Below are 72,089 nucleotides of genomic sequence, written 5' to 3'. Positions count from 1 at the left end.
AACCAAAATCACACAGAACAAGGGAGTACCTTGCTCTGATACCAATTGAAAGTGCGTTATATCGACTAGAGGGGGGGTGAATAGGCGATTTTTATGAATTCTTCACTGAGGAATTTGCCGGTGAGGAAATTCCTTAGCGAAGAACTACTAGCAGCAGAATAAGTACTCAGAAGTAAGCATAACAGGATACAGACATAGTCATCATGATGAAATGAAGACAAGCACAGAGTACAGGAAGCGTAAACACAGGATAACACAAGATGAAGACAAACAGGCTGAAGAAACTGAACTGAGGAAATTGAGAAAGTCTTCAGTTAAAGTCTTCAAACACAGATATGAACAATCACTCAACACAGTAATGAGGAATTGAAAGAGTTGAGGAAATAGAACCAGTAAGGTTGGTGAAGACAATGATTTGGTAGACCAGTTCCAACTGCTGTCTCAGTTGTACGTCTGGTTGGAGCGGCTGAGTATTTAAACTCGAGGACACACAGTCCCGGACACCCAATCGCTGAGCACGCAGCTCAGGACACCAAGTCCTCACCGTATTCTCCTTGAACTAAGGTCACACAGACCTCGTCCAATCACTCGTGGTAAGTCTTCAGGCGACTTCCAAACCTTCACAGACTCGGTCACTCGACGATCCACAATTCCTCTTGGATGCTCTAGACCATGACGCCTAACCGTCTGGAAGAAGCACAGTCTTCAAAGGTAACAAGCGTCAGATCCACGCAGGATCAATCTCTTCAGTGATGCTCAATCACTTTGGGGTTTGTAGGTGTTTGGGGTTTGGGTTTTTCCTCACTCGATGATTTTCGCTCAAAGTCCTCGGAGGATGGGTTGCTCTCAAATGACAAGTGTCAGTTTCTCTCAGAGCAGCCAACCAACTAGTGGTTGTAGGGGGCGGCTATTTATAGCCTAGGGAGCAGCCCGACATGATAAGACATAAATGCCCTTGTCTGATATGACCGTTAGGTGGATAAGATATTGTGGGACAGCTGGCGCGTAGCACAGCAACGGTCAAAAATTTGACTCTCAAATTCCTCGGGGCTATCATGTTCCTCACTGTGTAGGCAATCCGCACTGGCGAATTTCTAACTCCTTAGTCAGAACAAATTCCTTAGCGACCAGAAGAACTTCGTCTCTGTCACTGAAGAAATTGATTGAACTGTATGAGATTTCCAAAGGCTTCACTCGAAGGGTTTGGTAGGTGTAGGATTTTGAGTTGAGCATCACTTGGAAATTTTTCGTTAGTATTTCCTCGACCCCCTTTAACAGTACGGTGTTTCCTATGACTCAAGAAAGATAAAAACAAAACTATGAAAACAAAAGTCTTCAAGCTTCATATTCCTCGCATGAATATCAAGTCTTCACGGACACACCAATTTCTTCACTTTCAAAGTCTTCATGAAAGTCTTCAGGAATACCAAAATCTTCAGTCGAAGATATTCATTTTTAGGGGTCGACTTTCTCTGTAAATATCAAACTCCTCATAGACTTATAGACCTGTGTACACTCACAAACGCATTAGTCACTTGACCTATAAGTCTTCAATACACCAAAATCACTAAGGGGCACTAGATGCACTTACAGCATCATGTTAGATCTTGCCCATTGAAGAAGAAGGCCATTAGTGACAAGCAACAAGGGAAGAGGCCACAAGTTCAATCTCATGCTCAACCTCAAGTTGAAGAAAGGCCACTTCCCAAGAATACTCAAGTTAATGCTTCTCTTGTTGAGAAATCAAGTGAGAAGAAAGTGAAGAGTAGACGTTGCTACTTATGTCGTGAGAAAGGTCACGTTGCTTCTTCATGCACTAGTGGTAACTTATCCAACCCAATTATTATTGATGATATCTATTCTCTTGGGAAGGATAAGGTTGGCAATGTGTTTGCCAAGTTTGTTGGTACTCAAAGTGGTGTCAAGAAAAGAACCATTTGGGTAGCCAAGCCTATTGTGACTAACCTCTTAGGACCCAACTTGGTTGGGGACCACCAAACTCAAACTTGATCAATAGGTGTTGATGGAGGGCATTGGAGACTTGGCTACATTATGAAGAATTAAGGGGACTTCATCATTCTTATCGTCTCAAGCCAAGTCAATTGGATTATCAAGTTTCTATCTTATATCCAATGTGCCTCCTTGCGGTAACTTGTACTTAAATTTTTTACATTGGAAGTTACTTGCCCCCTTGCATGTTTTGGTTTTGTTCCTTGCATGTGTTTGTATATGTTGTGCTTCCAACTGTGTGTGATGGTTTGCACATCATGTACATGTGTGTCGTGCTTTGAGCCTTTTTGCTTCTTGTTTGTATCCTAGTTGGCTCATGTGAGAGATTAATGGAACATCCCATTTTGGGGGAGTGATGTGCTTTGTGTACCTCATAATCCTATAAATGTGTGTACATGAGGAATACCATCTAGTATTGATATTACAAGATTATCTAGTCGCTAGGTGGTATATCTCTCATGAGAAATTCAAATTCTAAAAATTCCATTGATTATATCTTGTTGGGTCCTCTTATTGCCTCTTGTTAAGTTCTTATTGGTATCACATTATGGGGGAGTAATATGCTAAGTGCATATTAAAAGCCTAGAAAATGTGTACATTTGAGATATTGTCACCTAGAATTGATATTGTATATTATCTTGTTCCTAGGTGGCATGTTAGCTCTACAAGTTGCAATTTGCTTGTGTTTGGTGTGAAGATGATGTCGGATATCCTTGTTATCTACCACCGGGAATTATTTCCAGATACTTCTTGTCTTTTGACAATTGGTAGTCACTTTTGTGTGGTAGAATTTATTGATCATCTTTACATTGGCTTTTGTTTTTATTTGCCTTTTCTCTTGCCAAGGTTTGTGTCAACTCCCATTGTCTTCCATACCACTTGTGGATCTTGTTTATTTCTTGTTCTTGTCTAGGGTTTTCTAGATATAGTGAAAGTGGTGATCCCACCTAGTGCATTTTGTATTCAAATACAAATTCCCTATATAATGCACAACTCATGGGGGAGCTATCCTATTTTCTCTAGAACACTCTTCTTGTGATCCTTATCAAGTGTGTAGGTGGAAGGCAAGCCATTTCTTTTTGGTACTTTGTGCCATCATGAAACTTTGTTGAGAGCTTGGTTTGTTTGGAAGCATCCTCTCTTTGGGAGTTTGACATCTTTTATTTTAGTGTGTATCAATGGATATCTCACTCCTTGTTGTATCTTTAATGATATCTTCCAAGTGATGATTTATCTATTTGGTATCCTTTTCTCTTGGCATTTCGTTTTGTTTTGGTTTTAGTTCTTGAAAGTCTTGAGCATGCATATTTACTTCATGTATGTTTTATGGCATGCTTTCTTTCTTTGACTCAATATATAGGGGAAACTCCACCTAGTCTCAATTTGTATGAGATGTGCATGAAATTCTTTTTCAAATCTATATGCACATATTTATGTGGAGTTTGTCCTATGTATTTGTGTTTCTAACTATTTGGTCCCGATGAGTTTGGGTACTGTTTAGTGTGTGTTGTTCTTCTAGGAACATTTGGAGATTCATTGGATGCTCGTCTCACTCACAAGGAAGGTGTTGTCACCATGTGCATTTTGGAGTCAAGCTAGGATGATCAATGAACTACTATCTACCTTCAATGGGTATCTACTACATCCTTCCAATGATATCTCGGTAACAAGTATCTTTATCTACTTCATGCACACATTTATTGCATCAACCTTGTGTAGGTTGTATCATGGCATGTGTTTCACTAGTTCTTGTGATACTTGTTTCCTTTCTCAAAGCATCTCAACGATGATCTCATGTTTCTAGTTGTGATGTATTTGATGGTTGTGTTGTAGGAATTCATCTATATCCAATAAGACCATATCTAGCCATGTGCTATGCTTCCAATCAAATATCTTATTGGTATATCTATGATTTCCTTTTGGATATCTTGTTCCTTCATGTTGTAACTATTCTGGGTGTACGTCCTTCTTTGTAGATATATCTTCATGATTTCGTCTACCTAGAATTTTATACACTTGAGAGAAGTTGCATATCTAGATGATATCCTTTCTTTCATGTCCACCTTGTCTTTCTTATGTTATTTCTTTGGTGGCTCCATGAAAGCTTTTGCCTTGAGTGTGTGTCCTCTATCGTTGCATCTTGATGCACTCTTGTGTGGTGAAGATTATTTTCCTCTTGCTTATCTTTACGAGGCTTGGTATCCCTCGTCTTGATGAGCCTCTCTTCGTCTATCTTCACCACGGGTTGTCACAAGCATAGGTTCTCTATTTGCTTATTAGTAAGCTTGTGAACCCATTTGCCAGTTGTGTGTGGGAATGATAGGCCTTGCACTATGCGCCTCATTCTTTCAAGACCATGTTGATGCTTAATGCTCATTGAGGGAGTGCCGGACTAGGGGGTGTCCGGATAGCCGAACTACCATCATCGGCCGGACTCCAAGACTATGAAGATACAAGATTGAAGACTTCGTCCTGTGTCCGGATGGGACTTTCCTTGGCGTGGAAGGCAAGCTTGGCGATACAGATATGTAGATCTCCTACCATTGTAACCGACTCGGTGTAACCCTAGCCCTCTCCGGTGTCTATATAAACCGGATGGCTTTAGTCCATAGGAAGAACAACAATCATACCATAGGCTAGCTCCTAGGGTTTAGCCTCCTTGATCTCGTGGTAGATCTACTCTTGTAACCCACATCATCAATATTAATCAAGCAGGACGTAGGGTATTACCTCCATCAAGAGGGCCCGAACCTGGGTAAAAACATCGTGTCCCTCGTCTCCTGTTACCATCCGCCTAGACGCACAGTTCAGGACCCCCTACCCGAGATCCGCTGGTTTTGACACCGACATTGGTGCTTTCATTGAGAGTTCCTCTGTGTCGTCACCGATAGGCTCGATGGCTTCTTTGATCATCAACGACGATGCAGTCCAGGGTGAGACCTTCCTCCCCGGACAGATCTTCGCATTCGGCGGCTTCGCACTGTGGGCCAATTCGCTTGGCCAGCTGGAGCAGATCGAAGGCTACGCCCCTGGCCATCAGGTCAGATTTGGAAGTTTGAACTTCACGGCTGACATCCGCGGGGACTTGATCCTCGACGGATTCGAGCCACAGCCGAGCGTGTCGTACTGTCACGATGGGCATGATTTAGCTCTGCAGCCGGACAGTACCCTGGAGGTCGCACTCGAACCCGCTCCGATCTTCGACTCGAAGCCGGCTGCACGGACCAAGGATGGATGGCTAGACACCGCCTCGGGGGCTGCAACCTCTACGGCGATAGAGCCGAACACCGATCTTGTCCCCCATGAAGCTCGTGACTCCGAGGTGTCGGACTCCTTGCCGGACTCCGGACCTCCCGCGCCCCCTCCAGTCGAATCCGATTGGGCGCCGATCATGGAGTTCACCGCGGCGGACATCTTTCAACACTCACCTTTTGACGACATCTTGAGTTCGCTAAAGTATCTCTCGTTATCAGGAGAGGCCTGGCCGGACTGCAGCCAGGATGGTTGGGATGCGGACGACGAAGAAATTCAGAGCCCACCCACCACCCACTTGGTAGCAACTGTCGACGATCTAACCGACATGCTAGATTACGACTCTGAGGACATCGACGGTATGGACGACGATGCCGGAGACGACCAAGAACCAGCGCCCACCGGGCACTGGAAAGCCACCTCTTCATACGACATATACATGGTGGATATCCCAAAGGGTGGGAACGGCGAAGGAATAGCGGAGGATGACCCCTCCAAGAAACAGCCCAAGCGCCGGCGTCAGCGGCGCCGCTCTAAATCCCACCATAGCAAGAATGAGGATTTCGGCACCGGAGACAATAATACACCGGATAGCGCCGAAGACAACCCACTCCAGCAAGATCCAGCGCAGGAGGAGGGGGACGCCAGCCCTCATGAGAGAGCGGCCGAAGAAGAGGTAGAGGACTATATGCCTCCCTCCGGAGACGAGGCAAGCCTCGACGACGACAAATTCGTCGTGCCTGAGGATCCCGTCGAACAGGAGCGTTTCAAACGCAGGCTTATGGCCATGGCAAACAGCCTCAAGAAAAAGCAGCAGCAGCTTAGAGCTGATCAAGATTTGCTAGTCGACAGATGGACCGAAGTCCTCGCGGCCGAAGAGCATGAACTCGAACGCCCCTCCAAAAGCTACCCCAAACATAAGCTGCTCCCCCGATTAGAGGTGGAGGCATATGATCCCGCTTCACCAGGAGACAATACGGCTGATCGACCACCCCGTGGTCGCGACAGAGAGGCCTCAAGGCCCTTCACTAGACTCGTACCCCGGCATCGCTCGAAAAGCACAAGGCCACAGGGGAACACTCCGGACCTGCGAGACATATTGGAGGATAAGGCAAGACAATCAAGATCGATCTATGGATCATGTGGGCGCCCCACGATATGTGACGATCACCGTCACCCCGGACACAGTAAGTCCGGCCGGGCCGAACACAACAGACAAAGCTCTTTTGAGCTCCGTCGCGATATCGCCCAGTACAGAGGCGCCGTACACCCACTGTGCTTCACAGATGAGGTAATGGATCATCAAATCCCAGAAGGGTTTAAACCCGTCAGTATTGAATCTTATGATAGCACAACAGACCCCGCGGTCTAGATCGAGGACTATCTCCTCCACATCCACATGGCCCGCGGAGACGATCTCCACGCCATCAAATATCTCCCACTCAAACTTAAAGGACCAGCCCGGCACTGGCTTAACAGCTTGCCAGCAGAGTCAATCGGGAGTTGGGAGGACCTAGAAGCCGCATTCCTCGATAACTTCCAAGGCACGTACGTGCGACCACCAGATGCATATGACCTAAGCCACATAATTCAGCAGCCAGACGAATCGGCCAGACAATTCTGGACACGGTTCTTAACCAAGAAAAACCAAATCGTCGATTGTCCGGATGCTGAGGCCCTCGCGGCCTTCAAGCATAACATCCGCGACGAGTGGCTTGCCCGGCACCTGGGACAGGAAAAGCCGAAATCCATGGCAGCCCTCACATCACTCATGACCCGCTTCTGTGCGGGTGAGGATAACTGGCTAGCACGCAGCAACAACCTCAACAAAAATTCTGGCAGTCCGGATATCAAGGACCGTAGTGGCAGGTCGCGTCGCAACAAAAACAAACGCCGCATTAACGGCGATAACAATGAGGATACGGCAGTCAATGTCGGATTCAGAGGCTCTAAACCCGGTCAACGGAAAAAGCCATTCAAAAGAACAACTCAGGGTCCGTCCAGTTTGGACCGAATTCTCGACCGCTTGTGCCAGATACATGGCACCCCTGAAAAGCCAGCTAACCACACCAATAGGGACTGTTGGGTGTTCAAGCAGGCAGGCAAGTTAATTGCCGAAAACAGCGACAAGGGGCTACATAGCGACGACGAGGAAGAGACCCGACCGTCGAACAATAGAGGACAGAAGGGTTTCCCCCCACAGGTGCGGACGGTGAACATGATATATGCCACGCACATACCCAAAAGGGAGCGGAAGCGTGCACTCAGGGATGTATACGCGATGGAGCCAGTTGCCCCGAAGTTCAATCCATGGTCCTCTTGCCCGATCACCTTTAACCGAAGGGACCACCCCACCAGCATTCGCCATGGTGTGTTCGCCGCATTGGTTCTAGACCCAATCGTCAATGGATTTCATCTCACCAGAGTCCTGATGGACGGCGGCAGCAGCCTAAACCTGCTTTATCAGGACACGGTGCGCAAAATGGGTATAGACCCCTCAAGGATTAAACCTACCAAGACGACCTTTAAAGGCGTCATACCAGGTGTAGAAGCCAATTGTACAGGCTTACTTACACTGGAAGTGGTCTTCGGATCCCCGGATAACTTCCGAAGCGAGGAGTTAATCTTCGACATAGTCCCGTTCCGCAGCGGCTATCATGCCTTGCTCGAACGTACCGCGTTCGCAAAGTTCAACGCGGTGCCGCACTACGCATACCTCAAGCTCAAGATGCCAGGCCCTAGATGAGTCATCATGGTCAACGGAAACACTGAACGCTCCCTCCGAACGGAGGAACATACAGCGGCTCTCGCGACAGAAGTACAAAGCAGCCTTTTAAGGAAATTCTCGAGTCCGGCTGCCAAGCGGCCGGACACAGCTAAGCGTGCCCGGAGTAACCTACAACATGACCACCTGGCACGTTCCGAGCATGCGTAGCAGTGCGGCCCCAACCCCAGCCCCTGTAAAACATTAAGACAGACCCTTCACGTACTCCATTACGCTCCGAAGATACCATGGGCATGGGGCAAGGGGCTCGACCACGATAAGCCCAGACTGCGGCTCAACCGCACCAGGGGCTCTTAAGTGTGTCGTTTCTTTTTCTTTTCCTTTTATTTTTTACCTACAGGACTCCGTTCGTCAGAGGCCCTGTCCGGCAGCAGACATGCCGAACCCACGATGCAACAGCCAGGGAAGGAGAAAGGCTACAACGAAAATCCAGGTGGTCTCCATCATGAGCATTAAATCTATTTTATGCATTATTTCGTAGCCTACCCCTGGAGGGGGACATGTTAAACAGTCCCATCCCTTGCTTACCGCACCACTTGTATCGTCATGCACTTACAGCAGTTTTTGTCGAATAAAGCAATGCAGCACATTTTTGCTTCTAATTGCATTTCTTTCTTACACATATGTTCATCTATGACATGTTGCATCCGTACGTTTTGGTACGGCTGAATACACCAGGGGCTTATGTTTCCCGCGTTATGGTGTGATAAGTCCGAACACTTTCACAAGTGCGGCACCCCGAACTTATAGCATTATATGCATCGGCTCCGAATCATGTTCTTGGGTCAATAGTTGGGTTTGCCCGGCTCCCATGTTTTGGTACATTACGTTCCATTTTATCGGCTAAGGTAGCACTGGGAGAACCACTGCGATTGCGCCCCAGTTGAGCTGGGTTAACGCCTTAGTGGAGAAAGCTAAAACTGACCATCATGATGAGGCGAGAGCTGGTCACTGTTCGAGAGGTTCTTTGCGAGTCCCTAAAGACTTATGCCACTTCGAGCGAGGAGCCGGATTCTGTCCGGCCAAGGCGTGGATAGCGCCCCAAATTCGGCCTTCCGAAAACTAGGGGCTTCGCCGAAATTTAAAATTATAGAATTCTATGGCTAAGTGAGAGTGTTCAAGCATTATAAGTCCAGTTGCCTTGTTCGTTGTGTTGAGCGCCTCCCTCGATGGACCCAAATATGGGAACAAGAGTGCCCAAATTTATCCTGAACACCCCAGCACTCGTGGCATGGGGGCTGAAGCCGACGACTTGCCATCTCTCAGATTTGATAAACAGCCGCACAGAAGGTAATATTTTAAATTAACAAGTGTTGCTTCGCGCATATGAACTTAGTTTTCAGCGCACAGGATAACAAAACGCGAGTCTACTCAAAAACTTCTTCTTTGGAGCACTCACCCGCAATAATGTGGGCGCCCTTCAGCACACTCCTATAATACATCTCGGGCGTGCGATGCTCCTTGCCCTCTGGTGGGGGTCCGTCACAAGCTTCTGGGCATCCATCTTGCCCCAGTGCACCTTTTCGCGGGCAAGGGCCCGACGCGCACCCTCGATACAGGCGGAGTGCTTGATAATTTCAACCCACGGGCACGCGTCCACCAGCCGCCGCACCAGGCTGAAGTAGCTCCCAGGCATAGCCTCCTTAGGCCACAGCCGAACTATGAGGCCCTTCATGGCCTGTTCGGCCGCCTTGTGGAGCTCGACCAGCTGCTTCAGCTGGTCGTTAAGGGGCACCGGATGTCCGGCCTCAGCATACTGAGACCAGAAGACCTTCTCCGTTGAGCTCCCCTCCTCGGCCCGGTAGAATGCGGCAGCATCGGACACACTGCGGGGAAGATCTGCGAATGCTCCTGGAGAGCTCCGAATTCGGGTAAGCGACAGGTAATTAACACTCACATGCTTACTTTGCATGAAAAATGCCTTATCCGCTGCTATTTTCTTCACCGCCTCTATCTCCTGAAGGGCCTTGTAGGCTTCGGCCTTAGCAGCTTTGGCACTCTCAAGAGTCGTTGCAAGCTCAGACTCTCGAGTCTTCGAGTCACGCTCCAGGCTCTCGTGTTTCTTCACGAGATCCTGGAGCTCTTGCTGTACCTCCGCCACCCGTGCCTCATGTTTCTCTCGCTCGGTGCGCTCCGCAGCCGCATTGCGTTCGGCCGCGGCCACCGCCTCTTTCAGGGTCGCCACCTCGTTCGTGGCCCCTGCAATACCCATGTTATCCTCGTTATTCTTTTTGCAACCAAAATCATTTTCTGTAAGGTGCAATTTTAATATGGTGTTACTCACCTTCCTTGACCTCGAGCTGCTTCTTGGCATGGCCGAGCTTGTTCTCGGACCGCTCGAGGTCCTTCTTCAAAGTATCGACCTCCGCATTCAATGCGGCAGAGGTCAGCAGTGCAGCCTGCAATCCCATATTGACATATTTTTAACTCCTGCGTATATCTTATCGGATCCTCAGTCCGGCTTTTCTTTCCGAACACCGAACCGAGCATCAGGGGCTACTGTCTATGCGGTATCATTTTTTACATATTGAAATTCTTACCTCAAAGCCTGTTAGAAGGCTGCTGCAGGCTTCGGTCAGCCCGTTCTTGGCGAGCTGAACTTTCTGAATCACCGCACTCATAACAGTGCAGTGTTCCTCTTCAATAGAGGCGCTATTGAGCGCCTCTAGCAATCTATCCGGCACCTCCGGTTGGACGGAAGCTGCCGGCGTCACGGTCTTGCCCTTCTTGCGAAGGGGTCGCCCGCCGGACTCCGCAGCCACTAGGGGCTCCGGCGCCGAGTCCGGTGCAAAGTCCTGGAGGCTGTCTTGCGACACCTCTGACGCCTTCTCCTCCTGGTGGGTCCCTTCCCGGGATCCCACCTCGGCACTGTCCGCGTCACGAGGGGAGGAGGCGGTCGGAAGGGAATCCATATCCGACGCACCTAAGGACCCGCTCGAAGAAGCGGGGAGATCATCCTTGGGCGGACTACAGGGTTGTATGCGGCATTAGAAAGACATTGTGTGGCCAAAAGAAAAAAATATAAACCATGAAGTTATTCGGGATTCCGGATACTCACGATCTCGCCAGGGGCTTGGCCCTTGGAGGCCAGTCCTCGTCGTCATCACCGGCGTTGGCGGAGTAGTCCGGGGGAAGGGTTTTTCCCCTCTTGGACCCTTCGGCTTCCCTTGTCGGAGAGGCCATCCTTTTCTTCTCTCCCCCCGCTGGGGGAGAGGCTTTCTGCTTCTCCTCCTCACCTTTGTGAGAGGAGTCGGCCTCGGATTCGTCATCCGATAGCACCTGAAAACGGGAACTCTTCCGAGTCCCCGTGGCCTTCTTCTTGGCCTTCTTCTCCGGCACCACATGGGGCGCCGGAGCTAGCAGCTCCGTTAAACGGGCGTCCTCTGGCAATGGGGCCGGACATATAGTCTGTTCGGCCTTCGCCAGCTAGTCCTGTTAAAGGAACGAGGGAGTTTAGATCCCGCATAGAGTCAAACTATGGAGAACGAGCATTCTGTAAGGGATGAAGTCACTTACCGCGTCAGCTGGACGCTGCGAACTAAATCCGCGATCTTCGGTAGCGGATGCGGGGGTCTCGGCGCCCTTGAACAACACCTTCCAGACTTCTTCGTACGTAGTGTCGAAGAGCCCCTTCAGGGTCTGGTGCTGTGCCGGATCAAACTCCCACATGTTGAAGCCCCGTCGTTGGCACGGGAGGACCCGACGGATGAGCATGACCTGGACCACGTTGACGAGCTTGAGCTTCTTGTCCACCAGCTTCTGGACGCAAGCTTGGAGTCCGATCAGCTCTTTCGAATTACCCCAGATCCGGCCGCTCTCTTTCCAGGAGGTGAGCCATGTGGGGATCCCGGATCTGAATTCGGGGGCCGCTGCCCATTCAGGGTCACGCGGCTCGGTGATATAGAACCACCCCGATTGCCACCCCTTGATGGTTTCCACGAAAGTGCCCTCGAGCCATGTAACATGGGACATCCTGCCCACCATTGCGCCTCCGCATTCCGCTTGGCTGCCCTTCACAACCTTCGGCTTGACACTGAAGGTCTTGAGCCACAAGCCGAAGTGGGGCTGGATGCAGAGGAAGGCCTCACACACGACGATGAACGCCGAGATGTTGAGGATAAAATTCGGGGCCAGATCATGGAAATCTAGGCCGTAATAGAACATGAGTCCCCGGACAAAGGGATGAAGTGGGAAGCCCAGTCCGCGGAGGAAATGGGGAAGGAAAACTACCCTCTCATGGGGCCTAGGGGTGGGGATGAGCTCTCCCTCGTTGGGGAGTCGGTGCGCAATATCGCTGGATAGATATCCGGCGTCGCGCAGCTTCTTGATGTGCGCCTCCGTAACGGAGGAGGCCATCCATTTGCCTCCCGCTCCAGACATGATCGGAGAAGGTTGAGGTGGGATGTGCGGGCTTGGGCGCTGGAGCTCGGGTTCGCAGAGATGGATAAGCTAAGGAGGAAGAAGGCGCAGGGAAAAGGGTTGGATCTTTATCCCCTTATATGGGCGGACAAAAACATGTGTCCCCACCGGCCCGGTAAAACTCGCTTATCCCCCAAGCGTCGTGATTGATGGCGCGGTTGGGTTACCCACATCTGTATTGATGGGAATCCCGGAATAAGCGGAACACGATCTCTGCTTCGACAGGACGTGCCAAGGAAACCGCTTCGCTAAACGCGCTGAAGTGGTACAATAAAAGCGATTCAAATAAAGGCTTGGTTGTGGTGTGACGTCACGCCATGGAATACGTCAGCGGATTGAACTTGTGTGAATATTATTCTCTCTACGGTGGTATGTGGAAATTATTTTGCAGAGCCGGACACTATCCTGGTGTTCACAATCTTCTATAAATCATTCGGAGGAGGAACCCGCCTTGCAATGCCGAAGACAATATGCGCGCCGGACTCGTCGTCATTGAAGCCTGGTTCAAGGGCTACTGAGGGAGTGCCGGACTAGGGGGTGTTCGGATAGCCGAACTACCATCATCGGCCGGACTCCAAGACTATGAAGATACAAGATTGAAGACTTCGTCCCATGTCCGGATGGGACTTTCCTTGGCGTGGAAGGCAAGCTTGGCGATACGGATATGTCGATCTCCTATCATTGTAACCGACTCTATGTAACCCTAGCCCTCTCCGGTGTCTATATAAACCAGATGGCTTTAGTCCATAGGATGAACAACAATCATACCATAGGCTGGCTCCTAGGGTTTAGCCTCCTTGATCTCGTGGTAGATCTACTCTTGTAACCCACATCATCAATATTAATCAAGCAGGACGTAGGGTATTACCTCCATCAAGAGGGCCCGAACCTGGGTAAAAACATCGTGTCCCTCGTCTCCTGTTACCATCCGCCTAGACGCACAATTCGGGACCCCCTACCCGAGATCCGCCAGTTTTGACACCGATACTCATCCTAATTTTAGTCTTCTCAAGTGCTTTGCCATGACTTACACACATCATTTTTGGTTGAGCCTTTTCTTAAGTTGCCTCTCTTACATGTTGCTCAACCATGTGCTTGTTGCAAGCGCTAGGCTTTGTTTCCTATTTGCTCACTTGCACTGGATGTGAGTTTCTATTGATTTTGGGGGAGCTATGATCCTATTTTGTGCACTTTGTATTCAAATACAAATATTCTTATGTGTGCACAAATCATGGGGAGCTTCTCTAGTTTCTTTAGAACACTCCTTTATGCTTTTCTTATCTTTTCTTGTGGCTCGTCGGATTATTTGTCTAGTTGCTTCAATTGGTATCTTTTGATTGCTTGTGTCTCTCTTTGTTATGTCTTTGTGGCATATCTTTCTGTTGCAATCTTTGGGCCTCAATATAGTTTGTCTTCCTCCAAGTACTGACAGTTGGATATGTGTATTGCATTCCACTCTCTTGTTGAGAAATACACAATTTCTGGAGGACCACAATTTATATTGGCCTTCTAAGCTTTTCGCCCATTTTGGCAATCGATGCCAATGGGGGAGAAGTTTCAGAGAGTTTTGTGGAGAATTCGTCTGAGTCTTCTCCTTGCTTTGGTTTTGGTTCCTAAGCTTTTGCATCTCATTCTCATGCATCATTGGTTGTTGCATTGCATGGTGATGCATAATTCCTTGTATAAACTCTCTTGAAAGTGATTGTCATCAATTACCAAAACGGGGGGGATTGTAAACATGCGGTGCCCCCATGTTTGGTTTTGGTAATTGATGACAATCTCTATGGACTAATGGTTGTCTTGAGTTATATTTGAAGGATTTGTCCATAGGTTTTTCTTGAAGTCCATGTGTTGGTTTCAAGGAGTTTATGAGTTGACCAATGTGCTATTAAGGAATTATCCAAAGATAGGTCATGTGAGTATTGAGCTTATTGCAAGCATGTCTTGAAGAAGAAGATTGTGTGGTCATTTATGTTTACCTTCAAGACATCATCCAAATGAAGAGAGTTGAAAAGATTCAAGGTTGATCAAGACTAAGTCAAGAGTGAATCAAGTTGATCAACTCACAAAGCGTAGAAGATGTACCGAGAGGGATCAAGTGATCCCATGGTATGGTAAGCATTGTCCATTGCACTTTGTGTACTAACCCATGGTCTACGTGAGAGTTCTATGTGGGGTTAGGTACGTGTCGATGGGCTTGCGTCAAGAGGCAGATATCATACAACCCATGGAAAGGATGACATCAAGTGGTGATCGTCATCAAGATTGTCGTGTGCAAGTTCAAGTGGAGCATCACGAAGAGATCAAGTGCTTGAATCTTGCCATCCATTATGGTGTCAATGGACTTGTGAAGATGTGCCTAAGAGTGGCTCACCCATAGTGGACTATGGGGAGCAATCATCTAGTCTTCACCGAGCCAACGCAATCAAGAAAGGTGGTCCAACTTGAGGGAGTCAAGATCGTCTTCATCTAGCTCAAGTGGACCATGTGCAAGGCAAATGTTTGCCCTTGATAGGTTTTCTATTTTACCAGTCTCGTGGTGGTAGTTGGGAGACCGAGTTATAGGATCGTTTGTCGTACTATCAAGGGGGGCTCTCAAGTTGGTAGCTTGATCGTATCGTTAGTAGAGAGCTCAAACCATTGCATCCATGCATCATGTTTCTTGGTTCTTGTTTGGTTTTCTTTGTGAGTCTTAGAGCTTATGGTCATCTTGATGACAAGCTTGAGTTCATCGAAAACGGAGTTCGCATGCGTCTTCTATGATGTTTTCGGTGTTGGAGGTTTTACTGATCTTATCCGAGGAAGGGTTCTCACCTTTTTCTTATGGGACTTTTCTCATTTGCTTATTCTTGATATTTCTATCAAGATTATTTTAGCCCATGTCGTTAGCTTTCCAACAAACTTGGTTTCGTTGAATTCGGAGTCCGTTTGCAAAAGTTGTGGCTGTTTTGGCAAAGGTTGCAGCGGTACTACCACGCTAGAGCGGATGTAATTTTTTACTACCGCTCCAGAGCGGTACTACCGCGGCTCCTGAGCCGTAGTACCGCTCCAGAGCAGTACTACCGCGGCTCCTAAGCGGTAGTACCGCTTCAGACCAAAATCTCGTGTTTTGCTTAGCGGAAGTAGGCACAGAAGTTTTTTTTTAGTACCGCTCGCAAGCAGTAGTACCGCTACCATTTGCGGTAGTACCGTGAGGACGAGCGGTAGTACCACTCCAGCGGTTCTACTGGCCTTTTGCCTCCTCGCTGTTGTTTTTCAAAGGGGTACTACCGCCCTAGCGGTAGTACCGCTCCTTGGAGCGGTAGTACCGCTCTGTGCGGGTTGTGAGCTTAACGGTTGAATTTTTCCCCACCTATAAAAGGGTGTCTTCTTCCCCATTAAACCTTATCCTTTGAGCTCGTGTTCTTCCCCCATTGTTGACCTTCTCCGAGCTTGCTATCTCCCAATCCCTCCATGGATTCTTGCTAGTTTTTGAGGGAAAAGAGAGAGGAGATCTAGATTCACGTTTCCACCAATCACTTTCTCCTCTATGTGAGGAGAACCCCTTGGATCTAGATCTTGGAGTTCTTGGTGTTCTCCTTCTTGTTCTTCCTCTCACTTTCCTCCCTAGCATTAGTTGCTTCGGTGGGATTTGGGAGAGAAGGACTTGGGCACTCCGTGTGCCCTTGCCATTGCATTTGGTGCATCGATTTGAGTTCTCCACGATGATACGTGGAAGTTTCAAGTTGAGAAGCTTATCACTCTTGGGTGCTTGGTGCCCTTGAGCTTGTTCCTCTTGGGTGCTTTGGCGCCCTAGACGGTTGGTGGTGCTTTGGAGCTCAATCATTGTGGTGTAAAGCTCCGTGCAAGCATCGGGGTCTCCAATTAGGTTGTGGAGATCGCCCCGAGCAATTTGACGGGTACCGGTGACCGCCCCCAAGGGTTGCCAAAGTGTATGGGTTCGGTGACCGCCTCCAAGGGTCGCCATTTGTACGGGTTCGGTGACCGCCCTCAAGGGTCCCTTAGTGGAATCACGTCATCTTGCATTGTGCGAGGGCGTGAGGAGATTACGGTGGCCCTAGTGGCTTCTTGGGGAGCATTGTGCCTCCACACCGCTCCAAACGGAGATTAGCATCCGCAAGGGTGTGAACTTCGGGATACATCGTCGTCTCCGCGTGCCTCGGTTATCTCTACCCGAGCCCTTTACTTATGCACTTTACTTTGTGATAGCCATATTGTTCTTTGTCATATATCTTGCTATCACATAGTTACGAATCTTGCTTAGCATAAGTTGTTGGTGCACATAGGTGAGCCTAGTTGTTTTAGGTTTTGTGCTTGACAAATTAACCGCTAGGTTTATTCCGCATTTGTTCAAGCCTAAACCGTAATTATTTTAAAGCGCCTATTCACCCCCCCCCCTCTAGGCGACATCCACGATCTTTCATCCCCTCTCCCTCCGTCTGCTGCTCCGGCGGCGGGAGGGAGGGGGGACCCCGTTCCTCCGCTCTGTAGTTAAGTTTTGGTTTTGTATGTTGTGGTGCGTCGTTGGGGTGGTGGGTGCGGCGTCCGGACGAATAAATCTGCCTTAGCTCCACTCCCACACCGGCGGTGTCCTTTATGGCGGCGTCTCAGAGTTGATGGCATCGTGTGTTTGATACTTCAGATCGGCGAAGTTAGGGTTCATGGATGGTGTCGACGAGGCGGTGGTGGCGACTCTATCAGGTGTGTCTCTCCTTCTGCTCTGTCCCCGTTGCTGTGGCGTTGTCTCCGACGTCATGGTGGAGCAGGGAGGTTTTGTTTTCCGGGAGTATGCATAGACGGCGGCTTGTGCAGTTGACAGCTGGAAGATGGTGCATCATGTGTTGGGTGTGTGGTTGGAGGCTGACAGCTCTGGTTTTCTCCTCCGACGTTGTAGTCGTGCGGGGATGTCAGGTCTAGAGTTTGATGGCGTGTCCAGGGACATGTTGCACCGGTCTGATTATTTCAACGGCAATGATTTTGCTTTTGGCAAACTACTTTGGAGGTCCGTAAAGCTGCAGATCAGCGATGGAGCCGCGTCGAGCTCGGGTGAAGAGGTGATTTGTCTTCTCTCTCTTGGTGGTTGCTTCGGTGATGCCGAAGGAGAGGAACGGGCGTTGGTTTTTTGTGCAGGATTATCCTTTCCTTTCAGTACTGTAATGTCGGTTATTACGTGTCTTGTAACCGGATCTTTATTTTATGAATGAGAAACGTATTACCTCGCAAAAAAAGATATATAACTTTGATCCATATTAAATGCTGCTTCGAAAAATATCATGGATAAGACGTAGTAGTAATAAAATTGCGACAATTAATTTTGGACGCCGATAACGCCCACATATGTGGCGTTAAGGGGTCTGTCCACACGTTTTGTGTGGTGTTTAAGAGAATTAGCCCACACGCCTACATGTGGGCAAAACAAGTAATGCCAACGCGTCTTTTTTTCCTCACGTTCCCTCTCACATGCCTACGTGTGGGTAAAATAGATAACACCCACACGCCCGTACGTCGGGCCTCCTATCTCATGGCCCCGCACGCCCCGCGTGACAGTCACCACGCGCCCGCAGTTGCCATGGTCCGGACCCTCTTCCATGTTCGTTTAACTACAATTGCCATGTCACTGAACTACAGTTGCCATGTCGGACAACTACAGTTGCCATGGTTGCTCAACTGTAGTTGTCATCTCAGGTCAAGTGCCAGATGCCATTTTTGGACAAACTGCAGATATTGCCATGTATGGTCTGGTTTACTATAGTTGCCATGATTTGAAAACATTAGGAGTTGCCACCTACTAACACTAGGCAGTTGCCGTGTACCCTGTAAAATACATGGCAACTTACATGTTCGGGTAAAAGAGAGAGTTGTCATCTGCTTACAAACACACTATGGCAGTTGCCGTGTACCCTGCAAAACACATGGCAACTGACATGTTTGAGAGAGTTGCCATCTGCTTACAAGCACACTAGGGCAGTTGTCGTGTACCCTGCAAAACACATGGCAACTGACATGTTTGGGTAAAAAAAGAGTTGCCATCTGCTTATAAGCACACTAGGGCAATTTGCCATGTACACTGCAAAACACATGGCAACTGGCAGCTTGGGAATGAAAGAAGAGACGGACGTGTGGGCGAGATGGCAAATGCCCACACATCAACCCTTGTGCATGAGCAAAATCTGACGTGTGGGCGAACTGCTAAATGCCCACACGTCGGCCCCTTCGTGTGAGGAAACGAACGTGTGGGCGACCAGATGAATGCTCACACATCAGCCCAGTTCTACGTGCCACCACAAACGTGCCAAGATTCGTGCACCCACAAACGGACGCGGATCCACACGTGTGGGCGAGATGCAAACGCCCACACGTGTGGGCATTAGTGTTTCCGTTAATTTTGATCGGAGTAGTACCATGGATAAGATGGATGGTTGCGATTGATCGTACATGTAGCAGCGCCCCGGTTTTTGCTTGGACCGTGATAAGTGTCATACTTGTGACACCATGACAACTTTAAACATTTTTTATGGCAAATTTAGAGACGCATGAATGAGAACTTTAAATGTCAAGCATAGCAAGTTTTAGTTTTTTTTTCTTTTTTCTTTTTAAATGATAACTTTAGTTGTAGAAAACGTCATGGCCAGAGTGTTTCGTTGGGTATCCCTTCCGCAAGTCCCCGGGAGTTCTCCGGTATCTCTCACATTCTCCTTCGCTGGTGCCATAGACTAGCATGGGGATGCGAGAGAGCATCGGGTCGTCGTTGTAGATATCAAGTGTACGGTAGGGCTGACCTTTGAGGCGTGTGACATTATGTCGTTGAGGAGCTTGGCACAGACGCTTGTCACAGTCATTGATGTGCCACGATGATGGCCTTCTACTTCTTTTGGCCACTGTTCATGGCGGACGGTTACTGCCGGAGGTGGATGATACAGCAAGCTCGATCGTTGCGAGATCTGGTGGTTTCCTTCTCACTTCGCCGTCAGGTGGCAGAAAGAAGGATGGCAGCAAGATTGCGGGCCCACCGCATCCTGCCCCACTTTACACAAGTCCTTAGAGCATATCCAGCCGCCCTCGAGGGAGCAATTAATTAACGAGCGCTCCTTCGGGAGCCTCGCAAGGATCAGAGCCACTTGACGCGCTCTTAGTCATTTGACACGTGTCGCGCTCTGGGACACTCCCTCCGGATTTTGTTTTTTTATTTTTTCGCATGCGTTTTCGGCTTTTTAAACGTTTTTTTTCTGGGATTTTTAACGTTTTGGTTTTCCACCGGTCTTCCCTAGCTTTTCGACAAAAAAAAATCGAAAAAAAATATTTTTTTTGCAAAAAAACACATTTTTTCGCGAGTCACGGTTTTGTTTTAGAGAGAGGCACGGTTGTGCTTTCGCGAGAGGCACGGCCGTGCCTCTTGAAAACGGAAAAGAAAACCAGTTTTTTTTTTCTTTCGTGAGAGGCACGGTTTTGCTTCCGCGAGAGGCACGGGCGTGCCTCTTTCGGAAAGGGAAAAAACGTGTTTTCTGTTTTTTTTTCTTTCACGAGAGGCACAGTTTTGCTTCCGCGAGAGGCACGGGCGTGCCTCTTTCGGAAAGGGAAAAAACGTGTTTTCTGTTTTTTTCTTTCACGAGAGGCACAGTTTTGCTTCCGCGAGAGGCACGGTTGTGCTTTCGCGAGAGGCACGGGCGTGCCTCTTTCGGAAAGGAAAAAACGCGTTTTCTGTTTTTTCTTTCTTTCGCGAGAGGCACGGTTTTGCTTCTGCGAGAGGCACGGTTGTGATTTCGCGAGAGGCACGGGTGTGCCTCTTCCGGAAAGGGAAAAAAACGCGTTTCTTCTTCTTTTTTTTTCTTTCGCGAGAGGCACGATTTTGCTTCCGCGAGAGGCACGGTTGTACTTTTCGCGAGAGGCACGGTCGTGCCTCTTTTGAAAAGGAAAAAAAGCGTTTTCTGGTTTTTTTCGCGAGAGGAACGGGCGTGCCTTTTTCGGAAAATGAAAAAGTCCCGTGTTCCCGGTTCGGTTTTTTTCGTCCGATTTTTTGTGAAAAAAAAGTTTGTCAAAACCTATCAACATGGAATCTAGTTTTGAAAATCTCGACGCGAAGAATCCAACGGCGAAAGCGGTTCGAGATTTGGACGCACGATTTAAGAGATAAAACATTTTGAATGAACGAATCTACGAAAAAAAAGAAAAACTCCCATGTTGGCGCCACTTGTCGCAACCTAGAGAAGTTGGAGTAATCTCCGCAAGGAGTACTTCTTAATTAGTGATTTCGCCTTTTTAGGCTCAGTTTTAGACGCGGACGGCGCTTTTCGCCGAAAAACGGCCCAACGCCCCCCGGACCTCAAAATAGCGCGGGGGGCGCCGGCCGAAATTTTCGGCGAATCGTCTCACCACATGTCCTTTTCTTTGACCACTTAATCATTCTCCTCACAAACTTTTGCTTGGGGTGGGATGTGACTGGGAAGATGTCTTCTTTATTTCGCCGAATGACCCTCAAGACACCAACTTTTTTGGTTCGGTGGTGTTCTTGGGGTTGCGAACGGCTGGAGATGCTCTTACTTGCGTTTCAGGACGGGGAGAAACCGCACATAATTACATGATGCACGGCAACCACCCAGACATTGGAGAAGTGGGGAGACACCGCGTACACATTACTACATGATGCACAGAACCACGACACGAGAGAATCATCGGATTCTGTACCAAAAGGAGAAAGTTTAAACCACCAGGAAACTTGGGGTAGTTTGGTTACCAAACGCCTCTGAAGTCTGAACCAACGATGCCTGACCAGGCAGCAAAACAACCTCAGATTATGACCGCACCAGGCGGCAATATTTCCCTAATGTCTGCGGCACAAGACGGTCAGGATACGAAAAACACATTCTATGCTGCATGGCAGAAACTTGGTAGCAGCATCTTTGGCAATAACTTTAGATAAACCAGGACAGGACTAACAATAGAGGTCTCCTACATCATAGTACATGCGACGCAACATATATGAAGCTAGCTAAGCTGTCTGTCAGCCTGTCATCATCTCAACCCCGTAGTTACTTCTCGGAGGGGGGGGGGGCTCAAAAATCTTCAGAAAAGAAGGCGGCGATGGGCCATAGATGGATGGGTTGCTCTTTGCTCAAGCCGACTGAGACAATGGTGAGGTCTTCAGCCACAGGTGGCGTCCTAGCATCGCGCTACCATGAACCGCCATGTATGAAGCGTTCAGCCTAGATTGGAAGGAAGAAAGGTGCATCAGTTAGATATAAGAGGTCAGCGGTATAAAACGTCAGGGCTGAGGTTGTTTTCTTTTCCTTTTGCTGAACCTTCCAGTTTTTGAGGGTCAGTTTCAAAACTGGAATGATTTGTGTTATCAGTTTCATTTCATGAAATGAAATTGGGAGCTATGCTCCTTTAATTCGAAAAAAAAGTACTCCCTCCGTTTCTAAATATAAGTCTTTTTAGAGATTTCAATATGGACTAGATACAGATGTATATAGACATATTTTAGAGTGTCAATTCACTCATTTTGCTCCATATGTAGTCCGTATTGAAATCTCTAGAAAGTCTTATATTTAGGAACAAGGGAGTATAAAAAAGCAGTTGGATGAAGACTGTACTTACTTCTCGACGTCAGGTAAGCTCATTGGATCACACACCTCATTTTGTTCCATGCCTGGGGCATGGCCACCAGCTGCTGATGCCATATCGGTTGCTCCCTCAACCTGGAAGATTACAGGAAGGTTAAGAGGAAGCCAAATATAGCAAATAATGCGTGGCCTTGTTGTGGAGCAGGTACATAGATGATTTTGGCTATTTTCAGGAAATGGTACAGACAGAAAAAAACATGCAGCTAGGTTACAGAACAAAACTAGGACAGAAAAAATCTAAACAAGAACATGTTATCAGCTATATTGCCAAGATACACATGATAAACTGTTCAGGTGCATGCATCAGCAATCATATCTATTCCACAGAGCATGAAACATGAATGGTTACAAGATGATGCTGACTAGGGATGCAAGTTAAGAGGGTTGGCTTGGCCCACCGATCCATCCTAGTAACTTGGCTTCACAACTACTGTAAATGCAAGAGCCATGTGTACAAACTGAATTAGCAATTATGTTGGCAGTGAACAGTCAATTAAGCAAAACGAGTAAGTGGGTCTCCACACTTATATCCCTAAAGCTATATAGGGCGTAAGTCAAATATATACTTTCTGCAACCAAACAACTTCTCCTGAATCTATTTAATATATGATGAAGTGAACTATATGGCTCATAAAATGCGTCTCTATTGGTAGAAACAAACCATACAATTGGTATTAAGTATTAACATGCATTCTATGGTGACATGCCGCACAAATAAATACACAAATTAAAAAATGGCAAGCTTCAGGTGTCCATATCCACAGCTTCTTGCAGAGCGCAAGTACAAAACACTTGGGAATATCATGAGTGCAAAGTGGACTGAAAAAGCCTTGCCTGTTGGGGATACTGGGCATATCCTGCATAAGCACCATATGCATATGATGGGTCCTGAGGATACCCATATGGATCATATCCATAGCTATAATAAGCACTCCATTGATTAGGATCTGTCTGCTGACCCCAGGCTGCTGATTGATCCTGCATATGATTGTGGAAGATAAAGAGATTACAACAGGTAAAACATAAAAAACAATTATCAAAAAACTAACCCTTCATCTGTTAAGACTAGGAACAAGAACAATATAATGCGGATCAGACCGTTATCTATTTAAACCGTTAATAATGAACATAAATTTTCTTTAGCATGCTCAACACTGCACAACCCAAAATTAACACGCTTAATTCTAGTGGATTTTAGAAAAACTCAATTTGAGAGATTACTAGATGTCAGGTTCATAAATTAGAAATTTAAATGAAGGTTTGTGGCACCAGCATTTAAATCTGGTATACCTGCTTATTGGCAGGACTTCTGCCCCATGAAAGTCTAACCACCTGTTGACCAATCACTGTGCCATGAAGACGCTGCACAGCCTCTTCAGCTGATGCCCTGAAACGATTATCTTAGTGGTAAATACGTCGTACTTGCATCATTCGGACATTAGATGCCGGCACAAAGAGGAGTTGCCAAAAAATGCAATAACCAAGAGTCGAAATTTTAGAAGGAAACAGCCACAGTAGAACATTATAGGCATATACACACATGACAATGAAGATCAATTTTGCTCCTCCCTACTGAGCTATAAATAGAGATTAATAATTTGCATGAAATATGTACTAATGAAACAAGTACACATAAGGCATGCAGTATTTTGTCCTGCTGATATATTTGAACAAATCTTTTCCAGATTCTACAGGATTAAGTTTTCAGTTCACAAAGGCACATAAATATATAGTTTTCAAGGTTCTCCTTGATATATTATTTTCTATCACCGCATTTGCATATGATTGCACAAAAAGACAAAATAGACTACAGATGATAGAATCACACCTTTTTGTGCTTCACCTATGATGGCAATGCAATCTAAAAATTGAAAAAAATCAAACACACGCACACACGCACACACGAGGCATTGCCATTTGTAAATCCTGCATGTTGGGCAGTGCTACTGAGAAATGCATGCTTTGTTCTTGTAATTTATAGTTCAAGGAATAAAACAAGTATCATGTGTTTACTTGAAAGACTCACCTAGATGCATATTGTACAAATCCACATCCTTTACCAACTGGAATTTTTACATATATAAGCTCCCCAAACTGCACGCAAATCTGCCTCAGCTCCTCTTCCGTCACGTTTGGGTCCAAGTTACCAATAAATATCTGCAAATGAATTCCAATGTAAATGACATAACAAACAGTCCAACAGAGGAAACACCAAGCAATATGATAAGGGTTCTTACCGTAGTGTTTGTAGGATCACTATCTGGTAGAACTGTTTGGGCCTGCGGAATTGCATAAGCTGTTGCGGGGTACATGGCTACATATGAGACATAAAAAGACAGTTAAAACATATCAATCGAAGTACCTCTTTTAATGAAGATCTACTTGTAATAGTTGCTGTGTTGCCTTACAATATTGATGAATCATTGCAGTGTCCCATTACAGACGGATCTTTGTTTTATTAGCACTAATAAGAGACAAATCATATGAGCCCATGCGTCAATCGAAGTGCCTTATGACCATATTTGATTATAATCAACAACATCAAGTAGTACTGTGTTGAATGGGAACACCAAATAGTAGGTTACAGATAACCATTACCTTTAGCAGCTCCATACTGAAGCTGAGATCCAGATGATTTCTTAGGAATTGCAGCACTTATCCGCATAGGTCTTGTTGAGCAATACACACCATTCATTTCTGACATTGCACGGGTCTTCTCATTTTCATCTGCAAACTTTACAAATCCATATCCTTTAGATCTCCCAGTATTTGGATCTGTGACAACCTTGGCCCCCCTAACAGATGAATAGTTCACTCGGAAAGTCTCTTGTAGTAAGTAATCTGTGACATCAGGTGCCAAGTCTCCTACAAAAATTGAATGGTCAGGTCCTGCATCCGGACGCTTCTCACCAGAGCTGAACGATGCCCAGTTCAATCTGAATGTATGCTCAGTTCCAGGCATTTGTGCGCCATTATAAGCCTGTAGAACTTTCTCAGCAGCTTCGTGTGAAATGAATTCAATGAATCCATAGCCTTCTGGGAGACCAGATAATTTGTTGCGTATTAATTTTACGGATTGTACCTGCATCCCCAAACAATCACAGCCCTATTAGTACTACGAGTGCAAAAGGTAATCCTGAATAGTCAACAGTAGAAGAACAACGCTGGCCATAAAAGTATAAAACAGACGTTTGAAAGACTACAGTCAACTGAAATCAGTGTGACGAAGTAAAGAGTTGCAAATATGGCATGCAAACAAAATACTAAATTTTATCATCAGCTCTGTTCCAAATGAAGTCCAGAAGAGGGACAGCATGGATCACACGTCCAACAATGTAACACTTAATACATTGATTCCTACCGGATGTCAAGGTACAAAACTTTGTTGCGACTTTTACTGAAACACAACATTCGACAGAATTGTTGGCTTGCTGCAAACAAACGGCTAGGGCTTACGAAGAAACTAAGGCATCAAAATTCTGAGCTATGAAGAATCCACTCGAAGGAGATACCACAAATAAAAAATCAGTGATGTGAAGATGAACAGGTTACCCTAGCCAGGAAAACAAGCAACTTACTATTATAGGATGACAAAGTTCAACAAATCTATGATGTTCACTAAGAAATTGACCTTCCCATTAGGCATAACAAACAATCACCTCGGTACATCACTTGAACTGCACAGGACTACAGGAGGCTCCAGCAACCGCTTCGGTTCAGAATATCAACCATGTCGCTACTAAAACAAATTTGCTAATTCTAGTATGATGAGGCGTCTAGCCACACGGAATCATAGCTACAACCAATTCCAGAACACCGGCCACTTCGGAACCCTAAACCTATCATCAAAACTCAAAAATAGGATAGATACCACCAACCAATACGCCCAAATTCACCTAAATAGCGAAGCAATCGCTACTTCAGCACAGCCAGAGTCGGGCACGAGCACCGAGACCTAGCGAGGTACCGACATAGCTCGTGGGATGTAAACCTACCTCGCCGGTGTGCGCGAAGCAGCCGTAGAGGTAGTTCTCGTCGGCCCAGTACTGGAGGTCGCCGATCCAGAGCGTGCGGACCTCCTCCAGGGTGGTCGGCTGGTGGTACGGCCCCGCCATCATCATCGGAGTGGCCGCCCCCTGCGACGGCGGGCGGTGTGGCTTGGCTTGGGTCGGAGGCGCGGCGGCGAGAGGGCGGTGGTGTGGTGTCTGGTCGGGGGTACGGGGTCCTGGCCTGTCTCGGTGGTTCCCCATCGCCTGCTTTTCACGTCTAATATGAGCCCTTGGGCCTTCTCGGATGACGGGCCTCTATGGACTGGGCCTTCAAGAATTAGTATTTTTCTTGAGGAGTACCTTCAAGAATAGTACTAGAAGTGTCTCAAAAAAAATAGTACTAGAAGGCTTGTACTCACATCTTCTATCTCTCTTGGGCTTCTCAAAAAAAAAATCCTCTATATCTCTCTGGGCGGGCCAGGTCACGAGCTGAGCTGGTTTCCTAAAAAAAAACTGAGTGGTGCCATTGAAGAAAGAGTAAAGTACAATGGTCATTGTATTCTGTACTTGTGGAATTTTTTACTTTGTCACTAGATCTCAATGTACCTGAAAATGGTCGCTGAGGTGGTTTAAGTTAAGGTTAGCAGTCATGTAACATATGCTGACAGCGAAATACAGATTCGTCGTGTTGAAATATTTTTGCACAAACACAGCTTGTAATTCGTAGCGACTCATTTATACCCTCACTTCATGTCGATTTGGTGCTCAAAATCGAGGGAGACGGGGAGGCGAATGATCAATGTCGATGATCGAAGCATTATGCACGGGGCAGATTCAGGTGGTGCACAGTCATCTCCATCGCCATCGAGGTTGTTGCATGACGTCACTCTCGCACCTTGCCGCAAATCCGGCAGAAAACCAGTCCCGACCTTTGGTATGCCCTTTTTGATCTCTTAAGTGATGAGATTAGGGTTTCTATGCCGGCATTGTTTTTACTTGACCACATTTTTTCTAATACGCCTTTACTAGGATGTTTGGGTGCGGTTGGATTTGGGATAAGGTTTTTGGTTAATCTCATGCAGGGATAAGGTGCTATGCAATTAAAAGTTTTTGGTCGGCATTCACATAGTGTGTGATGAATTTGAGAACTTCTTGTAGCGTGAATAGTTTCTAGGGGTTTGAGTTGTGTTAGCCTGTTGCAAGGGGTTTAGGATTGTTTTTTTAAGATGACAAAAAGGTGTCAATATGATCGATACAAGTTGCACAGACTGTTATTTGTAGGCGACCGCGGTGGTCACTTGTTTGTTTAGTTCAACTATGGTGATTTTTTTAGGAGCCGGGAGCAATAAGACATATGTTGAGGTGGGATTTGTTGGGGAACGTAGCAGAAATTCAAAATTTTCCTACGTGTCACCAAGATCTATCTATGGAGAAACCAGCAACGAGGGGAAGGAGAGTGCATCTACATACCCTTGTAGATCGCTAAGCGGAAGCGTTCAAGAGAACGGGGTTGAAGGAGTCGTACTCGTCGTGATCCAAATCACCGGAGATCCTAGTGCCAAACGGACGGCACCTCCGCGTTCAACACACGTACAGCCCGGTGACGTCTCCCACGCCTTGATCCAGCAAGGAGAGAGGGAGAGGTTGAGGGAGACTCCATCCAGCAGCAGCACAACGGCGTGGTGGTGATGGAGGAGCGTGGCAATCCTGCAGGGCTTCGCCAAGCACCGCGGGAGAGGAGGAGGGAGAGAGGTAGGGTTGCGCCTGGGAGAGGTGAAACTCATGTGTTGGCAGCCCCAAAACCCTCAAGTATATATAGGGGAGAGGGAGGGGGTGCGCCCCCTCTAGGGTTTCCACCCCAAGGGGTGCGGCTGCCCCAATCCCATCTAAGGGTGGCGGCCAAGGGGGGAGAGGGGGGAAACTTGCCCCCCAAGTTAGGTGGAAGCACCCCCTCCCCAAACCCTAGGCGCCTTGGGCCCTTGTGGGGGGGGCGCACCAGCCCACCTGGGGCTGGTCCCCTCCCACACTTGGCCCATGCAGCCCTCCGGGGCCGGTGGCCCCACTTGGTGGACCCCCGGGACCCTCCCGGTGGTCCCGGTACGTTACCGATAAAACCCGAAACTTTTCCGGTGACCAAAACAGGACTTCCCATATATAAATCTTTACCTCCGGACCATTCCGGAACTCCTCGTGACGTCCGGGATCTCATCCGGGACTCCGAACAACATTCGGTAACCACATACAAACTTCCTTTATAACCCTAGCGTCATCGAACCTTAAGTGTGTAGACCCTACGGGTTCGGGAACCATGCAGACATGACCGAGACGTTCTCCGGTCAATAACCAACAGCGGGATCTGGATACCCATGTTGGCTCCCACATGTTCCACGATGATCTCATCGGATGAACCACGATGTCAAGGACTCAATCGATCCCGTATACAATTCCCTTTGTCTAGCGGTATTGTACTTGCCCTAGATTCGATCGTCGGTATCCGATACCTTGTTCAATCTCGTTACCGGCAAGTCTCTTTACTCGTTCCGTAACACATCATCCCGTGATCAACCCCTTGGTCACATTGTGCACATTATGATGATGTCCTACCGAGTGGGCCCAGAGATACCTCTCCGTCACACGGAGTGACAAATCCCAGTCTCGATTCGTGCCAACCCAACAGACACTTTCGGAGATACCTGTAGTGCACCTTTATAGTCACCCAGTTACATTGTGACGTTTGGTACACCCAAAGCATTCCTACGGTATCCGGGAGTTGCACAATCTCATGGTCTAAGGAAAAGATACTTGACATTAGAAAAGCTTTAGCATACGAACTACACGATCTTTGTGCTAGGCTTAGGATTGGGTCTTGTCCATCACATCATTCTCCTAATGATGTGATCCCGTTATCAATGACATCCAATGTCCATGGTCAGGAAACCGTAACCATCTATTGATCAACGAGCTAGTCAACTAGAGGCTTACTAGGGACATGGTGTTGTCTATGTATCCACACATGTATCTAAGTTTCCTATCAATACAATTACAGCATGGATAATAAACGATTATCATGAACAAAGAAATATAATAATAACTTATTTATTATTGCCTCTAGGGCATATTTCCAACAGTCTCCCACTTGCACTAGAGTCAATAATCTAGTTCACATCGCCATGTGATTAACACTCACAGGTCACATCGCCATGTGACCAACATCCAAAGAGTTTACTAGTGTCATTAAACTAGTTCACATCATCATGTGATTAAGACTCAATGAGTTCTGGGGTTTGATCATGTTTTGCTTGAGAGAGAAGTTTTAGTCAACGGGTCTGCAACATTCAGATCCGTATGTACTTCGCAAATCTCTATGTCATATTGTGAATGCTGCTTCCACGCTCCACTTGGAGCTATTCCAAATGGTTGTTCCACTATACGTATCCGGTTTGCTACTCAGAGTCATTCGGATAAGTGTTAAAGCTTGTATCGTCGTAACCCTTTACGCCGAACTCTTTATCACCTCCATAATCGAGAAACAAATCCTTATTCCTCTAAGGATAATTTTGACCGCTATCTGGTGATCCACTCCTTGGTCACCTTTGTACCCTCTTGCCAGACATGTGGCAAGGCACACATCAGGTGCGGTACTTAGCATAGCATACTGTAGAGCCTACGTCTAAAGCATAGGGGACGACCTTCGTCCTTTCTCTCTTTTCTGCCGTGGTCGAGCTTTAAGTCTTAACTTCGTACCTTACAACTCAGGCAAGAACTCCTTCTTTGACTGATCCATCTTGAACACTTTCAAGATCATGTCAAGGTACGTGCTCATTTGAAAGTATTATTAAGCATTTTGATCTATCCTTATAGATCTCGATGCTCAATGTTCAAGTAGCTTAATCCAGGTTTTCTATTGAAAAACACTTTTCAAATAACCCTATATGCTTTCCAGAAATTCTACATCATTTCTGATCAACAATATGTCAACAACATATACTTATCAGAAATTCTATAGTGCTCCCACTCACTTCTTTGGAAATACAAGTTTCTCATAAACTTTGTATAAACCCAAAATCTTTGATCATCCTATCAAAGTGCATATTCCAACTCCGAGATGCTTACTCCAGTCCTTAGAAGGATTGCTGGAGCCAGCATACCTTTTAGCATCCTTAGGATCGACAAAACCTTTCTGATTGTATCACATACAACCTTTCCTTACAAAAACTGGTAAGGAAACTCGTTTTGACATCCATCTGCCAGATTTCATAAATGCAGCTTGTGCTAACATGATTCCAACGGACTTTAAGCATCGCTACGGATGAGAAAATCTCATCGTAGTCAACTCCTTGAACTTGTGAAAAACTCTTTACCACAAGTCGAGCTTCATAGATGGTGACATTACCATCCACGTCCGTCTTCTTCTTAAAGATCCATTTATCTCAATGGATTGCCGATCATCGAGCAAGTCCACCAAAGTCCATGCTTTGTTATGATACATGGATCCTATCTCGGATTTCATGGCTTCTAACCATTTGTCAGAATTTGGGCCCACCATCGCTTCTCCATAGCTCGTAGGTTCATTGTTGTCTAGCAACATGACCTTCAAGACAGGATTACCGTACCACTCTGAAGCAGTACGCATCCTTGTCACCCTACGAGGTACGGTAGTGACTTGATCCAAAACTTCATGATCACTATCATAAGCTTCGACTTCAATTGGTGTAGGCGCCACAGGAGCAACTTCCTGTGCCCTGCTACACACTAGTTGTAGTAATGGTTCAATAACCATATCAAGTCTCCACCATCCTCCCACTCAACTTTTCAAGACAAACTTTTTCTCGAGAAAGGACCCGGTTCAAGAAACAATCCCTATTGCTTTCGGATCTGAATTAGGAGGTACACCCAACTGTTTTGGGTGTCCTATGAAGATGCATTTTATCCGCTTTGGGTTCGAGCTTATCAACCTGAAACTTTTTCATATAAGCATCGCAGCCCCAAACTTTTAAGAAACGACAACTTAGGTTTCTCCAAACGGTGTCGTCTCAACGGAATTACGTGGTGCCCTATTAAAGTGAGTGCGGTTGTCTCTAATGCCTAACCCATGAACGATAGAGGTAATTCGACAAGAGACATCATGGTACGCACCATATCCAATAGGGTGCAACTATGATGTTCGGACACACCATCACACTATGGTGTTCCAGGCGGTATTAATTGTGAAACAATTTCCACAATGTCTTAATTGCGTGCCAAAGCTCGTAACTCAGACACTCATCTCTATGATCATATCATAGAAATTTTATCCTCTTGTCACGATGATCTTCAACTTCACTCTGAAATTACTTGAACCATTCAATAATTCAGACTTGTGCTTCATCAAGTAAATATACTTAGTATCTACTCAAATCATCCGTGAAGTAAGAACATAATGATATTCACTGCATGCCTCAGCACTCAATGGACTGCACACATCAAAATGTGTTACTTCCTACAAGTTGCTTTCTTGTTCCATTTTACTGAAAACGAGGCTTTCAGTCATCTTGCCCATGTGGTATGATTTGCATATCTCAAGTGATTCAAAATCAAGTGAGTCCAAACGATCCATCTGCATGGAGTTCCTTCATGCGTATACACCAATAGACATGGCTCGCATGTCTCAAACTTTTCAAAAACGAGTGAGTCCAAAGATCCATCAACATGGAGCTTCTTCATGCGATTTATACCAATATGACTTACATGGCAGTGCCACATGTAAGTGGTACTATCATTACTATCTTATATCTTTTGGCATGAAAATGTGTATCACTATGATCGAGATTCAATAAACCACTCAGGTTTAATACTAATCTTGATGGTACAGGGAGCGCGCGATGTTTGATCACATCAAACTTGGAAACACTTCCAATACATATCGTCAGCTCACCTTTAACTAGTCTCCGTTTATTCCGTAGCTCTTTTGTTTCGAGTTACTAACACTTTAGCAACCGAACCGGTATCTTAATACCCTGGTGCTACTAGGAGTACTAGTAAAGTACACATTTACATAATGTATATCCAATATACTTCTATCGACCTTGCCAGCCTTCTCATCTACCAAGTATCTAGGGTAATTCTGCTCCAGTGGTTGTTCCCCTTATTACAGAAGTACTTAGTATCGGGTTTGGGTTAAACCTTGGGTTTCTTCACTAGAGCAGCAGCTGATTTGCCGTTTCATGAAGTATCCCTCCTTGCCCTCGCCCTTCTTGAAACTAGTGGTTTCACCAACCATCAACAATTGATGCTCCTTCTTGATTTCTACTTTCGCGATGTCAAACAACGTGAATACCTCAAGGATCATCATCTCTATCCTTGATATGTTATAGTTCATCACGAAGCTCTAGCATCTTGGGGGCAATGATTTTGGAGAAACATCACTATCTCATCTGGAAGATCAACTCCCACTCGATTCAAGTGATTGTTGCACTCAGACAATCTGAGCACAAGCTCAACGATTGAGCTTTTCTCCCTTAGTTTGTAGGCTAAGAAAAACGTCGGAGGTCTTATACCTCTTGACGTGGGCACGAGCCTGAAATCCCAATTTCATCCCTCGAAACATCTCATATGTTCCGCGACGTTTTGAAAACATCTTTGGTGCCTCAACTCTAAACCGTTTAACTGAACTATCACGTAGTTATCAAAATGTGTATGTCCGATGTTCGCAACATCCACAAACGATGTTTGGGGTTTAGCACACTGAGCGGTGCATTAAGGACATGAGCTATCTACTGTCCGCATAATCGCTACTGTCAACTTTCAACTATATTTTCTCTAGGAACAAAACAGTGGAACTAAAGCGCGAGCTTACGACATAATTTGCAAAGATCTTTTGACTATGTTCAGGATAATTAAGTTCATCTTATGAACTCCCACTCAGATAGACATCCCTCTAGTCATCTAAGTGATTACATGATCCGAGTCAACTAGGCCGTGTCCGATCATCACGTGAGACGGACTAGTCATCATCGGTGAACATCTTCATGTTGATCGTATCTACTATACGACTCATGCTCGACCTTTCGGTCTCTTGTGTTCCGAGGCCATGTCTGTACATGCTAGGCTCGTCAAGTCAACCTAAGTGTTTCGCGTGTGTAAATCTGTCTTACACCCGTTGTATGTGAACGTAAGAATCCATCACACCCGATCATCACGTGGTGCTTAGAAACGACGAACTTTCGCAACGGTGCACAGTTAGGGGGAACACTTTCTTGAAATTTTAATGAGGGATCATCTTATTTACTACCGTCGTTCTAAGCAAATAAGATGCATAAACATGATAAACATCACATGCAATCAAATAGTGACATGATATGGCCAATATCATATTGCTCCTTTTGATCTCCATCTTCGGGGCTCCATGATCATCATCGTCACCGGCATGACACCATGATCTCCATCATCATGATCTCCATCATCGTGTCTCCATGAAGTTGTCTCGCCAACTCATTACTTCTACTACTATGGCTACCGGTTAGCAATAAAGTAAAGTAATTACATGGCGTTGTTCAATGACACGCAGGTCATACAATAAATAAAGACAACTCCTATGGCTCCTGCCGGTTGTCATACTCATCGACATGCAAGTCGTGATTCCTATTACAAGAACATGATCAATCTCATACATCACATATCATTCATCACATTCTTCTTGGCCATATCACATCACATAGCATACCCTGCAAAAACAAGTTAGACGTCCTCTAATTGTTGTTTGCATGTTTTACGTGGCTGCTAATGGGTTTCTAGCAAGAACGTTTCTTACCTACGCAAAACCACAACGTGATATGCCAATTGCTATTTACCCTTCATAAGGACCCTTTTCATCGAATCCGTTCCGACTAAAGTGGGAGAGACTGGCACCCGCTAGCCACCTTATGCACCAAGTGCATGTCAGTCGGTGGAACCTGTCTCACGTAAGTGTACGTGTAAGGTCGGTCCGGGCCGCTTCATCCCACAATACCATCGAAACAAGATTGGACTAGTAACGGTAAGCATATTGAACAAAATCAACGCCCACAACTACTTTGTGTTCTACTCGTGCAAAGAATCTACGCAATAGACCTAGCTCATGATGCCACTGTTGGGGAACGTAGCAGAAATTCAAAATTTTCCTACGTGTCACCAAGATCTATCTATGGAGAAACCAGCAACGAGGGGAAGGAGAGTGCATCTACATACCCTTGTAGATCGCTAAGCGGAAGCGTTCAAGAGAACGGGGTTGAAGGAGTCGTACTCGTCGTGATCCAAATCACCGGAGATCCTAGTGCCGAACGGACGGCACCTCCGCGTTCAACACACGTACAGCCCGGTGACGTCTCCCACGCCTTGATCCAGCAAGGAGAGAGGGAGAGGTTGAGGAAGACTCCATCCAGCAGCAGCACAACGGCGTGGTGGTGATGGAGGAGCGTGGCAATCCTGCAGGGCTTCGCCAAGCACCGCGGGAGAGGAGGAGGGAGAGAGGTAGGGCTGCGCCAGGGAGAGGTGAAACTCATGTGTTGGCAGCCCCAAAACCCTCAAGTATATATAGGGGAGAGGGAGGGGGTGCGCCCCCTCTAGGGTTTCCACCCCAAGGGGTGCGGCTGCCCCAATCCCATCTAAGGGTGGCGGCCAAGGGGGGAGAGGGGGGAAACTTGCCCCCCAAGTTAGGTGGAAGCACCCCCTCCCCAAACCCTAGGCGCCTTGGGCCCTTGTGGGGGGGGGGTCGCATCAGCCCACCTGGGGCTGGTCCCCTCCCACACTTGGCCCATGCAGCCCTCCGGGGCCGGTGGCCCCACTTGGTGGACCCCCGGGACCCTCCCGGTGGTCCCGGTACGTTACCGATAAAACCCGAAACTTTTCCGGTGACCAAAACAGGACTTCCCATATATAAATCTTTACCTTCGGACCATTCCGGAACTCCTCGTGACGTCCGGGATCTCATCCGGGACTCTGAACAACATTCGGTAACCACATACAAACTTCCTTTATAACCCTAGCGTCATCGAACCTTAAGTGTGTAGACCCTACGGGTTCGGGAACCATGCAGACATGACCGAGACGTTCTCCGGTCAATAACCAACAGCGGGATCTGGATACCCATGTTGGCTCCCACATGTTCCACGATGATCTCATCGGATGAACCACGATGTCAAGGACTCAATCGATCCCGTATACAATTCCCTTTGTCTAGCGGTATTGTACTTGCCCGAGATTCGATCGTCGGTATCCGATACCTTGTTCAATCTCGTTACCGGCAAGTCTCTTTACTCGTTCCGTAACACATCATCCCGTGATCAACCCCTTGGTCACATTGTGCACATTATGATGATGTCCTACCGAGTGGGCCCAGAGATACCTCTCCGTCACACGGAGTGACAAATCCCAGTCTCGATTCGTGCCAACCCAACAGACACTTTCGGAGATACCTGTAGTGCACCTTTATAGTCACCCAGTTACGTTGTGACGTTTGGTACACCCAAAGCATTCCTACGGTATCCGGGAGTTGCACAATCTCATGGTCTAAGGAAAAGATACTTGACATTATAAAAGCTTTAGCATACGAACTACACGATCTTTGTGCTAGGCTTAGGATTGGGTCTTGTCCATCACATCATTCTCCTAATGATGTGATCCCGTTATCAATGACATCCAATGTCCATGGTCAGGAAACCGTAACCATCTATTGATCAACGAGCTAGTCAACTAGAGGCTTACTAGGGACATGGTGTTGTCTATGTATCCACACATGTATCTAAGTTTCCTATCAATACAATTACAACATGGATAATAAACGATTATCATGAACAAAGAAATATAATAATAACTTATTTATTATTGCCTCTAGGGCATATTTCCAACAGGATTTGGTATAATTATTGTGACAAAAATAACTAGTCACTGGGTGTAGTTGATAGTCTAACTGAGGACATTGGCCATGAGAAAGAAATAAGCAAGGATGAAGGCGTGCTTGTCTCTTCCTGGTAGGACAATAGAAAAATGGACTTACGGAGATTAAAAAACAAATGACGCTGAAATATGCTTTCAAATGTCACATTTGGTCATCATTATTTGCACATACTCTCTCCGGTACTTTTTACTCCGGGTATTAGATTTGTGTCAAGTCAAACTTTGCACAGTTTGACCAAATTTATATGAAAAAATATCAACATCTATAATACCAAATATATATAATGTGAAACTACATTCCATCATGAATCTAATGATATTGATTTGATATTGTGAATATTAATACTTTTTCTATTAGTTTGGTCAAACTAGAGATACTTTGACTTTCGACTAAACTTATATGCAGACTAAAAAGGACCGGAGGGGGTGTATAGTAAACATAGTGTTGGTATCATTACCTACTATAATTAGAATGTCGTAGTTCAATTTCCTGCAACTGAATTACATGTTACCACTACAAATGCAGTTCAAGATGTTGACTTGCAGCCTACAAATAGTCATCATTGATGAACAATAAAAGAACACAATAAGGCATACTACAAACAAATAAGTGAACATGAACATGAATGGTGATGATGATGCACAGGACCCACTGAAATTATGTTTCAAAAGACAATGACTACGTGCCTTAGGTCAAAGAGAGCGACTTTGAACTTCAAGTCATTTAGGGCTAGTAATGGTACCGCCCAAATTTTTGTGTTGGCCAGGTATTTGAATCTGCTCAGTTCTCCAAAAGGCAATTGCAAAATATAGTTGTTAGAACATGGTGGACTTAAGGATGCCAACCAATGACAACAATGGTCGTATGATACTCCTCCTGTTCCGGTTTAGGCTAGTTATAGTGGGAGTAACTTAGGTAGCAACGTAACACATCTAAAAAGTGTTTACTTATGTGGCGGCTAATTAATGAGAGAGGTGTTCGGAGTAGTATATTATGTTACCATCACATAGCGCTTCACAAGAAAAGTTTGAGTATACAAGCTAATAAATGCAACTATATGATACTACTTCTATAACACTTTGCACCATGAAGGTAGTAATATATAGACTAGTGTCATATGCATGACACTAGTCTAAGTTACTCCCCACTATGACTAGCCTTATTGGGCTAGCTAGCCAAAAGTCGAGAACCAAGGCAAAATATCTATAGAGATACTAAGCACCCATGATTTGAAGTGTTCTAGTACGTCGGGGGTTGTGGGGTTGCTCAGGGTCTACCTGTAAGGTTGCATGCTGTTTAATTTGATTTCTTCTTCTCTTTTTTATTTTTCTACATATTCTAATTCATGTGTGCTTATTAAAATTTGTGAACATTAAACAACAAAACAAATAAATTAAAACTCACCTTTTTCTGATTCATTAATATTTACATCTGCAGATATTTTTAAAGTTCACGATCATTTTAAAAGTTCATGAACATTTTTAAATTTTGGAAAAATTTGTGAACACTTTTTGGAATCCATGAATATATTTTAAATTCACGAACATTCTATAAAATAATGATTGTTTTTCTAATTCATAATTTTATTTAAAATTATTGTACATATTTTAATTAAGCTAATTTTATTAAATAAAAAATATAGATTTTTTAAGCTAGAAATGGGGTGAGCAAAAAAAACTAAGCGAGTGAGAGGAGCAGTGAGCTAAGTCGGCCCATGTAACCATTATAACAACAATTCCATTGTTTCGTCGCGGAATGGGAGCACCACCAGCTGACATCAAGATGGAAACGTGTAAAGACATCACACACGCACCAAACAACTTCATCCTTCTCTCGGAACATACTGTCTCCAATAACAATTTGACACGATATACGAACGACAAAAACACCGCCAGAACATAATAAAAGAACAAGTCAACACAAATAAATTTCAAAACAAAACATACATCCAGGTCCGTAAACCACCTAGCGATGACTACAAGCACTATAGCGAGCCGAAGGCGCACCGCCATTTTCGCCCTTCCTTATTGGAGCCGGGCAAATCTTGTTGTAGTATACGCGGCAAAGCACGCGTTAGACTCTAGTAGATGTAGATAGATAGAGAAGTAGAGATAGAGATATAGATAAGTAGTATATATAGAGGAAGAGAGAAGTTTTTTTTACAATAGTAGTATAGATAGAGGTAGAGATAAATAGTAACTAGTAGTATAGATAGAGGTAGGCTTGTTCCTGCTAGCTCCTTGGGGCAGCAAGGTTAGCGTTTCTTGCCGTACTTACGCAACGATGATATTTGATGCCAGGTTCTTCAAATCGATTCAAGGATTCAACGGCGACGACTGCAGCTTAGGGCACTGGTCCTTAGGGGCACATGCACGAAAACTTTCAGGCTGTCATCAACAAGGTCGGGTCGGCTCCGGTATGAGAGCAGCGACATCGGCGCGGCGCGTCTCGTTCTGGCGGCGGCTATGGTCGTTAGGTGGTCCATGTATCTCAATGTATTTTTATTATATTTGAGGTGCTTTTGTATTTTTGATGAATCTTTATAGATCTGATTCCTTTTGCAAAAAATATAGATAGAGGTAGACGTAATAATACCGAGCTTTTCTTATAACACAGTACAGACACATGCGCTCATATGTACGTGCATGCACTCATCCCTATGAATACGCACATACCATATTCATATGAGCACCTCCGAGATACTGAGCCGGCATATCATCTTGAGATTGAAGAAATCATCACATGCATTTCATAGTCGACAGAATCATCTACTCCGATTTAACGTGCACCGTCAGAAATACTGAAATAAATCCAAAAATAATGCGAGCACCTAGACTTGAACCATGGTGGGCTGGGCATACCACTATCCACCTAACCATCCAACCATAGGTTGGTTCGATAATAATACTGAGCTATTTTTGATTTCAGGTAGAGAGAAGTTTTAATAGCCCCTCAAGTGTTTTACATTGTTCAGTGTCATTGTGTGTTTGTCAATATTTGGAAAGGGGAATGGAAGTTTAAAGTAGCGAGTTGTGTTGAGATTAGACACGGGATGAGTCTTTTTATTTCCAATCCTCTGTTTGGTGCATGATAGGAATTATGTGTGAGAATTTAAGGAGAAATTGTATTTCCTTGTTTGGTTCGTGCGAATTGACATGGGACTAGACAAGGGAAGTTAGGATGAAGGGTTAAGATTGACTCACTAAAATAATTCCCTTCCAACTCCCAGCCCCTCCCCTGTTAATAAAGCGGTGGGAGTTGGAGTCTCAAGTCCCATACCTATTCCCTTATGAATTCCCATTCCCTCCGACCAAACAGTATCCCATTCCCTGGCTCTAATTACCCCCAACCAAACACGTCGGCAGGGCTAGCATGCGAGGTAAAACCCCCCGCTTATTATGGCAGTTAATTAAAGCCAGTGATTTTGGGGAGAGATATTATGGCAGTTTTTTAATGGTAGTAGGAGTAAAACATTTCCTCACAAATTATCTTTGGACAGATACTATGGCACTAGGAGGAGTACAACGTCCCCTTAGGAACTAAGATAGATAATACTTAATTTCTTTCCATATATAATTTCAAATTATGGAATGCTATAAATGCTATTAAAAATGGGTGTTTGTTACCTACCACTACTAAAGAATTGTCGAGCTGTATAAATAGGCAACTAGACCCTTCCGTCCTCCTCACCCAACGAAATTCAATTCATAGTGATCTAGACATGGCGATCAAGCTTATAGCAGTAGCGTTTTTCTTGCTCGTCCTGGCCTTTGCTGAGTCCAGCGACAGGGGTGAACCTCCATCTTCTCGTAAGTACTAGTGCTATCTTTACCAAATTGAGGGTGTGTCAAGTCTAAATCACCTCATATATTTTGTTATTTCCTACAGAAGAAAATGCTTTTGGTGCGAGCGCTTATGCGGTTCATTGGGATCCAGATTATGCACATTCTGGTAAATACTTGTGCTACCTTGCCAAGTTGAGAAATTTGATAATTGTGAGTCAACGCCTAATTCTTATTTACTGTAGAAGAAAATGGTTTTGGTGAAAGTGCTTATGCGGTGCATTGGGATTCTCCTTCTCGTAAGTGCTTGTGCTACCTTACCAGCTAGACAAATTTGTTAATTGTGAATTAACTCCTAGGTTGTCATTTCCTCTAGAAAAAGACAACTTTGGTGAAAGTGCGTATGCGGTACATTGGGACCCCCCTTCAAGTAAGTACTTATGCTCCCTTGCCATATTGAGGATGTGTTAGTTCTGAATAAACTCATAGTTTGATATTTCCTACAGAAGAAGAAGGTTTTGGGGCAAGTGCTTATAAGGTGGATTGGAACCCAGAAGATGCACCTTCCAGTAAGTACTTGTGCTATCTTACCAAGTCAAGAATACATTAGTCCTGAATGAACTCATGGTTTATTATTTCCTGCATAAGAAAAATGTTTTGAGGCAAGTGCTTATAAGGTGGATCGGAACTCAGAACATGCATCTTCCAGTAAGTACTTGTGCTACCTTACCAAGTCGAGAATGTGTTAATACCGAGTCCAATCATATTTGTTATTTCCTGCAGAAGAAGAAGGTTTTGGAACAAGTGCTTATAAGGTGGATTGGAACCCAGAAGATGCACCTTCCAGTAAGTACTTGTCCTACCTTACCAAGTCAAGAATGTGTTAGTCCTGAATGAACTCATGATTTGTTTTTTCATGCAGAAGAAAAAGGTTTTGGGGCAAGTGCTTATAAGGTGGACTGGAACTCAGAACATGCATTTCCAGTAAGTACTTGTGCTACCTTACCAACTCGAGAATGTGTTAATACCGAGTAAAATCATATTTATTATTTCCCATAGAAGAAGAAGGTTTTGGAACAAGTGCTTATAAGGTGGATTGGAACCCAGAAGCTGCACCTTCTAGTAATTAAGTATTTGTGCTATCTTACCAAGTCGAGAATGTGTTAGTCCTGAATGAACTCACGGTTTGTTATTTCTTGCAGAGGAAAATGGTTTTGGGGCAAGTGCTTATAAGGTGGATTGGAACCCAGAAGATACACCTTCCAGTAAGTACTTGTGCTACCTTACCAAGTTGAGAATGTGTTAATCCGGAATAAAATCATAGTTTGTTATTTTGTGCAGAAGAAAAAGGTTTCGGCCAAAGTGCTTACAAGGTGTCTTGGAGCCCAGAAGATCCACATTCCGGTAAGTATTTGTGCTACCTTACCAAGTTAGTCCTGAATCAACTCATGCTTTGTTATTTCTTGCAAAATAAAAAGGTTTTGGGGCAAGCGCTTATAAGGTATCTTGGAGCCCAGATGGTGCACCTTCTGGTAAGTACCTGTGATATCTTAGCAAGTGGATAATGTGTTAATTCTGAATCAACTCATATATTATTTCCCTCAAAAGACAAAGGATTTGGTGCAAGTGCTTATGCGGTACATTGGGATCCAGATCATCCACCTTCTGGTAATGGTAAGTACTTGTGCTACGTTTCTTATCAAGTGGAAGAATGTGTTCATTCTGAAGTAGCTCATAGTTTGTTATTTCCTGTAGAAAAAAAACGGTTTTGATGCAAGTGCTTATGCGGTACATTGGGATCCAGATCATGCACACTCTCATAAGTACTTGTGCTACCATATCAAGTTGAGATTATTTTTAATATGATGTGTTAGTTCGTTAATACCCACGAAGAAAAGGATATGCATTTAATCTCCAAAATTAACATAACTATGTCAATATTTTTGCTAAGTTGTTAGTTTAATTAATAATAATGCAGCTTCCTCCATTCCTGAAGCACCAGCAAAACACAAGCATATAAAATTTCAGACCGGCATGTTATTCCTGAAGAAGAATATGCACATCGGCACTACACTTCCTGGAGGAACCATGTTTGCACGAGATGGTGCACCAAAGTCTGTTCATTTTTCCTCTACTCCTTTGGAGTCAAAGTACTTGACAACAATCCTTTCGCATTTCATGATACCTCATGGCTCGATGAAGGCAAAGCAGGTAGCTGACACCCTTCGTTCATGTGGCAAACCGGTTGACAAGGAGGAGCCTCACATGTGATTCTCATATCGTGAAGCAATGTCAAGGTTCGCCGCCAGAGAATTAGGGGTCAGCGGCGCACGAGCAACCATTACAAGGATTCATGGGAACGAGACCCCCAACTCCATGTACGTTGTGGAACAGATCACTCAACTGAACAATAACGTGGTGCCATGCCATCCTATGGATTTTCCGTATGAGGTCTTTTATTGCCATCGGCCGAAAGAGGTGCAGTCTTTGAGGGTGCAACTCAAGGGTTTGAAAGATGGCATGCTGCGCGTGACAGCAATAGCCATGTGTCACATGAACACATCTAATTGGGACACCCAGTACTTTGAGCTATTAGATGGAAAGCGTGGTGAACCTGTTTGCCACTACATGCCTACCAATTACATCATGTTTTATTAGATATATTTAAAGTTCCTATTGAACTATGTAACCAAGTTATCTAATCAATAAAGTGTGCCGAGTGGCTGTATTTCTGTTAAAAAATGCTTAATCACCACCAGATTCCAGGAGTTTTTGGACTGCTACCGACCAACATTTTCTTTTATTGCATCCCAAGTAACTCTAATTAATTACCTATGATGATGCACTTGAGCATTATTAGTTCTACATCTCGGCCGCTCAGACGAGCCGTTGTTGGCTTCTGCCACCCCGCCGATGGTCAAGTAGAGGTGGATCCACGTCATCTCAGTCGATCCATGTCATCTCGGTCGTCCCTGGTGAAGGAGAGATAGATCCACAACGTCCCGGACGCTGCCATTGGAAGAGATGACTTTAGGAGAAGAAGAGGTCATTGCTAGGTGCTACACCGCCACTGATCCTCCTCTAACAGTCCCCACCACTGTGTATACCCCACAGTGCGGCACTGCCAGAGAAACAAGAAAGGGAGTGGCGCAATCGAGAGAGACGGGCTAGTACAGGGTTGAGGGATGCGATTTTCTGTCATTCCGCCGATTTAGAGGAACTGTCGTGTTCCAAATCTGAGGGGTATATTGCCTTTCATGGAATGGGTGCATTTAGGTTCTCTTTCCCAATCAACCACAGGAACATGTGCGTGGGGCAGATCTATCCCTGTTACTTTTCATGTGATGTCACCATCAAATCCTTGGATACTATATAGGGAAACACGACTTATCATGCATTGCTCGTAGAAATGATGGGCAAACCAACATGAATAATCAAGTTATCAATAAATTTTTAACAAGCACTGATTATACATATAAGGTGAGATATAAGTATGTAAATATTTTGTTCACAACAAGCTATTTTTTATTTATAATTAATAGGCTCCATTATTTTTTAACATAGTACACTTAAAGACGCTAACATACACACACACATATACTCACCCCTATGAACACGCGCACACACACCGACATAATATATTGAGATTGACGAAGTCACCACAGGCGCCCCGCAGTCAATGGAAATGTGTCCTCCCGCTGAACAAACATTGCTGGAAGTCCTGAAATAAATGCAGGAAAATGCGAGCACCAATGCCAAGTCTAGGACTTAAACCCTGATGGGTTAGTTCCACCACAAAGAACCTAACCATCTGAGTTAGGCTCAATTTGCATTTGGCTCCATTGTTAATTATTATGATACTAGACCATTTCTCTACTATCATATTTTTATTTAGTCACCATGACATGGAGCAAGGTAATTAAGATATCTAAGCCCGGGTTAATTATAATACACCAAAAGATTGGTGCATATACAGGAAATTGAATATATATATATATATATATATATATATATATATATATATATATTATAGAGAGAGAGAGAGAGAGAGAGAGAGAATTTGAACTAGATAAGTACCCGGCTAGGGTGAATTCCCAGTGCTATGAAGAGCTGAGTTGGGGCGTTGACACGTGGATTTGGTTTTCTTGCTAGTTTGGATCTGATTTTTGGACCGGATTTTTTCATGCTCCAGTTTGTATGGTTTCTGCAATGCCATCATTCTGCCCTCCCGACCTTTTTGCGTCCACCAACCTCACCACAAGTCTCTCATTCCCGTGCTCCTATCTCCTCTCGCCAGCGCAATTTCTCTCGGCTTCACAACTCCTCTGCCCTCGCCTCTTTCAATTTTCTACTGTTCTCGTGCTCCTCTCTTCTCTCAGCATCTAGAAGATGTGATACTAGCTGGAGCGAACGCTCGGAGTAGCGGCCCAAGATCTCTGGGAGATTCACCCATCATGGGTAGATTCCATCACTACATCAGGATGGCGTTGGAGCGCACAAAGGGCGGATCCACGACGAAGAGGCTCCCCAGAGGCCAACGTGGAGAAGGGTTACATGGACGGGTATGTCTCCTACCACCCGTGGTGGCCACCGGTCGCACTACCGTTCTGACTAAGAAGCATAAGAGATTCCGCAGACGGTGCACATTTGTATGTTTGGCCTTGACCATGGCAAAGTCGAGAGCAAGGACGTCGCGTCGGATCACCAGATCAGCAACAGCCACGAGAAGGTGAAGACAAGGAGCCTAGACCAACAGTGAGGCAGTAGCCGCATTGGAGCATGTTTGTGTAACTAGATGACCCGTTGCACCGATAGCGCAAGGGCTAGAGAGAACCATGCTTTCAAACCATGCAAATAAGAACATTTAGAGAGATATGCATCGAATAATAGCTCTGGTCACTCAGCTTATGGTAACTAAGATATGAATTCATTTACATCAGGGAGAGTCATCATTGCATGTACCATCGGTATCGAAAATGACCTCATTGTCTAAGCAGCTCTTCATGGTGGGTTGTCACTAGAAAAAGCAGAGATGCCTTCCATATTATCGTCCAATCCCCAATAATAGTTGTTTTTTTGTAGAATGTCCGTTGATTTAAAAGTTGTATCATCAAGGTGATCTGAAACATATTTATTTGTGAGAAAATATGGTTCAGATTGTTGTCTTCAAGTGTTGATCATGATGTATTTAAAACATGAATCTACGAGATGCAGAACATAGCCAACACTTTTTTGGTTTCTGTCAATGGATCACAATAAGATTTCAAATGAAAATTGAAATTACATTAGCATTTGAACTATTACAAAAGATGTTCAGCAATAACATGGAAACGTTTGATGGCGTGTCTTTTTTTAGCACATACCCCTCACTTGCCTTCTTACGCTTTCTCTGCTTCACAAATAAAGGGAGCTTTTACAATTGAAATTCTGGAAGAGACTGCAATCTTGACTGCAATCTTGGAAAGTCGCAATGGTTATATACTATCTGCAGTCTTTGTTTAGGTTAATCTAAGATTTCTCTTCCATGCATTTCACTACTGAGATCCGGTTTGAGACCATCTTTCAGCATATTCAAGGATAGCAGTTATAGCATAAAATATAATTTCTTAATTATGAATATAGAAGTATAACAATACAATATTATTACCTCTAGGGTATATTTCCAACAAATATGTGATAGCCCTTCCGTTAAGGGATCTGCCAGATTCTTAGCCATCTGGATATAATCCAACGCTATCACTCTGGAGTTTCTTGAATGCCTCACAGATTTCAATCTTCTTCTTATAAGCTTTGTGGATTGCATGTTGTCTATTGAACTCTTTGTCTTGGCAATCACTGTATGATTGTCACAGTTTATAAGGATAGCCAGGACTGGCTTGTAAACCATTGGCAGATCCATCAAAAGCTCTCAAAGCCATTCTGCTTCGACGCATGTTGTGTCTAATGTTGTGAGTTCTGCTTCCATAGTCGATCTCGTTAAGATCGTCTGCTTGCAAGACTTCCTGGAGACAACACCACAACCAAGTGTGAATACATACCCATTTGTAGCTTTCATCTTATTAGCATCAGATATCCAATTAGAATCACTATACCCCTCAAGTACCGTCGGGTACAGAGCATAGTGAATTCTGTAGTTCACAGTAACTTCCGAATAACAAATGACTCGCTCAACAACACACCAATGCACATCTCCGGGACTGGAAACAAAACCAGCTTAGTTTGCACACAACAAATGAGATATCAGGCCGAGTAGCACAAGCTTGAATCGAAAAGTGACTAAAATAAGGGTTTTTATTGTTGGAAATATTCACACCTTTTCAATTAATGTAATCCACAAGTAAACAGTAAGCATGGCAACCATAGTGCAACCCATACCAATACTTAATCATGTGAGCACGTACAGGACATAGAATCAAAACATCTATGAATACAACATAAATGGCTAGCACATGAACGAGTAAATGAGATACGAACAAATCATACCCTCCGATTGGCCAAGCCAGCTCGGCGGTGGCAGCAGCAGCCTCAGCGTCATCCTTGGCCTTCATTTTGGTTGCGGCGTTGACGACCATGGTGTCGATGCAGGGGAAGTAGTGGAAGCAGAGGAGGACAGAGACGGATCTGGAGTAGCCGCACCGCGCCGATCCCCGAAAACCTTATAACCGTTCTCCCTGGCAGGATCTCGAACGACGGGGTTCCAAAGGCACCTGCTCTCCCAGGTAAAATAAGTTAGATTATATGAGAGGACACTAGGTTATTTACCAAAAAAGGCTTTTGCTCTACTTTATATATAAAGCAGTGACCATCAGACAAACCGATATGAACGCATGCCACCACCACACATATTGCACACACTCAAGGCAAGATACATAGGTGTCGGGCACCGCCTCATGCTACTTCTTGAGCTTGTGTTGTTTTTTCCCTTGAAGAGGAAAGGGTGATGCAGCAAAGTAGAGATAAGTATTTCCCTCAGTTTGAGAACCAAGGTATCAATCCAGTAGGAGGAACACCCAAGTCTCTAATAATTGCACCTACACAAACAAATAAATACTTGCACCCAACACAATAAAATGGGTTGTCAATCCCTTCACGGTTAATTGCAAGGATGAGACCTGATAGAGATAGGTATAAAAGATAAGTAAAAGTGCAAAATGAAGTAAAGGTAAATAAATTGAAGCAATGTATTTTTGTATTTTTAGTTTATAGATCTAAAAATAATATGATGGTAAATAGACCCGGGGGCCATAGGTTTCACTAGAGACTTCTCTCTTGAAATAACGCATATGGTGGGTGAACAAATTACTGTTGAGAAATTGATAGAAAAGTGCATAGTTATGACGACATCTAAGGAAATGATCATGGATATAGGCATCACATCCGTGACAAGTAGACTGAAACGATTCTGCATCTACTACTATTACTCCACACATCAACCGCTATCTAGCATGCATCTAGTGTATTAAGTTAACAAGAATGGAGCAACGCCTTAAGCAAGATGACATGATGTAGAGGGATAGATTCAAGCAATATGGTATGAACCCCATCTTTTTACCCTCAATGGCAACAATACAAATACGTGCCTCACTACCCCTACTATCACTGGGTGAGGACACCGCAAGATTGAACCCATCACAAAGCACCTCTCCCATTGCAAGATAGATCAATCTAGTTGGCCAAACCAAATAAATAGATCGAAGAGAAATACAAAGCTATCTTAATCATGCATAAAAGAATTTAGAGAAGACTCAAATAATATTCATAGATAATCTGTTCATAAATCCAAAATTCATCAAATCTCAACAAACACACCGCAAAAGAAGATTACATCAAATAGAACTCCAAGAACATCAAGGAGAACATTGTATTCAAGGTCAAAGAGAGAGAAGAAGCCATCTAGCTTCTTCTAGCTATGGACCCGTAGGTCTGTGGTAAACTACTCACACATCATCGAAAGGGCAGTAAGGTTGATGAAGAGGCCCTCCATGTTCGAATCCCCCTCCGGCAGAGTGCCAGAAAAGGCCCCAAGATGGGATCTCACGAGAATAGAAGCTTTGCGGCGGCTGAAAAGTATTTTTGGTGTGCCTTCTCGTGTAGGGGGGATATGTTGGTATTTATAGAGCTGGAATTAGGGTTAGGAGAGTCCTGAGGGGCGCACAAGACCTAAGGCCGCCACCCCTAGGGCGCGGTCTCCAGGCTTGTGGCCTCCTCGTGGCTCTTTTGGCCTCCTCCAGAAGCTTCATGGGTGTCTTATGGTCCAAGAAAATCCTGAAAAAGTTTCATTCCATTTGGACTCCGTTTGGTATTGATTTTTTGTAAAAGACAAAAACAAGGAAAAACAACAACTAGCACTAGGCACTAGGTTAATAAGTTAGTTCCACAAAATGATATAAAATAGCACCACAATGCATATAAAACATCCAAGATGGATACTATAATAGCATGAAACAATAAAAAAAATATAGATACATTGGAGACATACCAAGCATCCCCAAGTTTAATTCCTGCTCGTCCTCGAGTAGGTAAATGATAAAAACAGAAATTTTGATGTGGAATGCTACCTAACATGTTTATCAAGTAATATTTCTTCACTAGTAGAAAAACGACCTTATGTTCACCTCATTAGTCCCGGTTCATTTACGGACTGGCACTAATGACCATTAGTGTCGGTTCCAACGGTTAGGCGGGCAACACTCATTAGTACCAGTTCGTGTTTAACCTCTAGTACCGGTTCGTGGCACGAACCAGTACTAGAGATTCACCTTTAGTCCCGGTTCGTATAACCAACCGGGGCTAAAGGTGCCTTGATACATCTCCATCGTATCTACTTTTCCTAATGCTTTTCCTCTCGTTTTGGACTCTAATTTGCATGATTTGAATGAAACTAACCCGGACTGACCCTGTTTTCACTAGAACTACCATGGTGTTGTTTTTGTGCAGAAATAAAATTTCTCGGATTGGAGCGAAACTTCACGAGGACTTTTTATACAAATACAGACAATTTCTAGAGCCAGGAACCACTGGAGGGGCCCACCTGTGTGGGCACAACCCACTAGGGTGCGCCCCCCTCCAGGCGCGCCTAGGTGGGTTATCCCCACCTGGTGGCTGATACGTCTCCAACGTATCTACTTTTCCAAACACTTTTGCCCTTGTTTTGGACCCTAACTTGCATGATTTGAATGAAACTAACCCGGACTGACGCTGTTTTCAACAGAACTGCCATGGTGTTGTTTATTGTGCAGAAAACAAAAGTCTCGGAATGACCTGAAAATCCACGGAGATAAGTTTTGGAAAATATAAAAAATACTGGCGAAAGAATCAAGGCCAGGGGGCCCACACCCTGTCCACGAGGGTGGGGGCGCGCCCTCCCCCCTGGACGCACCCCCCTGATGCTCCACCGACCTCAACTCCAACTCCATATATTCCATTTCGCAGAGAAAAAAAATCAGAGAGAAAGTTTCATCGCGTTTTATGATATGGAGCCACCGCCAAGCCCTAATCTCTCTCGGGAGGGCTGATCTGGAGTCCGTTCGGGGCTCCGGAGACGGGGATTCATCGCTATCATCATCATCAACCATCCTCCATCACAAATTTCATGATGCTCACCGCCGTGCGTGAGTAATTCCATCGTAGGCTTGCTGGACGGTGATGGGTTGGATGAGATTTACCATGTAATCAAGTTAGTTTTGTTAGAGTTTGATCCCTAGTATTCACTATGTTCTGAGATTGATGTTGCTATGACTTTGCTATGCTTAATGCTTGTCACTAGGGCCCGAGTGCCATGATTTCAGATCTGAACCTATTATGTTTTCATGAATATATGTGTGTTCTTGATCCTATCTTGCAAGTCTATAGTCACCTATTATGTGTTATGATCCGACAACCCCGAAGTGACAATAATCGGGATACTTCTCAGTGATGACCGTAGTTTGAGGAGTTCATGTATTCACTATGTGTTAATGCTTTGGTTCGGTACTCTATTAAAAGGAGGCCTTAATATCCCTTAGTTTCCACTAGGATCCCGCTGCCACGGGAGGGTAGGACAAAAGATGTCATGCAAGTTCTTTTCCATAAGCACGCATGACTATATTCGGAATACATGCCTACATTACATTGATGAACTGGAGCTAGTTCCGTGTCACCCTATGTTATAGCTATTACATGAGGAATCGCATCCGACATAATTATCCATTACTGACCCAATGCCTACGAGCATTTCACATCTTGTGCTTCGCTTATTTACTTTTCTGTTGGTACTGTTACAATTCCTACAAAACTATTATCTTTACTTTTGCCACTGTTACCATTACTATCATACTACTTTGCTACTAAATACTTTGCTGCAGATACTAAGTTATCCAGGTGTGGTTGAATTGACAACTCAACTGCTAATACTTAAGAATATTCTTTGGCTCCCCTTGTGTCGAATCAATAAATTTGGGTTGAATACTCTACCCTCGAAAGCTGTTGCGATCCCCTACACTTGTGGGTTATCAAGACTAATTTCTAGCGCCGTTGCCGGGGAGCATAGCTCTATTCTTTGAGTCACTTGGGATTTATATCTGTTGATCACTATGAGGAACTTGAAAGACGAAAGAACCAAGATTTTGCCCTCAACTACGAGGGGAGGTAAGGAACTGCCATCTAGCTCTGCACTAGATTCTCCTTCTGTTATTAGTAAGCTTGCGACACCTAAACCTGCTACTGCTATGAATTCTGATATGTCGCATGTTATTAATGATGCCACTTCTGCTATGCATGATACTTATGATGAAACTACTTCTGTGCGTGATACTATTGTGCCATTAGGTGAATTTCTTGATGAACAACTTGCTAGGGTTAGAGAGAATGAAATTATTGAAGATGCTATTATTGATGATAGTGATGATGAAAGTTCTCCCCCTGATTATGAATTACCTGTTGTTCCCGAGGGTTATGTTATGAATGAGGAAGATGGTAGAGCTATCTTTTCTTGCAAAGATAGATATGATCTTAAAAGGTTATTAGCTAAATGGAAGCAACAATCTCTTAATGCTAGAATGAAACCTGACCCTGCTTTTGCTACTTCACCTATCTGAGTTACTGATAAGGATTATGAATTCTCTGTTGATCCTGAAATAATTACTTTGGTTGAATCTGATCCTTTTTATGGCCTTGAATCTGAAACTGTTGTGGCACATCTTACCAAGTTGAATGATATAGCCACCCTGTTTACTAATGATGAGAAATCTCGCTATTATTATACCCTTAAGATATTTCCGTTCTCACTAAAGGGTGATGCTAAGACTTGGTTTAATTACCTTGATCCTGGTTGTGTGCGTAGTCCCCAGGATATGATTTATTACTTCTCTGCTAAATATTTCCCTGCTCATAAGAAACAAGCTGCCTTGCGGGAAATATATAATTTTGTGCAAATCAAAGAAGAGAGTCTCCCACAAGCTTGGGGGAGGCTTCTCCGATTACTTAATGCTTTGCCTGATCATCCTCTTAAGAAAAATGAAATACTTGATATCTTTTATAATGGACTAACCGATGCTTCCAAGGACTACTTGGATAGTTGTGCTGGTTGTGTTTTCAGGGAAAGAACAGTCAACCAAGCTGAATTACTATTGAATAATATGTTGACTAATGAAAATAATTGGACTCTTCCTGAGCCGATTCTTGAGGCAATCCCTAAGCCAATTGAGCCAACTCCTGAGCCTATTCCTAAACCCACTCCGAAGAAGAGAGGTGTCCTATTTCTCAGTCCTGAAGATATGCAAGAGGCAAAGAAATCAATGAAAGAAAAAGGTATTAAAGCTGAAGATGTTAAGAATTTACCTCCTATTGAAGAAATACATGGTCTTAATATACCGCCTGTCGAAGAACACATTGTCTTGATACCCGACACAGGTAGTAAAGGTAAATTCTCTCTATAGATATGATAAAGTTGAAATTCCCTATACTAAATTTCATAGCCCATGCTTAGATGAATTTGATGACTTTATGGCTAGACAAGAAAGTTTTAATGCTTATGTTGGTAGAGAATTAAAGAATAATGCTTTCAAGATAGGACGCTTGAGTGATTATATGGCTAGAGTTAAAGGTGAGCTTAAACTCATTAGCAAATATGCTTCTATGGTTACCGCTCAAGCTGAGCAAGTACTTAAATCTCAAAGTGATTTGCTCGATGAATTAAATAATAAACATGACTTTGTTGTTAGAGTGGCTACTAGAACTGGTAGAATGACTCAGAAACCTTTGTATCCTGAAGGCCACCCTAAGAGAATCAAGCAAGATTCTTTGATAAATAATGTAGAGGCACCTAGTTCTTCCAAAAAGAAGAAAAAGAAAAATGATAGGACTTTGCATGCTTCTAGTGAACCTATTGTAGACACACCTAAGAATCCCAACGATATTTCTATTTCTGATGCTAAAACACAATCAGGTGATGAACATGAACCTAGTGCCAATGTTAATGATAATGTTCATGTTAATGCTCAACCTAGCAAAAATAATGAAGTAGAGATTGAACCTTCTATTGATCTTGATAACCCACAATCAAGGAATCAATGTTATGATAAGAGAGACCTTGTTGCTAGGAAGCACGGTAAAGAAAGAGAACCATGGGTTCAGAAACCCATGCCCTTTCCTCCTAAACCATCCAAGACAAAGGATGATGAGGATTTTGAGCGCTTTGCTGAAATGATTAGACCTATCTTCTTACGTATGCGCTTGACTGATATGCTTAAAGTAAATCCGTATGCTAAGTATATGAAGGATATCATTACAAATAAAAGAAAGATACCAGAAGTTAAAATTTCCACCATGCTTGCTAATTACACTTTTAAGGGTGGAATACCAAAGAAACTTGGAGATCCAGGGGTACCTACTATACCATGCTCCATTAAAAGAAACTATGTTAAAACTGCTTTATGTGATCTTGGAGCTGGTGTTAGTGTTATGCCTCTCTCTTTGTATGGTAGACTTGAATTGAATAAGTTGACACCTACTGAAATATCTTTGCAAATGGCCGATAAATCAACTGCTATACCTGTCGGTATTTGTGAGGATGTGCCTGTTGTGGTTGCAAATGTCACTATCTTAACGGATTTTGTTATTCTTGATATTCCCGAGGACGATAGTATGTTGATTATCCTTGGTAGACCCTTTTTGAATACTGCAGAGGCTGTTATTGATTGCAACAAAGGCAATGTCACTTTTCATGTTAATGGTAATGAGCATACGGTACACTTTCCGAGGAAACAACCTCAAGTTCATAGCATCAACTCTATTGGAAAAGTTCCAACTATCATCATTGGAGGTTTTGAATTTCCTCTTCCTACTGTGAAGAAAAAGTATGATATTCTTTTTGTTGGGGATGTTCATATCCCCGTTGAGGTAACCTAGTGTTATTCGAAATTTCTCCGGTTCCATGTTATTTGGAATGAGTTTGTTAACAAGACTTGATCAACCTTGTTAGTGGATTCATTTTGATGATCATGCGATGGATGAAACTAGAAGGCACAACCTTCTGTACCCTCTTTTTACTTTCTGTTATTTAGATTAAATAAAGCAAAAATAGTATTACCTGTCTGTTTTCTGAATTATCCATGCAATAAAAAAATATCCCGAAAATAAAAGTGCTCCAAATGCCCTGCAAATTTAGTATGTTTTTAATGGAATATTTGAGGATTTTAGGCACTGAAAACACTGCAGGAGGGGCAAGCACCTGGCCACGAGGGTGGAGGGCGCGCCCACACCCCCTGGGCGCGCCCCCCTGTCTCGTGGGCCCAGGGTGCCCCCTCCACTTATTCCTGCACCCACACACTCCATCTTCTTCCCAAAAAAATCTCCATCCAGTTCAAGCACGAGTTCTAGCTCATTTTGCTGTGATTTTCGATCTCCTTGCTCAAAGCTCCATTCACGAAAATGCTTTGGGAGATTGTTGCTTGAAAAAGAAATATGTCTAGGAGAATGTACCAAGGTGGTTCCTCAATAAAAAAGGACCCAGGCTTGCTATGCGTGAGCAAGACGATGAACCACCAAGGGATGCAGAAGTACGAGCTTGTGAGTGGCCATCAGATGATTTTATGGTCAATGCATGCATTAAGGATGAATTTGACGCATATGTGCGTAATGCCGATCTTGAGGACTTCTTACAAGATAAGTGTCCTCAGTACTATCAATTGACTGCTTCATTTGCGAGAAGGTTTAAATATAAATGTTCAGGTAATTCTCAGAGTGTCCTGTTTGATATTTATGAGAAATCTTATACCATGGACTTAGAAGATTTTACAACTGCTTGCAAACTCCCGTAGTGGGGCAATGTTAATGATCCCCACAAATCTGAATATAAAGACTTTCTATCTAGTATTACTGTGGGAGAATCTAGGGATATAGCACAAGCTATCATAGGGAGCATTCATTTTCCTGCTATACATTATTTTGCTCTCTTCATTGGTAGATGCATTAACGATAAAGATGAAGCATGTCATATGTGTGTCCCTTATCTTTGTGTCCTCAAGAGCGCTGTGTTAGGTAATAAAGATTACAACTTGGGGGAAATAGTTGCACATAGGTTGCATAATAATGGTAGGGGTGGAGATTTATTTGGAGGAATTTATGCAACCCATGTGGCTAATTATCTTGGTATAGCCCCACGAGAGGGGAATATGGTGTTGCCTCCTGCTTATTTAGATTATGATGCGATGGTCAAACATCGTTTTCTTTTGAGGAATGAACAATTCCTCCAGTATCGACTAATCTTTGACAGACATAGCTCTGTCATGTTACTCTCCCCGCTCCTTTCCTTTTTGATTACCAGGCAAAACGAAGATATGTTGTTACCAAGGAGGAGGCAGCTGAACACGAGGGGAGTGTTGGGGAACGTAGTAATTTCAAAAATTTCCTACGCACACGCAAGATCATGTGATGCATAGCAACGAGGGGGAGAGTATTGTCTACGTACCCAACGCAGACCGACTGCGGAAGCGATGACACGACGTAGAGGAAGTAGTCGTACGTCTTCACGATCAACCGATCAAGCACCGAAACTATGGCACCTCCGAGTTCGAGCACATGTTCAGCTTGATGACGATCCCCGAACTTCGATCCAGCAAAGCATCGGGGAAGAGTTCCGTCAGCACGACGGCGTGGTGACGATCTTGATGTACTACAGCAGCAGGGCTTCACCTAAACTCCGCTACTGTATTATCGAGGTATATGGTGGCAGGGGGCACCGCACACGGCTAAGGAACATATCACGTGGATCAACTTGTGTGTCTAGAGGTGCCCCCTGCCTCCGTATATAAAGGATGGAGGAGGAGGAGGCCGGCCAAGGCAAAGGTGCAGCCAGGATAGGGAGTCCTACTAGGACTCCAAGTCCTAGTAGGAGTCCACCAAGACGGGAGGAAGGGAGAAGGAATAGGAGGAGAAGGAGAGGTGGCCGGCCCCCCTTTCCCTAGTCCAATTCTGACCAAAGGGGAGGGGGGGCGCAGCAGCCTTTTTCCTCTTCCCACTAAAGCCCATCAAGGCCCATTACTTCTCCCGTAACTACCCGGTACTCCGAAAAATACCCGAATCATTCGGAACCTTTCCGATGTCCGAATATAGTCGTCCAATATATCGATCTTTACGTCTCGACCATTTCGAGACTCCTCGTCATGTCCCCGATCTCATCCGGGACTCCGAACTCCTTTGGTACATCAAAACTCATAAACTCATAATATAACTGTCATCGAAACCTTAAGCGTGCGGACCCTACGGGTTCGAGAACAATGTAGACATGACCGAGACATGTCTCCGGTCAATAACCAATAGCGGGACCTGGATGCCCATATTGGCTCCTACATATTCTACGAAGATCTTTATCGGTCAGACCGCATAACAACATACGTTGTTCCCTTTGTCATCGGTATGTTACTTGCCCGAGATTCGATCGTCGGTATCCAATACCTAGTTCAATCTCGTTACTGGCAAGTCTCTTTACTCGTTCCGTAATACATCATCTCACAACTAACATATTAGTTGTAATGCTTGCAAGGCTTATGTGATGTGTATTACCGAGAGGGCCCAGAGATACCTCTCCGACAATCGGAGTGACAAATCCTAATCTCGAAATACGCCAACCCAACATCTACCTTTGGAGACACCTGTAATGCTCCTTTATAATCACCCAGTTACGTTGTGACGTTTGGTAGCACCCAAAGTGTTCCTCCGGCAAACGGGAGTTGCATAATCTCATAGTCATAGGAACATGTATAAGTCATGAAGAAAGCAATAGCAACATACTAAACGATCGTGTGCTAAGCTAATGGAATGGGTCATGTCAATCAGATCATTCAACTAATGATGTGACCTCGTTAATCAAATAACAACTCATTGTTCATGGTTAGGAAACATAACCATCTTTGATTAACGAGCTAGTCAAGTAGAGGCATACTAGTGACACTCTGTTTGTCTATGTATTCACACATGTATTATGTTTCCGGTTAATACAATTCTAGCATGAATAATAAACATTTATCATGAATATGAGGAAATAAATAATAACTTTATTATTGCCTCTAGGGCATATTTCCTTCAGTCTCCCACTTGCACTAGAGTCAATAATCTAGTTCACATCGCCATGTGATTTAATAGCAATAGTTCACATCACCATGTGATTAACACCCATAGTTCACATCGATATGTGATCAACACCCAAAGAGTTTACTAGAGTCAGTAATCTAGTTCACATCGCTATGTGATTAACACCCAAAGAGTACTAAGGTGTGATCATGTTTTGCTTGTGAGATAATTTTAGTCAACGGGTCTGTCACATACAGATCTGTAAGTATTTTGCGAATTTCTATGTCAACAATGCTCTGCACGGAGCTACTCTAGCTAATTGCTCCCACTTTCAATATGTATCCAGATTGAGACTTAGAATCATCTGGATCAGTGTCAAAAACTTGCATCGACGTAACCCTTTACGACGAACCTTTTTGTCACGTCCATAATCGAGAAACATATCCTTATTCCACTAAGGATAATTTTGACCGCTGTCCAGTGATCTACTCCTAGATCACTATTGTACTCCCTTGCCAAACTCAGTGGTAGGGCATACAATAGATCTGGTATACAGCATGGCATATTTTATAGAACCTATGACTGAGGCATAGGGAATGACTTTCATTCTCTTTCTATCTTCTGTCGTGGTCGGGCTTTGAGTCTTACTCAACTTCACACCTTGTAACACAGGCAAGAAACCTTTTCTTTGACTGTTCCATTTTGAACTACTTCAAAATCTTGTCAAGGTATGTACTCATTGGAAAAACTTATCAAGTGTCTTGATCTATCTCTATAGATCTTGATACTCAATATGTAAGCAGCTTCACCGAGGTCTTTCTTTGAAAAACTCCTTTCAAACACTCCTTTATGCTTTGCAGAATAATTCTACATTATTTCCGATCAACAATATGTCATTCACATATACTTATCAGAAATGTTGTAGTGCTCCCACTCACTTTCTTGTAAATACAGGCTTCACCGCAAGTCTGTATAAAACTATATGCTTTGATCAAAGCGTATATTCCAACTCCGAGATTCTTGCACCAGTCCATAGATGGATCGCTGGAGCTTGCATATTTAGTTAACACCTTTAGGATTGACAAAACCTTCTAGTTGCATCGTATACAACTATTCTTTAGTAAATCCATTAAGGAATGTAGTTTTGTTTATCCATTTGCCAGATTTCATAAAATGCGGCAATTGCTAACATGATTCGGACAGACTTAAGCATAGATACGAGTGAGAAAATCTCATCGTAGTCAACACCTTGAACTTGTCGAAAACCTTTTGCGACAATTCTAGCTTTGTAGATAGTAACACTACTATCAGCGTCCGTCTCCCTCTTGAAGATCCATTTATTCTCAATTGCTTGCCGATCATCGGGCAAGTCAACCAAAGTCCATACTTTGTTCTCATACATGGATCCCATCTCAGATTTCATGGCTTCAAGCCACTTTGCGGAATCTGGGCTCACCATCGCTTCTTCATAGTTCGTAGGTTCATCATGATCTAGTAGCATGACTTCCAAAAAAGGATTATCGTACCACTCTGGCGCGGATCTTACTCTGGTTGATCTACGAGGTTCAGTAGTATCTTGTTCTGAAGTTTCATGATCATCATCATTAGCTTCCTCACTAACTGGTGTAGGTGTCACAGAAACAATTTTCTGTGATGTACTACTTTCCAATAAGGGAGCAGGTACAGTTACCTCGTCAAGTTCTACTTTCCTCCCACTCACTTCTTTCGAGAGAAACTCCTTCTCCAGAAAGTTTCCGAATTTAGCAACAAAAGTCTTGCCTTCGGATCTGTGATAGAAGGTGTATCCAATAGTTTCCTTTGGATATCCTATGAAGACGCACTTCTCCGATTTGAGTTTGAGCTTATCAGGATGAAACTTTTTCATATAAGCATCGCAACCCCAAATTTAAGAAACGACAGCTTAGGTTTCTTGCCAAACCATAGTTCACACGGTGTCGTCTCAACGGATTTAGATGGTGCCCTATTTAACGTGAATGCAGCTGTCTCTAATGCATAACTCCAAAATGATAGTGGTAGATCGGTAAGAGACATCATAGATCGCACCATATCTAATAAAGTACGGTTATGACGTTCGGACACACCATTATGCTGTGGTGTTCCATGTGGCATGAGTTTGTGAAACTATTCCACATTGTTTTAATTGAAGACCAAACTCGTAACTCAAATATTTTACCTCTGCGATCATATCGTAGAAACTTTTATTTTCTTGTCACGATGATTTTCCACTTCACTCTGAAATTCTTTGAACTGTTCAAATGTTTCAGACTTATGTTTCATCAAGTAGATATCCCCATATCTGCTCAAATCATCTGTGAAGGTCAGAAAATAATGATACCTGCTGCAAGCCTTAATATTCACCGGACCACATACATCAGTATGTATGATCTCCAATAAATCTGTTGCTTACTTCATTGTTCCGGAGAACGGCGTTTTAGTCATCTTGCCCAAAAGGCATGGTTCGCAAGCATCAAGTGATTCATAATCAAGTGATTCCAAAATCCCATCAGCATGGAGTTTCTTCATGCGCTTTACACCAATATGACCTAAACGGCAGTGCTACAAATAAGTTGCACTATCATTATTAACTTTGCATCTTTTGGTTTCAAAATTATGATTATGTGTATCACCACGATCGAGATCCAACGAACTATTTTCATTGGGTGTGTAACCATATAAGGTTTTATTCATGTAAACAGAACAACAATTTATTCTCTTACTTAAATGAATAACCGTATTACAATAAACATGATCAAATCATATTCATGCTCAACGCAAACACCAAATAACACTTATTCAGGTTCAACACTAATCCCGAAAGTATAGGGAGTGTGCGATGATGATCATATCAATCTTGGAACCACTTCCAACACACATCGTCACTTCACCCTTAACTAGTCTCTGTTTATTCTGCAACTCCCGTTTCGAGTTACTAATCTTAGCAACTGAACTAGTATCAAATACTGAGGGGTTGCTATAAACACTAGTAAAGTACACATCAATAACATGTATATCAAATATACTTATGTTCACTTTGCCATCCTTATTATCTGCCAATCACTTGGGGTAGTTCCGCTTCCAGTGACCAGTCCCTTTGCAGTAGAAACACTTAGTCTCAGGCTTAGGACCAGACTTGGGCTTCTTCACTTGAGCAGCAACTTGCTTGCTGTTCTTCTTGAAGTTCCCCTTCTTCCCTCTGCCCTTTTCTTGAAACTAGTGGTCTTGTCTACCATCAACACTTGATGTTTTTCTCGATTTCTACCTTCGTCAATTTCCGCATTACGAAGAGCTTGGGAATCGTTTCCGTTATCCCTTGCATATCATAGTTCATCACGAAGTTCTACTAACTTGGTGATGGTGACTAGAGAATTCTGTCAATCACTATCTTATCTGGAAGATTAACTCCCACTTGATTCAAGCGATTGTAGTACCCAGACAATCTGAGCACATGCTCACTAGTTGAGCGATTCTCCTCCATCTTTTAGCTATAGAACTTGTTGGAGACTTCATATCTCTCAACTCGGGTATTTGCTTGAAATATTAGCTTCAACTCCTGGAACATCTCATATGGTCCATGACGTTCAAAACGTCTTTGAAGTCCCGATTCTAAGCCGTTAAGCATGGTGCACTTAAACTATCAAGTAGTCATCATATTGAGCTAGCCAAACGTTCATAACGTCTGCATCTGCTCCTGCAATAGGTCCGTCACCTAGCGGTGCATCAAGGACATAATTCTTCTGTGCAGCAATGAGGATAAACCTCAGATCACGGATCCAATCCGCATCTTTGCTACTAACATCTTTCAACACAATTTTCTCTAGGAACATATCAGAATAAACATATGAAAGCAACAACGCGAGCTATTGATCTACAACATAGATATGCTAATACTACCAGGACTAAGTTCATGATAAATTAAAGTTCAATTAATCATATTACTTAAGAACTCCCACTTAGATAGACATCCCTCTAATCCTCTAAGTGATCACGTGATCCAAATCAACTAAACCATGTCCGATCATCACGTGAGATGGAGCAGTTTCATTGGTGAACATCACTATGTTGATCATATCTACTATATGATTCACGCTCGACCTTTCGGTCTCCGTGTTCCGAGGCCATATCTGTATATGCTTGGCTCGTCAAGTATAACCTGAGTATTCCGCGTGTGCAACTGTTTTGCACCCGTTGTATTTGAACGTAGAGCCTATCACACCCGATCATCACGTGGTGTCTCAGCACGAAGAACTTTCGCAACGGTGCATACTCAGGGAGAACACTTCTTGATAATTTAGTGAGAGATCATCTTATAATGCTACCGTCAATCAAAGCAAGATAAGATGCATAAAAAGATAAACATCACATGCAATCAATATAAGTGATATGATATGGCCATCATCATCTTGTGCTTGTGATCTCCATCTCCGAAGCACCGTCATGATCACCATCGTCACCGGCGCGACACCTTGATCTCCATCGTAGCATCGTTGTCGTCTCGCCAATCTTATGCTTCCACGACTATCACTACCGTTTAGTAATAAAGTAAAGCATTACATCGCGATTGCATTGCATACAATAAAGCGACAACCATATGGCTCCTGCCAGTTGCCGATAACTTGGTTACAAAACATGATCATCTCATACAATAAAATTCAGCATCATGCCTTGACCATATCACATCACAACATGCCCTGCAAAAACAAGTTAGACGTCCTCTACTTTGTTGTTGCATGTTTTACGTGGCTGCTACGGGCTTAAGTAAGAACCAATCTCACCTACGCATCAAAACCACAACGATAGTTTGTCAAATAGACTCCGTTTTAACCTTCGCAAGGACCGGGCGTAGCCACACTCGGTTCAACTAAAGTTGGAGAGACAGTCGCCCGCAAGCCATCTATGTGCAAAGCACGTCGAGGGAACCGGTCTCGCGTAAGCGTACGCGTAAGGTTGGTCCGGGTCGTCTCGTCCAACAATACCGCCGAACCAAAGTATGACATGCTGGTAGGCAGTATGACTTGTATCGTCCACAACTCACTTGTGTTCTACTCGTGCATATAACATCAACATAAATAACCTAGGCTCGGATGCCACTGTTGGGGAACGTAGTAATTTCAAAAAATTTCCTACGCACACGCAAGATCATGTGATGCATAGCAACGAGGGGGAGAGTATTGTCTACGTACCCAACGCAGACCGACTGCGGAAGCGATGACACGACGTAGAGGAAGTAGTCGTACGTCTTCACGATCCAACCGATCAAGCACCGAAACTACGGCACCTCCGAGTTCGAGCACACGTTCAGCTCGATGACGATCCCCGGACTCCGATCCAGCAAAGTGTCGGGGAAGAGTTCCGTCAGCACGACGGCGTGGTGACGATCTTGATGTACTACAGCAGCAGGGCTTCGCCTAAACTCCGCTACAGTATTATCGAGGTATATGGTGGCAGGGGGCACCGCACACGGCTAAGGAACAGATCACGTGGATCAACTTGTGTGTCTAGAGGTGCCCCCTGCCTCCGTATATAAAGGATGGAGGAGGAGGAGGCCGGCCAAGGCAAAGGTGCGGCCAGGATAGGGAGTCCTACTAGGACTCCAAGTCCTAGTAGGAGTCCACCAAGAGGGGAGGAAGGGAGAAGGAATAGGAGGAGAAGGAGAGGTGGCCGGCCCCCTTTCCCTAGTCCAATTCGGACCAAAGGGGAGGGGGGGCGCAGCAGCCTTTTTCCTCTTCCCACTAAAGCCCATCAAGGCCCATTACTTCTCCCGTAACTACCCGGTACTCCGAAAAATACCCGAATCATTCGGAACCTTTCCGATGTCCGAATATAGTCGTCCAATATATCGATCTTTACGTCTCGACCATTTCGAGACTCCTCGTCATGTCCCCGATCTCATCCGGGACTCCGAACTCCTTCGGTACATCAAAACTCATAAACTCATAATATAACTGTCATCGAAACCTTAAGCGTGCGGACCCTACGGGTTCGAGAACAATGTAGACATGACCGAGACACGTCTCCGGTCAATAACCAATAGCGGGACCTGGATGCCCATATTGGCTCCTACATATTCTACGAAGATCTTTATCGGTCAGACCGCATAACAACATACGTTGTTCCCTTTGTCATCGGTATGTTACTTGCCCGAGATTCGATCGTCGGTATCCAATACCTAGTTCAATCTCGTTACTGGCAAGTCTCTTTACTCGTTCCGTAATACATCATCTCACAACTAACATATTAGTTGTAATGCTTGCAAGGCTTATGTGATGTGTATTACCGAGAGGGCCCAGAGATACCTCTCCGACAATCGGAGTGACAAATCCTAATCTCGAAATACGCCAACCCAACATCTACCTTTGGAGACACCTGTAATGCTCCTTTATAATCACCCAGTTACGTTGTGACGTTTGGTAGCACCCAAAGTGTTCCTCCGGCAAACGGGAGTTGCATAATCTCATAGTCATAGGAACATGTATAAGTCATGAAGAAAGCAATAGCAACATACTAAACGATCGTGTGCTAAGCTAATGGAATGGGTCATGTCAATCAGATCATTTGACTAATGATGTGACCTCGTTAATCAAATAACAACTCATTGTTCATGGTTAGGAAACATAACCATCTTTGATTAACGAGCTAGTCAAGTAGAGGCATACTAGTGACACTTTGTTTGTCTATGTATTCACACATGTATTATGTTTCCGGTTAATACAATTCTAGCATGAATAATAAACATTTATCATGATTATGAGGAAATAAATAATAACTTTATTATTGCCTCTAGGGCATATTTCCTTCAGGGAGAGCGGAGGCGGCTCGCCAACATGCCGCAGCTCAGGAGGCATTTGCTGCTGCATCTCAGTACGACCCTAGTTATAACTTCGGATATCAGCCGGGCTACCCTTGGCATTAGACCAACTTAGGCCAAAAGCCTAAGCTTGGGGGAGTACGTATTTCTCACCGACTTTACATTCATGTTCACACACTATTCTAGTTGTCAGTGCTCATACTCTTTCATTGTATTATCCATGTTAGTTTAATTATCTTTTTCTCGCTTTCTTCTTGTGTGTTTGATAAACCTTAAGAAAAAACAAAAAAAATTAGTTAGTTTAATTTCCATGCTTGTAGTAATTAAAATGAAAACCCAAAAAGATTTCTCGTTCTTCTTCTTGCTTGTTGGGAGCTTTCCTGTGTAAATAGTTTTATTTTCTTTTCTTTCCTTTGGGGGCCAAGAGTAGAAGACCATATTGAAAATGTTTAGTGGCTCTCATATGCATGATTGTTTATTTAACTTAGAGACCATATTACTTGTCATTTCTCTTGAGTTGAATGCTTGCAGATTCCAGCTTAGTCCAATGCACGTGCCCTATTATTATTATACACATCGTTCGGTCGTGCAAGTGAAAGGCAATAATGACGATATATGATGGACTGATTGAGACGAGAGAAGCTGGTATGAACTCGACCTCTCTTGTTTTTGTAAATATGATGAGTTCATCGTTCCCGATTCAGCTTATTATGAATTAAACATATTTGCAATGACCTTTAGAGATTATTGTTGCTTGTGCCATGCTTGATTAGCTATGAGTTATAATGGTTTACCTTGCGTGCCAACATGCTATTAAAATGATTGTGATGTGGTATGATGGGATGGTATCCTCCTTTGAATGAATTGAGTGACTCGACTTGGCACATGTTCACGCATGTAGTTGAAACAAACCAACATAGCCTTCACGATATTTATGTTCATGGTGGATTATATCCTACTCATGCTTGTACTCGGTGTGAATTAATTTTAATGCATGTTCATGACTGTTGTCGCTCTCTCAGTTGGTCGCTTCCCAGTCTTTTGCTAGCCTTCACCTGTACTAAGCGGGAATACTGCTTGTGCATCCAAACTCCTTAAACCCCAAAGTTGTTCCATATGAGTCCACCATACCTTCCTATATGCGGTATCTACCTGCCATTCCAAGTAAATTTGTATGTGCCAAACTCCAAACCTTCAAATGAAATTCTATTTTGTATGCTTGAGCAGCTCATGTTTCAACTAGGGCTATCTATATCTTCCATGCTAGGTGGGTTATTCTCAAGAGGAGTGGACTCCGCTCCTCATTCACGAGAAAGGGCCGGTAACCGGGATGCCCAGTCCCATGATCCAAAAAGATCAAAGCAAATCAATATAATTAAACAAAACTCCCCCAGGGATGTTGTTAGTTGGAGGCACTCATTGTTTTGAGCAAGCCATGGATTGATGCTTGTTGGTGGTGGGGGAGTATAAACTTTTACCATTTTGTTTGGGAACCGCCTATAATGCATGTAGTATGGAAGATATCGCCATCTCATAGTTGTTGCGTTGACAATGAAAGTATGCCGCTCAAAATGTTATTTACCTCTATTTTAAAATCGAGCTCTGACACATCTACAAATCCCCGCTTCCCTCTGCGAAGGGCCTATCTATTTACTTTTATGTTGAGTCATCATCCTCTTATTAAAAAGCACCCGCTGGTGAGCACACTGTCATTTGCGTTCATTACTATTGGTTTATATTGGGTATGACTTGACTGGATCTCTTTTACCATGAATTACAATGTTTAGTCAGTCCTTGATCTTTAAAGGTGCTCTGCATTTATGTTTTGCGGTCTCAGAAAGGGCTAGCGAGATACCATTTTGTTATATCATATTATGATTGTTTTGAGAAAGTGTTGTCATCCGAGTTTTGTTATTATTGCTTGCTAGCTGATTATGCCATTGATATGAGTAATTGTGAGACCTAAGTGTTATTGTGAGTATGGTTAGTTCATAGTACTTGCTGAAAACTTGAATACTGGCTTTACATATTTATAACAACAAGAGCAAATAAAGTTTGTAAAAGTTTTTCTTTATCACTTTCAGTTTATCAACTGAATTGCTTGAGGACAAGCAAAGGTTTAACCTCGGGGGAGTTGATACGTCTCCAATGTATCTACTTTTCCAAACACTTTTGCCCTTGTTTTGGACTCTAACTTGCATGATTTGAATGAAACTAACCCGGACTGACGCTGTTTTCAGCAGAACTGCCATAGTGTTGTTTATTGTGCAGAAAACAAAAGTTCTCGGAATGACCTGAAAATCCACGGAGATAAGTTTTGGAAAATAAAAAAAATACTGGCGAAAGAACCAAGGCCAGGGGGGCCACACCCTGTCCACGAGGGTGGGGGGTGCGCCTCCCTTTCTCGTGGGCCCCCTGATGCTCCACCGACCTCAACTCCAACTCCATATATTCCGTTTCACAGAGAAAAAAATCAGAGAGAAAGTTTCATCGCGTTTTACGATACGGAGCCGCCGCCAAGCCCTAATATCTCCCGGGAGGGCTGATCTGGAGTCTGTTCGGGGCTTCGGAGAGGGGGATTCGTCGCTGTCGTCATCATCAACCATCCTCCATCACCAATTTCATGATGCTCACCGCCGTGTGTGAGTAATTCCATCGTAGGCTTGCTGGACGGTGATGGGTTGGATGAGATTTACCTTGTAAGCAAGTTAGTTTTGTTAGGGTTTGATCCCTAGTATCCACTATGTTCTGAGATTGATGTTGCTATGACTTTGGTATGCTTAATGCTTGTCACTAGGGCCCGAGTGCCATGATTTCAGATCTGAACCTATTATGTTTTCATGAATATATGTGTGTTCTTGATCCTATGTTGCAAGTCTATAGTCACCTATTATGTGTTATGATCCGACAACCCCGAAGTGACAATAATCGGGATACTTCTCAGTGATGACCGTAGTTTGAGGAGTTCATGTATTCACTTGTGTTAATGCTTTGGTCTGGTACTCTATTAAAAGGAGGCCTTAATATCCCTTAGTTTCCACTAGGACCCCGCTGCCACGGGAGGGTAGGACAAAAGATGTCATGCAAGTTCTTTTCCATAAGCACGTATGACTATATTAGGAATACATGCCTACATACATTGATGAACTAGAGCTAGTTCTATGTCACCCTATGTTATAGCTATTACATGAGGAATCGCATCCAACATAATTATCCATCACTGATCCAATGCCTACGAGCTTTTCACATCTTGTGCTTCGCTTATTTACTTTTCCGTTGCTACTGTTACAATTCCTACAAAACTATTATCTTTACTTTTGCCACTGTTACCATTACTATCGTACTACTTTGCTACTAAATACCTTGCTGTAGATACTAAGTTATCTAGGTATGGTTGAACTGACAACTCAACTGCTAATACTTAAGAATATTCTTTGGCTCCCCTTGTGTCGAATCAATAAATTTGGGTTGAATACTCTACCCTCGAAAGCTGTTGCGATACCCTACACTTGTGGGTTATCAGTGGCCCTGCAGACCCTGAAACCGACGCTACAAAATCACATATTTCCAAAAAAACCAGGGGGAAGAATTATCGCATTTCACGAGACGGGGCCGCCGCCACCTCCTGTTCTTCACCGGGAGGCCAGATCTGGAGTCCGTTTGGGGATCCGGAGAGGGGGATCTTCGATCTTCGTCATCACCAACCCTTCTCCATCACCAATTCCATGATGCTCCCCACCAGGAGTGTGTAATTCCTTCATAGGCTTGCTGGTCGGTGAGGAGTTGGATGAGATTCATCATGTAATCGAGTTAGTTTTGTTAGGGCTTAATCCCTAGTATCCATTATGTTCTGAGATTGATGTTGCTATGACTTTGCCATGCTTAATGCTTGTCACTTTGGGCCCGGGTGCCATGATTTCATATCTGAACCGTTTATGTTATCATCATTATATCTATGTTCTAGATCCGATCTTGCAAGTTATAGTCACCTACTACGTGTTATGATCCGGCAACCCCAGAGTGACAATAGTCGGGACACTTCTCAATGATGATCGTAGTCTGAGGAGTTCATGTATTCACCGTGTGTTAATGCCTTGTTCCGGTTCTCCATTAAAAGGAGGCCTTAATATCCCTTAGTTTTCAATAGGACCCCGCTACCACGGGAGGGTAGGACAAAAGATGTCATGCAACTTCTTTCCATAAGCACGTATGACTATTTATGGAATACATGCCTACATTATATTTGTGAACTGGAGCTAGTGCCCCATCGCCCTAGGTTATGACTGATATATGATGAATATCATCCAAAAAATTGCCGATCCAATGCCTATGATTTTCCTACGCATTGATATTGCTAAGTTACTACTGCTATTGTTACTATCGTTACTACTCCAAATTTATTACTATCATTGTTACCGTTACTGTTGCTGCTACCACTACTATCAAAGCTATCATATTACTGTGCTACTGATCACTTTGCTGCAGATAATTAATCTCCAGGTGTGATTGAATTGACAACTCAGTTGCTAATACTTGCAAATATTCTTTGGCTCCCCTTGTGTCAAATCTATAAATTTGGGTTGAATACTTTACCCTCGATAACTGTTGCGATCCCCTATACTTGTGAGTTATCAAGACCTTTTTCTGGCACCATTGCCGGGAGAGCATACCTATATTTGTTGAGTGATACGTCTCCAACTATCTGTAATTTGTGAAGTATTCATGCTAATATATTATCATTCTTGGATGTTTTACAATCATTTTATAGCAACTTTATATCATTTTTTTGGACTAACCTATTGACCCAGTGCCCGGTGCCAATTGCTGTTTTTTGCTTGTTTTTTACATCGCAGGAAATCAATATCAAATGGAGTCCAAACACCGCGTAACTTTTTGGAGATTTTTTATCGACCAGAAGACCACCAGTGGGCCAAGGAAGCACCTGGGGGCTGCTTGAGGGGAGCAACACCCACTAGGGCACGCCAGGAGGCCCAGGCGCGCCCTAGTGGGTGCTGCCCACCTCGGGCACCCCCTGAACCGCCTCTTCGCCCTATAAATGCCCAAATATTCCAAAACCCTTGGGGGTATCCCTAGATCGGAAGTTTCACTGCCGCAGGCCTCTATAGCCATCGAAAACCAATCTAGACCATGTTCCGACACCCTACCGAAAGGGGAGGAGTCATATCCGGTGGCCATCTTCATTATCCTAGCGACCACCACGATGAGGAAGGAGTAGTCCACCCTCGGGGCTGAGGGTTTGTACCAGTAGCTATGTGTTTAATCTCTCTCTCGCGCGCGATCTTGAGATGTCACAATCTTGATGTATCATGGGCTTTGTTAACTTAGATGGATCATATAATGTTTCTCCCCTCTCTACTCTTGTTGTGATGAATTTAATCTTTACCCTTTGAAGTTTTGTCTTATCGGATTGAATGTTCATATCTGAGATCACATGATATATGTCTTGCAATGAATACCCATGGCGACAATGGGGTATTATTTTGATTCACTTGATATATGTTATGACACTCAACTTGCAGATTCCTGAGGTGACTTTGGGGTAATCTATGCATAGGGGTTGATGCACATTTTTATTATGTTTTCACCGATAGAAACTTTGGGGTCCCCTTGTAGTTATTTGTGTGGATTGAGTATTATGAATCCGAAATTGTTTGATACATACCGTATAATTTACTCACCGGTACTCGCGGTGACATTGGGGTATCTAGGTGACATTAGAGTTGGTTGATATCTATCATATGGTGTTATTTTAGTACGAACTCTTGATTAGATCGATCGGAAAGAATATCTTGCTATTATTTTAGTACGAACTCTAGGATAGATTGATCGGAAAGAATAGCTTTGAGGTGGTTTCGTACCCTACAAATAATTTCTATCTTTTGTTCTCCGCTAATAGGAACTCGGGAGTGATTCTTTATTGCACTCTGAGGGATAATCATATGATCGAACTATGTTAGCATTATTGAGAGATTGCACTAGTGAAAGTATGCACCCTAGGCCTCATTTTCCATCATTGCAATACCGTTTGTGCTCCGTTTTAATATTTACTACCTTGCTGTTTTTTATTTTTCGCACTACAAAAACTCATATCTACTTTCCATACTACAGTTTTATCACCATCTCTTCACCGAACTAGTGCACCTATACAATTTGCTATTGTATTGGGTGTGTTGGGGACACAAGAGATTCCTTGTATTTGATTGCACGGTTGCTTGAGAGATACTATCTTCATCATATGCCTCCCACGGATTGATAAACCTTAGGTCATCCACTTGAGGGAAAATTGCTACTGTCCTACAAAACTCTGCGCTTGGGGGCCCAACACGTGTCTGCAAGAATAAAGTTGCATAGTAGACATGAAGCTCTTTTCTGGCGCCGTTGCCGGGGAGGCTAGGTAAGCGGCACTCACATCCTGCCAACAAAGTTCTTTTTTGGCGCCGTTGCTAGGGAGGCGAGTGCATGAAGGTATATCTTTAGATCTTGCAATTGAACCTTTTAGTTTCTTGTTTATCACTAGTTTGGTTCATAAAAGAAAACTACAAAAAATTAAATTTAGGTTGGATCATATTATTCATCTTTATAATGTCTTTCGTGAAAATGAAAATTGTGCTCAATTGATAGAAGAAGAATTCAATAGAATGTTTGGCGTAAACGATGAGCATGAGTGCAATGTTGCTAGTATGAATTCTTTGAATATCCATGATGCTAATGATATGCAAAGCCATAAGCTTGGGGATGCTATGTTTGATGAAGATGATATTTTTAGTCCCCCAAGGTTTGTTGTGCAAATTTGTTATAATGATTGCATGCCTCCTATTTATGATGATTATAATGATAAAAGTGGATTTGGAGAGGTCATGACTTTATTTAGTGATGAATCCACTATTTTGGAGGAGGTTGCAATTGACTATGACAACAAAGTTCCTATCTATGATGATTATGGTGATGACATGTATGCTATAAAGAATAATGATAACCATGAAACTTGTCATCATGATTTTAATTTTCACTCTCATGATAGTTATTTTGTTGAGTTTGATCCCACTACTATTCATGAGAATAAATTTGCTTATGTGGAGAGTAACAAAATTTCTATGCTTATGTATCATGAAAAGAATGATTTATGTGATAGTTATATTGTTTAATTCCTTCATGATGCTACTGAAAATTCTTATGAGAGAGGAACTTATGCTTTCACATATTGCAACAATATCATGTTTCCTCTCTATGTGTTGAAAATCTTGAAGTTTTGCTTGTTTTGCCTTCCTATGCTAGTTGATTCTTGCTCCCAAAAGTTATTTGCTCACAAAGTCCCGATGCATAGGAAGTGGGTTAGGCTTAAATTTTCTTGCCATGTGTTTCATGATGCTCTTGTTATGTCTCAATTATTATCTTTTATGATAGCATCATTGAAATCATCATGCCTAGCTAAAAGGCATTAAAGAAAACGCTTGTTGGGAGACAACCCAACACTTTTACCTACTGTTTTTGTGTGTTCACATGATTAGGCTACTGTAGTAATCATGTTTTATTGTCTTTGTTTCAATAAAGTGCCAAGTCAAGCCTTTGGGATCATGTTGGGTGATGGTTGATTTGATCTTGCTGAAAAACAGAAACTTTTGTGCTCACGAAAGTAACTCTTATTTTTAACAGAAGATTGTTTTGAGATGATGATTTTTGCACAAGATTAACATACAAATTTCTCACGTGGTCCAATTTTTTTCATAATTTTTGGAGTAGCAGAAGTATGGTTTGAGTACAGATTACTACAGACTGTTCTGTTTTTGACAGATTCTGTTTTCAATGCATAGTTTGCTTGTTTCCTAGTTTCTATGGCTTATATTGATTAATATAAATTGTAGAAATGATATGCTACAGTTGGAATTGTGTGCAAACAATTATGAATCTTGTCTTTGACAGTACCAAAAGTGAAATGGTTTGCTCTTTATCATACTAACCTATCTCACAAAGTTCTGTTAAGTTTTGTGTGATTGAAGTTTTCAAGTTTTGGGTGAGATGTCGATATGAGGAGAATAAGGAGTGAAAAAACCCTAAGCTTGGGGATTCCCAAGGCACCCCAAGTTAATATCCAAGGAAGATCCAAGAAACTAAGCTTGGGGATGCCCCGGAAGGCATCCCTCTTTCGTCTCCAACATTATCGGTAAGCTCATTTGGAGCTATGTTTTCATTTGTCACATTATATGTATTTTGCTTGGAGCATCAGTTTATTTTGTTATAATTTTATTTCTTTTATTTAGAATAATGTTTTGCATCTTTTATTTCAATAAAAGTGGCAATGATAGCCTTTGCCATGCTTATTTTGCAAGTATACATGTTGCTGTTTCAAAACAGAAAGTTTATAGATGTTGCAAAAATTCCCTAGAAAAGTCAGAATATGATAAATTTTTGAAACTTTTTGCAAAATAAGCTCTGATAAATTTTCTACAGTGTGGTATTTGATTCCTAATTTTTGGAGTTAGGAAAGTATGATGAATCTTGCATTCTTTACAGACTGTACTGTTTTGGCAGATTGCTGTTATGTTTGCTTTGTTTGCATATGTTTGCTTGTTTAATGATTCTATTTGAGGATAGGAGTATTAAATATGCAGAGGCATTTAGTATGCAATTTTTAATAATATTTTAGTGACTTGCTACAGTAGAGAATGATAAGGTTTTTGCATTGGTTTATACTAACTTATCTCATGAGTTCTTGTTGAGTTTTGTGTGGATGAAGCTTTTGAGATTTAGGAAAATTGTGATATGAGAAGAATTAAGGAGACACAAAATCTCAATCTTGGGGATGCCAAAGGCACCCCAAGATAATATTTCAAGAAGTCTCAAGCATCTAAGCTTGGGGATGCCCCGTTAGGCATCCCACCTTTCCTCTTCAACAATTATCGGTTAGTATCGGTTGAGCCTAAGTT

General features: G+C 43.7%; 1 protein-coding gene and 1 pseudogene across 2 annotated transcripts; one reads left to right on the top strand and one right to left on the bottom strand.

The window, feature by feature from the left end:
- Positions 1-21,212: 21,212 nt before the first annotated feature.
- On the bottom strand, positions 21,213-26,344 carry LOC123093328 (polyadenylate-binding protein RBP47B'). 2 transcript variants are annotated; one of them, XM_044515263.1, is made up of 8 exons: positions 26,082-26,344; positions 24,685-25,168; positions 24,324-24,400; positions 24,113-24,243; positions 23,377-23,473; positions 22,921-23,064; positions 22,061-22,161; positions 21,213-21,666 (listed from the first exon to the last, which is right to left on the bottom strand). In XM_044515263.1, exons 1-8 carry the CDS (start codon positions 26,334-26,336, stop codon positions 21,576-21,578), a joined length of 1,380 nt encoding a protein of 459 aa, XP_044371198.1. In that variant the 5' UTR covers positions 26,337-26,344; the 3' UTR covers positions 21,213-21,575. The 2 variants fall into 2 exon arrangements, with proteins under 2 accessions (XP_044371198.1, XP_044371199.1); XM_044515264.1 differs by having other exon boundaries at positions 22,096-22,161.
- A 13,365-nt stretch (positions 26,345-39,709) lies between these two features.
- Positions 39,710-42,428, top strand: LOC123089243 (BURP domain-containing protein 4-like; annotated as a pseudogene).
- The last annotated feature ends 29,661 nt before the right edge of the window (positions 42,429-72,089 follow it).

Source organism: Triticum aestivum, chromosome 4B (assembly GCF_018294505.1).
Source record: "Triticum aestivum cultivar Chinese Spring chromosome 4B, IWGSC CS RefSeq v2.1, whole genome shotgun sequence".
NCBI lineage: Eukaryota > Viridiplantae > Streptophyta > Magnoliopsida > Poales > Poaceae > Triticum > Triticum aestivum.
This window is presented reverse-complemented; position numbering and strand designations above follow the sequence as displayed.

Bases quoted from the DNA above. Each gene is read 5' to 3' on its own strand.
- LOC123093328 (XM_044515263.1), bottom strand. From the start codon at position 26,336: ATGGGGAACCACCGAGACAGGCCAGGACCCCGTACCCCCGACCAGACA. The intron at 23,474-24,112 runs GTGAGTCTTTCA...TAATCGTTTCAG, and splicing joins TTTGTACAATATGCATCTAG to GGCATCAGCTGAAGAGGCTG. The intron at 21,667-22,060 runs GTAAGTACAGTC...CTTCCAATCTAG, and splicing joins AGCTTACCTGACGTCGAGAA to GCTGAACGCTTCATACATGG.